The following is a 72,089-nucleotide window of genomic DNA, read 5'->3' on the forward strand; positions in this document are numbered from 1 at the left end:
AATATAAAGCAAAAAAAAATATCCAAGCAGAATGCGCGCTCTTTCATAGTTTCATGTACCGTACATGCGCCAAACAAGCTACGTTAACATGCGTCTAACGCCAGTTGTCAGCTCATTTATTCAGTGGTCGTCGAAGAATCCTCAAATTGCTTGTTGCTGTGGAAGTTTCGTGCGAAAAGAACAAAAACAAACAAAGGCATGTTGAATTGTGGTTCGCAACTACTTTCGATGGTTTTCATCAATAAAGGTGATGTTCGAAAGAAAAAAAAAACTTGCGAGTAAATATGCAAATACGTGAGCAAGAGCTATATAGCCCCCAATGCAAATTACGCAACAGGAGAATAAAATAGTCAAAAACAACATTTTCCAACACTAGGATTTGCAGAAAAGGAAGGAAATAGCAAATCAGAAAACACGGCAAAGGCGCGATCACAGGGCACGACGTAGGGAAGCGTAGGAATCGCTTAGCACGTGTCCGCGTGCGTTTATGAAGCACCCGCCTAATATTTCTCGAGCGCAACGCATAATTAGAAATTATGAGGCGACTGCTTCATATCTGGACGTTGACAAAACTGCGCACAATTTAGGTTTAGCGAATGCACTTGCACTGATCTATTACGTTTGTATAGCGATCGCCATGAAGCAGACACCAGCTGCGCACTGAGGCAGTGAATTCCTAGAGCGAATTAAAAAAAGTGATTTTTTTTATTCAAAAAATTTAATCAAATGAAACTTATTTGATTTTTGTTGAAGGCGTCTCGGGTGTAATCAGGACGCTGTTGTCTTGATTGGAAGTTCTTAACATTTGTCTCTAGCTTCTTTTTTCTGTTGTGTTCTATTTTGCTGTATTGAATTTTATTGTTAATGTACTTACGCCCACCCTCACCCTGCTACAATAATACCTCTCAGGGCTCTCTAGGTACACTGAATAAATAAATAAAATAGACAGTTTTCTTAAATAGCATAGCCAATTCTGGCAAACAGCGGGAAAATTCTGGCTAACCTGGCCCATGATGGCCCTGATTTTGTGGTGGCACAACCGACAATGGCAAATAGTGGGAAAATCCTGGCTAACCTGGCCCACGATAGCCAGGATTTTGTAATGGCACATCCAGTATTGGGAAAGCGACGGACAACCAGGGCCATCATTGGATGCGGCAGTGAGTGGTTCAGCCAATATCGGAAACTCATTGGGAACCCTGAGCCTACTTAGGGCCATGCTTTACCAACGCAATTCTAATATTGACCCGCTGTCATTTGTTCGTCGTTCGCTACGGGTAGACGTCAGTAATTTTTTTCGCAACCTTGTTGCTTTCCCTGATTCATTTGTAGTAGGAAATATTCGTTAAAGAGGCATAACTACCGTCCCACAAACTTTTGCCCTTATTCCTAATTTTACTGAAAGAAACAAAGGCTTAAAACTGTAAAAAAGATTAGGAAAATTGTTTTCGTTCAACGTATTGTTCCATCGCAGCGAAGAGAAAACGACACAAGGACGACAGATGCGTTGACTGTCAATTGTTTTTTTTTAACTAAATATTCGGGGCAAAGAGGGCTCGCAAACCTCCTACAACAACTAAATAAACATAAGTGAACCGTCAGCCTCCTGTCAGATAGGTAATCCCTTTTGCCTGTAATGCAAGCGAATGTTTGCCAACGCACGCGTCCTGGGACTCGGCAACATAGTACGCCTGGATGATCTTTCTGCGAATCCAGTAGCATTGTACGAACGCGAAGATGGAATTTTTCAACCCTCCTGTCTACGCAAAAAAGGGGAATGCATGCTTTCGCATGCCACCAGATTTACTTCATGTGACAGGTGTTTTTACAACTATCTTTTGTCTTGTGAAAATAACCAATAGTGCAAAACAGGCGGGTACACGAAAGGGCGGTTAAAAGAGCACAAAAACTATGTACATGAAAAAAAAGGCGTCATCTATTCTTGCTCCGAACTGTTGAGAATGCAGAGACTGCTCAGAACGCGCTTGCTAACTGGCTTTGAAAAATTCCACGATAACATTCAACCACTACAATCAGATTTGCAGAAAGAGCATCCAGTCGTACTTTATCGCGAAGTCCGTGTTCCCGTGCGCTTTATTACCCAGTTACTATCGCTTGCATTACATGCAGGAGACATTACCTACTTGGAAAATTTCCTAATGGTTTAAAGGAGTCGTTCATATTTCTTTTATTCTTATAGCCTGTTTGCGCACGCTTCTTCCGTTCGTACATTTGCGTGCATTTCGCAATAAACACCAGTTGATAGTGAGCGCCTGTGTCGTCTTTCTTTCTTGTTCTTGTCTTCATTATATAAGGACAATCCTGAAAAAAACATGCAAATAGCTACTGGTCACGAATGTCACAGCGAGTAGTCAAGAGGTTGCATCTTACTTGAACCACTGCAAAGAAGGCCGCAGCTTCTCCGATCTAGAGAAGGGTACATTATTGAACTAGCAAGCATAAATCAATCCTTGTATCTACTCACTGAGCTTGCGTTGAAATGTGCGATTATTTATTGCTGTCTTCCCAGTCATGTGAAAGAACATGGCTTTAACAGACACAGATACTTTCATAAGGACATATAAGTTTCTGGCCACCGCCAGCCACGTTAACAAGCAATAATCATGTCAATAAAAACTTAGTTCTGAATGTCTTTCTGAGAAGAAACGAAGAAGCCGGTATATAATTACTAAAATATCAAGGCATCAGCTCAGATTGTATGACTTATAACAGCCGCTGCATTAAAAATATTGCCGTCGCTCTCTTATAGCTGTCATTCCCTGAATCCTGCAGATGCAGTTAAAGTAGAGCTCCTTGCAACCGCCCTTTCAACCTACAAGCTACTGCTACACCGAATAGCTTTAACCCAGAAAAAAAAATATATTCCTACTACTAACTACTACTAACAGAAAACATTGGGGAGTTTGCTTAATCGTCTTTAAAAGCTCATGGTAACAGGATCCTCTGAGACGGCGCCGAGGATGCCTAATCATAACAGAAAAAAAGAGATTTTGAAATATTTGATGTCGGACGTGTTTTGAACATAATTATAGGGCGACGTAGCATTCAAACTCGGCTGCATTTTTCTGCAGCTCTTGGACTTTAACGTCCAGAAGGTCGCGCAAAGTTCAGGCAAGCATTGCTTTAATATTTGACTTTATAGAAAATAAACATTGGGACGCCATAAAGGATATTATTTTTGCTCTGAGTTTGAAATTTTTTGAACCAACCAGCTTTTTTTGGTGGTATGTTGGTTGGTACTGAAACAAGTTTGCAATTTTTCGTTAACACTTTTTTTAAAAACAGCAACAGAGTAATGTGCTTTGAGAATTATGTTGTTAATGAGCAGTCATAATTTAATGCTTTAAATAGGTACTCGCGCCAATAAATGTGCCAGATTACGAGATCTCCACATGCGGCTTTCATAGACGGAAGAGCAGGCGCACAGTGGGAGAAGGATGAATGTTCTTTCTTGAACAGCAGGTGCCAGATGGCCTACCGTTCATGTAAACGGAGTTTTTATTATTGGTAGCATTAGCTTTGTCATGTGTACTGGGAAAAATTTTGATTTCGCTTGTTCCCCAGAATTAGCGCTTCCTGCGAAATTGTCTTTTGTCTCCAGTCCGTATGATACTTCGACATCGCAGGGGCTTGTTATTCAGAATGACTTTCACAGAAAGAAATTTTCCCAAGACTTTGTGTGCTTATAGAGGTCCTTCTTAGATGCTAACGGCTGCGAATGATTTATCATGTGTGAAGAAATTATCTGTGAAGGAGCAATTATTGATTCAGCTTAGAATAAAACTGGCACGGTTTTAACAACGTTAAAGCGAGTAGAAGTGAAAAGATGTATGTTTAGCCTTATTGGCTCATGGTTTTGGTTTGCTGGGTCGTCGGCACATTAGGCGACAATATTCGTCTCAGGGTAGGCGCTGATCGATGTTAGGTTGATTTGATCTGTTGGCGCCGCAGATGGAAGTTGATGAAGATGACATTATGCAGTGCGCTGCGCGAGGCTGCGCTGCATTTGTACACAAGGCGTGTTCGGTTGGGGCAATAGCCAAGTGATCTTTTTTTCTTAATGCGCACTGGCCTTTGAAGCTGATCTGTGCGTGCTGTCGCAAGTTTGACTCCCAGTCTTGAACGTTGATATGATATTTTTTTTTAACTTAACGGGGTGTCGCGGTTGCTAGCAAGCGGAACAATGCCGAAAGATCGCAAGATCCAAACATGACAAGATTCTTTGCGTTTGTTTTGGAACGTATAAGTGCTTTCGCACCAAAACGAGGTGAATAGGAGTCATAGGTTAATGTCTTTTGATGGTCAAGAAGAGAGCGTGTTGCCCCCTTGGCCAGTGCTTGCAACGAGCAGGCTTCTTAACTTGATGTCGCTAAAGGTTTCCTATATAGCATATCATTCTTGCAATCTCTTTCAGGAATGTCAATAAAAACTGCCTAATTGTAGCCACCTATAGTTAAAAGCAAGCAGTGCAGTCTACATATTGCTAGTAAAAGAAATGTGGAACTTGTCACGTGAACTATAAAAGAAATTATATTTCCCGAGTGACATTTTCTTGGAAGAGAATCTATCGATCACAGCAGTTCTTTCACAGCAGTTTTGTGAGCAGTTAGCAATCTGTCCTGCCTAAGTTTGTAACACTAGTTTCGCATGGAGGTCGCTGTACTTGAGTGTAGTGTTTGTGGGATAGGCTAAATTTTTTACAACAGTCACTAATCAGTAAGCCAAATTCAACGACAGCTTAAGAACGGAAGTCAGAAGAATTACGTGTTAGTGATGAATTGTACCCGACTGAAACCAACTACTTTGCGCGGAGCGATGGTCAACGAATGAGAAATGGTACGGCAGGTGATATGGTGCACTTGTCCTATCGTTGAAATCAGAGGGTAACTGTGGTGTTGGCAACCAAATCCCTGAAATTTGGAAGGGTGTGACACATGCTGCGAGAACAAGCCAGCGGCCTCACGAAAATTATACCATGAAAAATAGAGGCAGTTTCATTCAAATGTTTAGGGGAACCCCCAAATTTGAAGTAAATTTCCCCTAAACCGAGTAGACGCGACCTAAGGATCTGGCCAACATTGCTCCCACTTTGAGTTATCAATATATTCTCTCTTGCCCTGCCACCTGCTAGCCGTCTCGGTTGGCTCAGTTGGTAAAGCGATTCCTCCGGTGAAGCGGTGGCGCCGCGATCGAAACACGTACGAAGACGAATATTTCTTCAACTGCGAAGTTTCTGCGGAAGGTGCATACTCTCATTTGCGTTTCGGTGGCGGCCAATGAGTAATTTACTTCCTGAAAAAGACAGTTCTTTTACCAAGCAGCGCCCCAGTAGCAAACGCTAACGACACACTTTGTATTATTTGTTTCCATGCGGCAACTGAGTCCACAAGGGGGCGAAATTTAACATCTCGGGTATGGTGATACTTTGCAACCAAATAAAAGAAGCATGGGAATCTCACAGAACCAGTCCCGATAGCCGACGCTCGCCCCCAATGAACAAACCGGGGCCTATTTGGTGAGGACGCCGGTTGGGTGCCGGCAGAGGTACAGAGAACAGGCGGCCCTCGCTTGAAGCCCTCCAGCGGCAGCGCGTGCCACAGCGTAGATCACGCCAGTTAACCTTTGGCATAACGGCATCGCTGCTAGCAGCAACATTACCAAAATATGTGTCCTTTGCCTGGGCACATAGCTGCTTTAGGAGGGTGGCTTATATAGCGCTCATGAATGTCTAATGCGTCTTCTTCGGTCCCTCGTTCAGTGCTCTGGAAAACTTTCACGCAATGGCTTAATCACTGCCACAGCCTTTGCACAGATCCACGCCCAGCCTTCTGTATTTAAAGACCGGTTTTAATGATGCCGTACTCAGTAGAAGTTGAGAGAACATAGTAGTAGCGCATAAAAAACAAGGACGACAGGGTAGAGAAAGACAGCACAGGCGCTAGCGCTTGTGCTGTCTTTCTCTATCCTGTCGTCCTTGTTTTTTAAGCGCTACTACTATGTCCTCTCAATCTAAACACCAACTAGCCCAGCTGTCTGCCTTAAAATTCAGTAGAAGTCTTTCCAAAAGAGCATCGCTGGCAACGGCACAGCGTGCTCTGTGTGTAGCAAATGTGGCCGTCAATCGAATAATGGGTGCACAGAGTAAGTCGCTCAAGAGAAGCAGTGTCTATCATGCATGCCTAAGTGGTGTATTGTTAACAACTGTTTCGCATAGGATCTCTTTTCTACCGTAAAGAAAACAAAACACTTAGGCTGGAAATGGTGCATAGCATCGATTTTCAAATGATCAACGTTAGTTATGACCACTGGTATTCGGTCCACCGCCAAGTTTTATCTACTCGACGCGCTCATGACCAGAAAATGCGCGAAAAAATTGGACGCGACATTTAAGCTCCGTCTTAAGGGCATGACGAAATAGCTTTATTGGATTAATGCCGATATATATAGAATTAATCATTTCCTATATTACATCCTACATTACATTGATTCAGGCCGCCGCGGTGGCTCAGCGGCTATGGTGCTCGGCTGCTGATCCAAAAGACGCGGGTTCGATCCCGGCCGCGGCGGCTAGAATTTCTTTGGAGGAGAAATTCTAGAGGCCCGTGTACTGTGCGATGTCAGTGCACGTTAAAGAACCTTCCCAGGTGGTCGAAATTTCCGGAGCCCTCCACTACGGCGTCTCTCATAGCCTTAGTCGCTTTGGGACGTTAAACCCCATAAACCAAACCAAACCAAACCAACATTGATTCAGCAATGCAGCAGCAGAGGCGGCGGCGCAGTTCAAGTTCTCTGCCTAAACCTGCCATCAAACTCTTGCAGAAATTTTCGCACGGTACCTTCCACAACCTGGTTCATCATATCAGTACACTGCTGATATCAACTGTGGCCGTCATATGGGCACCCAAGCGCCTGGACCTTCCTGCAAAAGCGGCGACGAGCGACCCCCGTCTTCATTCAGCGATGCAGCAGCAGTGGCGGTGGCGCAGTTCCATGTTCTGTGCCTAAACCTGTCATCAAATTCTTGCAGGTTGGTAACAGACAATATATTAAGCACTTTTCTTTTTCTCCCGACCGCCCCTGCTGCTGCTCTTGCTGTTTTGCAGTTTTCTGTTATTGCCTATTGGATGTTGGTTTCTGCTCTTCTTGATCATGAAGGACGCATTCTCCTCTTGCAACACAAATTTTGCCGGTGGTGACACGTTCATGACGTGCGTCGACTGCACTTCTAATTTTCGCATCGAAAAATGTAGCGGCATGACCGAACGATCGTTTAGGAAGATGAAAGAAACCACTAGGAAAGAAACCACTAGGAAAGCGCTGAACTGCAGAACTTGCAAGCAAGCAGCTGGACAGACCGATTCAGCGAATTCTTGGAAAATTTCCAAGGAGATTTAGCGGAAGTGAACAGAAAATTGTCTGATGTGCTCTTACTGGAGACCAAATTAGACAAGCTAATGAGCATGCAGGAAACTGTGTTGAGCATCGAGAAGTCAGCAAAACCTAATACGTTTGGAATATACGGTGGGCTATTTAAATTGTATTTTAAACGTATTTTGTATTCATGAATACACTAAAAATATGTAGGAAATACGTTCCTGAAACTTCATGCTTGGTATTCGAAATATATTTTTAAATATGCCAAAAATACCTCATTTAAAGCATACTTCGAGCACTTTTCAAATACTTGAAAAAATATCTATGCAGTTTTAGTACCTTGTCAGTGTATTAAAAGTGTATTTTCGGAATTATTAAATTAATTCATCCAAAGTATACTTCAATTAAAAAAAAACGGGCAGTCCTTTTAAACGTATATGTATGCAGTTTTAGCATCTTGTCAGTGTATTAAAAGTGTAGTTTCGTAAATATGAAATTAATTCACCTGAACTATACTTCAATTATAAAAAACGGGCAGTCCTTTTTTATGTATTTTCAGCACACTTCTAGCTGCCGTTGAACAGTCGATTGCTCGAAATCGCATTTCGGGAAATGGAATTTCCGTGTTGTCAACGTATTTGAAGTGCACTTCCGTAAATACGAAATTAATTCGTCCAAAGAATACTTAAATTCTAGCAAATTGGCAGTCCGCCTTAGCATATTTGCAGCACGCTTCAAGCTGCCGTTGAACAACCTAATGCTCGAAATGTTGTTCCGGGAAATCGCATTTTGGTGTTGGCAATGTTTTTAATGTACTTTCGTAAATACGCAATTATTCCGTCCAAGTATACTTAAATTGTAACAAATGGGCAGTCCGCGTCAACATATTTGCATTACACTTCAAGCTACCGTGGAACAATCTAGAGCTCGAACTGACGTTTCAGGGAAGAGTAAAAAGCCTTCCTTTCCTGTCGTCCTTTCGTTGCAACACAGTAATCATAGCGCGGGAACAACGCAGGACAAAGACGAGACGGGACAAGAACGACTGCGTTGTTCCCGCGCTATTATTGCTGTGTTGCAATGAATTGCCAACCTGCCCAAGCATTTTTTGTTTTGAAGTCCTTTCGTTTATGGTAACTTCTAGCAGGAAGGTAATCACCACTTATTTACACTACGTGCGGAGAACGTGATAGCATGATACCGGCAAAGGCGCCTTGATTATTTCCGGGCCCGAATATGCCAGCGAAAAGGACCACGACCGGCAATGCCGACTGGCTCCCTTAGACGCCCGTGTAGCTGTTGGTTGACAGTTCAACTCCTGATCTATTTCTGACGCTAGTTTCGACTAGCAATTCTGCTCTAGATCGCCCCCCAATTCGAACGCGACCAGTAGGGCACTTCTCGGATAATTTTTTGGCCCACAGTTTTTGAGCATAAAACGCCTCACCGGGCAAGATTGTGCGCCACTCTCGGTGGGTATATATAAGGCAAGCCAAGTATAGCGCTTGTCGGAGCATTTGTTGTTTGCTGCGGCACTTGCGTCATTATTTGCTGTGTAGGCATCTTTGCCGTTCCCGTGCCGTTACGTGACATAATCTCATGTACATCGTAATTGATGACAACTGCGCTTATACAATTTGTTCTGGAGTTGAAGCTTTAACCCGTCTCATTCTGAGAAATCGACCAGCAGACCTTTCTTCAGCCGAAGTGAATATAGTTTTATTGGTTGGTTGGTTTATGGGGTTTAACGTCCCAAAGCGACTAAGGCTATGAGAGACGCCGTAGTGGAGGGCTCCGGAAATTTCGACCACCTGGGGTTCTTTAACGTGCACTGACATCGCACAGTACACGGGCCTCGAATTTCTCCTCCAAAGAAATTCAGCCGCCGCGGCCGGGATCGAACCCGCGTCTTTCGGGCCAGCAGCCGAGCACCATAGCCACTAAACCACCGCGGCGGCATAGTTTTATTGTATTAAATGTATATATTTGGTGTATTTATAATGTAATCTAATGTATTTAATGTATATTTTTAGAATATTTTTATTCCATTAAAAATATGCTAAGCGGGCAAAAATGTACTTTTCACGTATTTTAAAGAACGTTCTAAATAATATTCGTAGTATACTTAGAAAGCATTCGTATGGCACTTAGGGACAAAAATGTGAAATAAATATGAAATTAATACATGTTTGGAATGCATTTTAAGCACATCCTCGTTTTCAGTAAAGCTACAGCTTCTGTCTGACGCTTATGATGACATAAAAGTGAACCTACAACGACAGGGCAAAGAAATAGGCGAGTTGCGCGTCGAGTGGAGGCTGTTGAAAGTGTGAGCGGTGAAAGCACTGTCCAAACAATAAAACAAGAATTAAATGAACTCGAATAGTATAGCCGCCCCCAGAACATTGAAATCCATGGGCTTGAGCTGAGTGAAAATGGAAACCTCATGGCTGAAATTTACAACATTGCCCGAAAATTAAAGCTCACTGATTTATCCGATAGCAACTTTGAACATGTGCATCGTTTGCCCCCCAAAAAGGACAGAAGGCCTGTGGTGATTGTAAGCTTTTCCTACCAAGCCCTCAGGCACAAATGGTTTGAAGCACGCAAGTGCGCCCAAGAAAAGTTGACCAACATCAGCTTCAATGAAAATTTGACAGAAATGAACAGACGATTGCTATGGCTGGCGAAAACAAGGGCAAAGGAAAATGGCTACAAATTCGTGTGGACTTCTGAGGGTAAAGTGTTTGTAAGAAAACAAGCAAAAGCAAATGCTATCAGGATTGCAACCGAAAATGACCTGAGAAAAATTCTTTAAGCCAGTGATGACAGGTATTTTTATTTTAAAAAATCAAGATGGCGTACCACACGACAATTTTGTTCAATGACCTGGCGAAAAGTAACAAGTGTTGTCGTGAAAAGGAGCTTTTTTTCGCTTAAATACAGAGTGTCTGAGAAACAAACAAGACGATGTCGATGCATAACTCTCACGACTACAGTGTTCATTTGATTTCTAGGCTTTTTCAGAAACATGGCTCTCAAGTGTCACTGATGTTAGGAATTTTTACACATGCAGTCACGTTTCTCTTTATCGTGAGCAAAAACGTGGTGGAGGTGTGTCCCTATTTATTCGCGACTGTTTTCACTATGATACCATAGATGACTTTTCTTGCATGTGTGACGACCTTGAAACTGTTGCCATCATGTGCAAAAACATTGCCATCGTATGCGTCTACCGACCGCCCCAGGGCACGCTGTCAATTTTTTAAAAACTACATTGAATCACTGATAGATTTTGTCAATTCTCGGCAGAGACATGTAGGGATCATAGGGGATTTTTATATTGATCTTGACTCTAACAATCCTGCTAAAGTTAAACTTTCTGAACTTATGCTTCAAAATGGTTGTGAGAACGTCCTTGAACAGCCTACGAGAGTCACGTCGAATACAAATACGCTGATCGACTTAAGTTTCCCAGATTTTTCTAAGTCGGCTAGCTGCTCCGGTGTACGTGCTTTGTTCAGGCTTGAGCGATCGTCTACGAATTTTTTTAGCATTAGCGGTCGCCACGCGTGCACAATGCACAAATAATACTATCGGTATCATCAATGAAGGCGAAAAAAAAGCCTTTCATTCACTTGTTGAAGACTTGAACTGGGCGAACGTATATAAGGAACCCGATCCATCTATATCCTACGATATTTTTGTGTCTGAATTACAAATTTGTTAGGATGCTGCTTTCCCACTCACAGCAATTGTTAGGGACAAGAAAGCAGGAAAAGAATGAATTCCGAATGACCCCTTTAAGCGCATAAAACACAAGGATAAGCTGTTCGAGCAGTTTCTGTGGACGCGTGATATTGCAAAGCTGCAAGAATTTAAGAGGTTTTAGAAACAAGCTTAGCTCTGACTTTAAAAAAAGCCAAGTGTAGATTTCATCAACACAAGTTCGAAAACTGATCAGATAACTCCCGAAAAACATGGAAACAATTCAATGAACTAAACACTACGCACGTTTCTGGCATATCATCTGAATTAGTTATAAATGGAACCACTTAACCTTATCAACCTTCTCAACCTTAACTTAGTTAACCTTATCAATGGCCATCTTGCTAACGCAGGTGCTGGAAACTTTTCATCCCTTTCATTGCCTCACAGCAGTCTGGAGAGATATATAGGGCAGACGCTGCTTGAAAGTGCATTTTTAACGCCCACTTCTAAGGATGAGATAAACCTTATCATAAACTCGCTGCTTTCTTGGCATGTGTTCACGCACCTTCCAGTTTTGCCTATGTTACTTTGCAACAGGCAAGCGGTGTAGTGCACACAACTCCCATTCTGCGTGCCAGAAACGGTGCTTCTTGCTGCGACACCGTTCTTTGTTTCCCTTACTGCTGAACATAGACGTAGCAGCTTATCAGGAACTTTAAACAGAATACCAAGGCCACACTTCTGTGCCACTTTTTTCTGGCGGTGGGTTAGCAGGTGGAAACAAGGGATTGGGACCTACCGCCTTTGCCTTTCTTCAAAGAAATACCAACTGGGTCAACTTAATACTTAGTGAAGTACTAATGAGTAGTTTTTAACTCCCCTCTATACTGGTTCCTAGTGGCCCACTGGTCGCGTAAAATGGTAGCTTTTTAACCAGACCCTTATCCTTATATTTGCCTGTAGTGTACTACAAAGCAGCTCCCAAAGCACTGCACTTCTATAGACCTGCCGAAGGGAAACCGGAGGAGCCGGTCGATGTTGCCCGAGCTTGTGAAAAGAAGGAAGTTAACGAAAATTCTGCGGTTATGAACACCAGCGAAGCGTCGCCTTCCGTGGTGTTGATTTTTCACGCCCACTTTGGGGACATAGTTTTGTATGCACTGTATACGTCCTGTCTTTATAATTATTTTGTCAGCTTACCACATTCTTTTCGAAGAAGGGCAGGGAGGTTGTGTCTTCTTCGCATGGAGACACTCTTCGGTAACCGTTCCTTCCAGAAGCCCGGGCTTTTTGACCGACGGTACTAGTTTCTGCGTCTCCTTGTTCACTCTTACAGACTGCGTGACCAACAACGTTCGTTGTCTCTGAGACGCAAAGCCATCGCCCATTATGCATTTCAACAGTAGCACCTTCGTCGTGTGTAATAAGCGACTGTCCATTATAACCTTTACCGTTATTGTTATCGTGGGAATGACTGTATCCCAAAGGGCCCACAAACCATGGTATTGGAAAGACAGCTTTGGCGCCCAAGCATTAATCGAAAGCGCTAGCACATGCAAGAAGTTAGCAAGCACTTATGTGAATCGTGGAACTGCTTAGGTAAACAATTTAGTACGCCGTATTCTACTACTTCATTTCACTGCTAAAAGTAATCACCCTGGCGGTATACTGCCACCTGAGTCCCCAAGAAATTTGTACAGGTTCGAAGCAACTCAGTGTAGGGATATTGCTGAAGTGGCTTAGGTGCACTCAAAACTTACCACAAGATTCAATGTGCTCGCGTAATACACGGGGGATTTGACCAGGCTATGTATGGGAGCACGCCCACTCTTGCCGCTCACAAAGGAAACCAAAGGTTATGTAGTTGAGTTGCATCTTGCTGACTATCGTAGCTGTTTCACTAATGCCGTTCAAGTGCCTGCTGCCCACATGAGTCCTTTGTCAGTTTTTGAAGGAGGGTGCAACACATATATGTTGTCTACCCTGGAAAAGCCTCGTCAAACAGATAATTGTCTGCCCATACAAAACCGCTTTAGGTCCCACATGAGCGTGGGCGGGGAGATATGATCACATCTCAGTGATATAGTTTGTTTTATAGCTGATAGACTTCCTAGAACATAATCTTTGAAAGCTACAACTTTATGTATGCTCTATTATATACGTAATGCTTTTCGCTCACATTGTCAGCCAATCCAAGCGACCATTATCTATAAATCACGGCGAACCTGCAACCAAATGTAAAGGCAAAACAATTCTAATGTAAGGGAGCGTGGAAGTTCGGGGCGAAGACCAGAAGGCAGCAGAAGGCAGCGATCAAGGCGGCGTCAGCGCGAAGTACAGTTAGTCCAGAAGGCGGTTCAGCAAGCTTTTTTCATGCTCAAGCAATTTGTTTTGAGACGTAGACGAAAGGACCAGCGCATGATCTGTGATGCGCAACTGCCTGCGAGTGGTACGGCTGTCATAATATAGCGTTTGTGAACTTGTGCCCGCGCCAAGTTGTCATGCGCTAGTCGCAACGTCCCTTCCAGCCGGCGCCCTTAAATCAAACACATGGGCATGAGGGGTTCGAGCGGCATCACTGAGGTGGCCTGCGGTCCACAGCTGTTTGAGGGTCGCCAACGGTGCTCTCACTTCTCGGCCGTAGGTAAGTTCACACAGCGAAAAGTCCAAGCTAGCCCACGGTGTCTCCCGGTTCGCCAGGAGCAGAGGCGTGAGGTACCGGTAGCACGTTTTGGGCTGTTCTTGTATCAACCTAAGCAGCATGCTCTTTTACGTCCCGTTGAATCGCTCCAAAGGTTGTTGCACATAGGATGATATGGTGCTTGATATCGAGCATTTCGTTAACCTTCCTCATTAACTCCGATGGAAAGCTTGGCGCTCCATCAGATAGTACCTGCCTTGAAAATCCAGTCCGTGAAAAATTTCAAGAAGCCCTTCTGCTACAGTGGCTGAGTCAATTGCAGGTAAAGGTATAGCGTCGTGATAACCCGTTGCAAGGTATACCAACGTCAGAATATATCGGTTTCCCTTGGAATAAATAGTATGCAGTGGTCCAGTCAGGTCTAGAGCTACTCATTCAAATGGTGTATGAATGAGCGGTATTTTACAGCTAAACACCCGAGTTTTTCTTTTCCCTCTGGATGGTAACACGTTCACTGGACATTCTTGTGAACACCACCCCGCACTACATTTACCGCGCCGTATAAATATTGGCGCAACGCATTACTTGCGCAGCGTAGTAGTCGCGCTCAGGAGGCTGGCGCGCGCTCTTCTTCGCCCTAGAGCTCGCTCGCTAGTCGGTTAGCCGGCCGGGCCGTTTCCGCTGGCTCTTGGACGTTGTGCAAATATAAACCTGCCTACCTGCTTCTGTGACATTTTGGTGGAGCTTGCTGGGTACATCCCATGTCCGAAGAGCTTTTGGGTGCCTCCGAAGCCCCGCTACACACCGTGGACACACCTGTGCACAAGGCCAGCCGCCAACTGAGAGGCTTAGCTCCCGAGTGTGGTCCCCTTCTTTCCTTACCGCGAACCATGACGACTACAGAGGCAAGCCAGCCCGTTCACCTGCCAGTGAATGCCCAGCGGCTGTTCTTCCATGCTCCGCGTATGCCCACGCCGTTCCATGGCGACAAATTTGAGGATGTTCAGGACTGGTTGACCAACTACGACCGGGTCGCTGCGTTTAATGCGTGGGACGAGGAGCGAAAGTTGCCGAACATTTATTTTTCACTTGAAGACGCCGCCAAGATGTGGTTCGAAAACCACGAGACTACCATCACCACCTGGCAAGATTGCCGCCAAAAGCTGCTCAGCACATTCGACAACGACGCAAGAAAAGAGATGGCTGAACTGGCTCTACAGACCCGAGCGCAGCGGTCCAATGAGAGCGTCGCCATGTTCATAGAAGAAATGACTCGGCTTTTCAACCGCGCGGATCCGTCCATGTCGGAGGCAAAGAAGGTGCGCCATCTTATGCGCGGTGTTATAGAACAGATCTTCGTCGGCCTTGTACATGACCCTCCATGTACTGTGGCTGATTTTAAGAAGGAGGCGACAAGTGTGGAGCGTGCCCTACAACAGCGATTCGTACAATTTGATCGTTCTGCGAACATCACTGCTGTGGACTTCCGCTTGCCGATGAACGGCAACGGGAGTGGCGGCGCCCTTCGCGAGCTTGTCCGAAGCATAGTACGTGAAGAACTGCAAAAGCTGCCCTGTCTCGAGCAACACCCGCGTGTTGGAGGCATCTCGGATATTGTACGTGAAGAGCTCCGGCAAGCAGTGCCACCAATGCCATCCCCCCAGCCGCCTGCGCCGCACGTCATGTCCTACAGCGACGCGTTGCGTACCTCTGCGCCAGCACCGCCGGCACCCTACAGGCCCGCTCCTCTCGTCCGTCCTGCACCCCGACATCTAGCTCCGGCTGATGCGCCCGACACTCGACCGCCCGTTCGCAAAGCACACGTGTGGCGTACGACGAACAATCTACCTCTGTGCTTCCACTGCGGCGAAGCCGGACACGTACTGAGCCACTGTCCGTACCGTCAGATGGGCTTGCGCAGATTCTCACCGGATGCCCCTCGGCCGCGCTATCGTGAACGACCTCGGGACATCGACCAGTACCTCAGCGCCAACGTCCCACCTGCGTCCCCGCCGCGACGTCAGTCCAGGTCGCCATCGCCGCGACAGTTTTCCCCCAACCGGCGTACTTCCTTCAGGCAGTACCCAAGTCCGCGCCGGGAAAACTGAGGACAGCGACTCTCGGAGGTAGAGCCGCCGTCGATGACCACTACGACCAACGTCCTCCATTCGCTGATTCTATCAAACATTCCGACCTCCGACCCCCCGCACCGAACAGCAGTCCGACCACTTTCTGACGATCGCCGCAGCTTTCCTCCGGCGCCCCCAATCGACGCGCCGAACGACCAATGATTCCGACGACCTCCCGACGATCACAGAAGCTTACCTTCGACGCCGCACTTCGACGCACTGAACGACCCGTCAGTCCGACGATCCGTGATACGGCGCACTTCGTCGACGGTGAGCTTCTTTCCGCTGAGATACCGATCGTCGTTGACAACCACCATACGACTGCCCTTGTAGATACCGGCGCTGATTTTTGCGTTATGAGTCGTGGCCTTGCTACAATCCTACGCAAAGTCCTGACTCCTTGGCACGGCGCGCCGATAAGGACCGCCGGAGGGCATGTGCTGACGCCGCTAGGAGTATGCTCCGCCCGAGTTGAGATTCGCCACGTACGAAGGGGTACCCAAAAGAAACCGGACTTATTTTTGTTTGAACTTATTTGTTCACATTTTAAGCACAGACTTTCAATCTCCTTCAAAGTATTCCCCACTTGCAATGATACGCTTGTCGAATCTTTCATTCTATTTTTTAAAACATTGTTTAAATTCATCTTTTGTGATGCTTGACAGTGCCACCGTCGTTTTTTTCTTCACCTCAGCAACATCAGCGAAACGCTTTTCATTCACCTATTTTTTTCGTTCTAGGAAACAAAGAAGGTAGCATGGGGCAAGGTCGGGAGAGTATAAGGGTTGAGGAGTAGGGGTCATGCCATTTTTGGTCCAAAATTGTCGTAGAGACAGGGCTGTGTGAGCAGGGGATTGCCATGATGGAAAAACCAGTCACCCGACCGCCACAAATCTGGCCGCTTCCACCGCACACTGTTGCCCAATCATTTCAAAACATCCAAGTAGAAAGCCTGGCTAACTGTCTGACCCTGCGGAACAAATTCTTAATGGACGACTCCTCTCACGTCGACGAAACAAATTAGCATTGTTTTGAGGTTTGGTTTCACCTGACGAGCTTTCTTGAGGCGAGGTGAATTTGAAGTTTTCCATTGGCATGATTGCTGCTTTGATTCAGGATTCGATTCAGGAACATTGAGTTGTCCCCATAGCATCGTCCTTGAACGTCTTTCTTAATATTTCAAGAGTTTCCATTCAACTTTTTCCGAGCAAAAAACAGAATTTCACCGGCGCACGCTGTTCACGAAAATCAGCCATCGCAAAAACGACATTCACACAAAACAGTCGTCACTCTAAAACTCTGCCTAAACTAGTCTGACCTCCTTCAACGACGGCACTCGGCTTACTGACTCTGGAATGTTCATTCTATGCGCTCCTAGTGGCAAAACGCGGTACCCTAGAAGCTTTGCCGACCAAAAAATTTAGTCCGGTTTCTTTTGGGTACCCCCTCGTATCTTTCTCTTGTTGCTTTGCTATGCTGCCGGAGTGCTCCAAGGACCTGATCCTCGGTTTTGATTTTCTTCGAGAAAACGGCGCAATCATCGACCTCCATAAACTCAAGGTGACTTTTTCGACCCAGCGCGCAGTTTCCGACGACTACACAGCAGACAGGCTAGTTTTCCGGGTATGCGATGATCATGTCAGACTACCTCCACGCACGCAGCATGTTTGTTACAGTGCACTGCGACAACCCTCCCGCCCTTCAAAGCCTCGCGGAAATGAATGTGAATTTGTTGTTGAGCCTACAAGTCTGCGTCGCTCGTGGGGTATTTTCCTTGAGTAATAAGCGAACTGAACTGCTTTTTTTTTATTCAAATACCCTAAAGGCCCTTTACAGGCATTACATAGGGGTTAAAGAAAAACAATAAAGCAATCGTATTACATAACACAGTGAAAAATATCACAAAGCATAAACAAACATGAGCTCAGATAAATAGGGAAGACAACAGGATAAATAAAGTATTTTAAAACACGCACACACGTGGACCACATTGTTCAAGACAATCTAAAAAAGAATACACTTCTGATAATATTTCATTAAGGGCCAGCAAAAAGTAAGCTCTTCAGTTTGTTAAGAAATGCGTCGTAATTGTTTTCGAGAACAATTTCTGCAGGTAGTTTATTCCAGTGATAGATGGCAAGGAGCAATGGCGAATGACGCATAAGTTCAGTGTGAGCTATCTGGGGTTGCACTTTGAAGCAGTGGTCTAATCAGGGGAAAATGCGATGTGCTGGTTTGATATGAGAATCTGTGAATGGCGAGTGATTGTGATACATCTTGTGAAAGTGACATAGCAGGGTTACAAGTCTTCGCTTTCCAAGAGAGCTTAAATTTAGAGATGATTTAATATCTGTGATGCTGGAGTAGCGCGCGTATTTCCTTGTGATAAACCTAGCAGCCTTATTTTGAAGTGATTCCAGTTTATCCGCAAGATAAGCTTGATGTGGGTTCCAGATGAAAGCGGCATATTTTAGTTGTGATCTGACTAAAGTTGTGTATGCTAAAAGTTTGGTCGCCTGATTTGCAAAGTACAAGCTACGCCTAATGAAACCCAGGGTTTTGTATGCTTTAGTGGTGATATATTTAGCGCCGAATACCGCCATTTACCGCAAGGGGCAGCCATCGCCTACTTTGATGAAGTCGGCGAGCCCTCAGCCCACTGCGCCCTATCGTTGCTCAACAAGAACCCTCCCGAGAGCACTGGCCATACAGTTCGAACTAACGTGAATCCTGCTTTGCCTTTTGACCGGAAACGCCGCATTCAAGCAATTTTTGACTCTGACTCCTTTGCCGTCACGTCCAAGGTGGGACAGACGTCAGTAGCAAAGCATCGCATTATAGTTGACCCCACCGAACGCCCTATCCGCCTACACCCCTACCGAGTGTCGACTAAGGAACGCGAGGCTATTCGGGCGCAAGTTGATGAAATGCTTCGCGATGATGTGATCCAACCGTCCACAAGCCCATGGGCCTCGCCTGTTGTGCTGGTCGCTAAAAAGGATGGAACACTCAGATTCTGCGTCGACTGCAGGAGGCTCAACAAAATAACAAAAAAAGACGTCTACCCACTGCCTCGAATCGACGACTCGTTCGACCGACTCCGCCATGCCCGATACTTTTCATCGCTCGATCTATGCAGTGACTATTGGCAGATCGAAGTCGATGAACGTGATCGTGAAAAGACGGCGTTCATTACTCCTGACGGCCTCTACAAATTTAAGGTGCTTCCCTTTGGTTTGTGCTCCGCCCCCGCGACCTTCCAAAGAATGACGGACACTGTCCTAGGCTTCCTCAAATGGCAGACGTGCCTCGTCTACCTTGACGACGTCGTCATTTTCTTTGCGACTTACGACGAGCATCTCAAGCGCTTGACGGCCGTCCTAAATGCCATCCGCGCTGCCGGCCTCTCACTAAAACCGGTAAAATGCCACTTTGCATTCCAACAGCTGAAGTTTCTGGGCCATGTCGTCAGCGCTGAGGGTATTAGCCCTAATCCAGAGTAGACGGCTGCCGTAGCTGCTTTCCCGACTCCTACTGATAAAAGTTCTGTTCGACGGTTTTTGGGCCTCTGTCCATATTACAGACGCTTTGTCCATGACTTCTCCCGGATAGCCGAACCACTGACTCGTCTAACAAAGGACGACCAACCTTTCATCTGGGCCGACGAGCAGCAAATGGCTTTCGAGGAGCTTCGCACACGCCTTCAAACAACACCCATACTTCGCCACTTCGACGAGGAGGCGGATACAGCATTGCATACCGACGCCAGTAACGTTGGCCTCGGAGCAGTTCTCGTTCAGTGGCAAGATGGTGCTGAGCGGGTCATTGCTTACGCCAGTCGCACCCTCTGTCGTGCCGAAGCGAATTATTATACTACCGAAATGGAGTGCCTTGCAATTGTGTGGGCGGTGACAAAATTTCGGCCGTATTTGTATGGTCGGTCGTTTAGAGTGGTCAGTGATCACCACTCTCTCTGCTGGCTAGCAAACCTTAAAGATCCTTCTGGCCGCTTAGCCCGCTGGAGTCTCCGCTTGCAGGAGTTCTACGTCACTATTGTGTACAAGTCCGGCAAGAAACACAGTGACGCTGACTGTGGGCACTTTTTTCTTATTTATTTTTTAAGCCCACACTAATATCTGTCTATCCCGAGCCCCTATCCCGTGTTCTTGATTTGAAACAGATGACTCCGTTTTTCTCGGCGCTCTCACGACGCCTGATCTCGCTCAAGAACAGCGAGATGACACCGAACTACGGCCCCTTATCGATTACCTCGAGGGAACCGCCTCATCGCCACCTCGCCTTTTTACGCGTGGCCTGTCGTCGTTCTGCTTGCGGGACGGGGTCCTTTACAAGAAAAACTACGCTTCCACAGGCATTCAGTACCTGCTGGTGGTCCCAACGCCGCTCCGTCAAGACGTTTTGCACGACGAGCTTTCTGCCGGCCATCTCGGTTTCTCACGAACACTGGCTCGCGTACGACAAAAGTACTACTGGCCCAAGCTTGCTGCTATTGTCCAGCGCTATGTTAAGACGTGCCGTGATTGCCAACGTCGGAAGACGCCGCCTGTCAAGCCGGCCGGTCTGCTGCAGCCTATTGGTCCTTCTCGAGTACCCTTTCCCCAAGTCGGTATGGAGTTGCTCGGGCCGTTTCCTACGTCATCATTGGGCAACCGCTACATTATAGTCGCCACTGATTACCTCACCCGCTATTTTGAAACCAAAGCTCTTCCCAGCGGCACTTCTACTGATGTTGTGAACTTTTTCATCTTTAACCTAGTCTTTCGTCATGGTGCCCCTGCGGTCGTTTTAACTGACAGAGGCACTGCATTTACTTCAGCTCTAACCCAGGAAGTTATGCGGCTCAGTGGCACTTGTCATCGCAGAACAACAGCTTACCATCCTCAGACGAATGGCCTTACTGAGCGACTCAATAAGACCATCGCCGATATGCTTTCAATGTACGTCGACGAAGACCATAAGAACTGGGACAAGGTACTACCGTATGCAACATTTGCGTGTAATATCCCGCAGTCCAGGAAACGACCCGCTTCACCCCGTTTCGCTTGGTGTACGGTCGCGAAGCCGTTACCATGCTGGATGCAATGTTACTGCCTGATGTCGCCCTCCCATCAGTTGCCGCGCTGACCAATTCGTCCAGCACGCTGAGGCCGCCCGTCAGCTAGCTCGAATGAGACTCCGGACGCAGCAGGTTAAAGACGCTCAACGGTATAACCTTCGTCACAGGGAGGTAATTTACAACCCTGGCGATCAAGTCTGGGTGTGGGTTCCTGTTCGCCAAAGGGGTCGCTCCGAGAAGCTTCTGCGCCGCTACTTCGGCCCGTACGAAGTGCTGCGCAAACTCAGCGACGTCACCTACGAAGTGATTCCGCAAGGAACTCTTCGTACGTCCCGACGGCAAACACAGTCGGAAGTCGTACACGTTGTCCGGACGAAGCCCTTCCACGCCCGCTAGGTCAAGCCTACGGTTCTGCTTGACCTCGCCACGCAGCATCGGGACGATGCTTTTTCCACCGGGAGGGGCAATGCCGCAACACATTACTGGCGCCGCCTGGTAGTCGCGCTCAGGAGGCTGGCGCGCGCTCTTCTTCGCCCGAGAGCTCGCTCGCTAGTCGGTTAGCCGGCCGGGCCGTTTCCGCTGGCTCTTGGACGTTGTGGCAATATAAACCTGCCTACCTGCTTCTGTGACAATATCCGAGGTAATGACCACTCACCTGAAGAGCAAAAAAAAAATTCAAATTTTCGGTCAATTTACATGTCATCATCATCATCAGCCTGAATACACCCACTGCAGGGCAAAGGTCTCTTCCATGTCTCTCTAATTAACCCTGTCCTTTGTTAGTTGCTGCCACTGTATCTCCGCAAACTTCTTAATCTCATCCGCCCACCTAACTTTCTGCCGTCCCCTGCTACGTTTGCTTTCTCTTAGAATCCACTCCGTGACCCTTAAGGACCAGCGGTTATCTTGCCTTCGCATTACATGCCCTGCCCAAGCCCATTTCTTCCTCTTGATTTCAACTAAGATGTCATTAACCCGCGTTTGTTCCCTCACCCACTCCGCCCTCTACAATTTACATGTAGGAGTTCACAAACAAAATGCTTCTCTCCCAGGCCAGGTATTTCATGCATTCCTTTTTGGTACACACAAAAGAACGCATGAAAAGAACAAAAGAGGTTTTGATGTGTAACAGCATGAGAGAAATTCATATGAAATCACATCTCAATTTTTTGTGGTATATTGCTGAATGGGGGCATCCGTGAGGAAGGACACTAGTGGCTGATCGGCAATGACATCTGGAAACCATCTGTATCATTGCAAAATGTATGTTGTGAGTTTTTTTAACGTTTAAAGTTTGATATCTGACTTCGTGGTGACTCTAATGTGTCACCAGAAATGAGTGAGCATGACGCCAGCAAATCAAAGGTCAATTTTGCTAGGACGAGCACAACAAATAGATGCAAGTGAGGAGACATTCATTTCGCAAAATTTCTTTTAACAGAATTCTACTGTAGGAAGAACAGGCAGAAAATCACACGCTCTGTCTTTATCGCAGTTGGACGATACACCTCGTAATACAAATCTTGGCAACTTGTGAACATTTAAATTGTGGCACAGGCGTAATGCCCTGGGAAATTGCTTCGAGATAAAATCCACTTGAATGCACTGCAATGCACGACACAGTAGATAGCGTCAAAGCCATCGTTGTATGCATCACAGTAATGGCCCATAAGACGAATGTTGATAAAGGTCATTAATCCACCTTTTGAGCCGATCGCGGTTATTGCTGATACCATGAACATCTTCCCGCCGACCGACAGACGCATCATTATTCAAACAAAAACTTAATAGGCGTGTTTCCAGTTCTTGAACAAAACCTTGTACTCAGATTATGCAGAAGCACTGAAAGAATACTCGTTTCGCAATGCAAAGCTTCATCTGCACATACAGGGACCATGGCCATTAGAACTGCAACGCAAATTCGAAGCCGCAGTGTTCTAACAAGAACATTACTACTAGGTATCTTTTTCCTTTGGGTCAGAGGACGTGGACAACAACTGTTGACAAACAGTCACACATAAATGAACACATATTGCCCCCAGATTTAAAAAACAGTGTCCATTATTTGTTATCATTAATCCACGAGCCGAAACAAGAAGATGCAGATTAAATTCTGCGCATTCGTAAAGGACATTTACATTGCATGGTGCGTGCACGGTAGAAATGAGTTGAGCATGGCACACAGAAAAGAGAAAGCAAGTAAGATGTTTATCTAAAGCGTGAAACAATACAGTAATAACTTTAATTATTTTATTGAGCAACAGAACACCTACGCAGGCAGTCTGCGGGGTCTTGTGGATTCTGTACACTTTATAATGCTACCTTGCACCAAACGCCATAGTGTGGCTGACACAGGGATAATTATGAGGCGACCGCAACGTACGACCAAACCCCGGCCATTCATCACGAAAGTTAGCTGCGAATTTATCCTCGCCTCCCCCCCCCCCCCCTCCACGAGGTCAGTGGTTGGCGCCCGATCAAAGCCGCCGGTGGCTCCACCGGGCCAGAATTCAGGCAAAGAACAGGTCATTCCCGACTAGACTTTTTAAAAGCAGTGCTAAGTTGCGTTCTGGGCGGTACGGCTTTGAGCGTCCAGTGATCTAAATCAGCTTAAAAGTGCCATCATCACCCAGACTAAGCTAACTGGAGGACGAAGGCCACTCCTATACTATCCAATTGAACCTGTCCTGTGCAAACGGTAGCCTCAGCTTCCCCGCAAACTTATCAATCTTATTCGCACACCAAACTTCCAGTAGCCCCCTGCCAGGCTTCCCTTCTCTTGGTCTCCTGTGTTGTACTTACCGATCATCGCTTGTGTTGTCTGAGCCTTACGTGCTCTACCCAAGCCCAGTTGTTCATTTCGACCTGGATGTCATCAAACCATGTATGTTCTTTGAGCCACTTTGCCCTCTTTGTGTCAATCAAAGTTATAATTATCATTTCTATTTCCGTATCTCTCGGCGTTTTCCTGAATTTTGTTCGAACCCTCTCCGTTAGCCTCAACATTTCAGCCCCATAGGGGAGTGCCGGTAATATACAGGTGTTTTTTTACTTTTATCTTCAGGAATGGTGGTAAACTGCCATTCATGACCTCAGAGAACCTGATATATGCGCTCGAGCCGTTTCTTATTCATCTAATTGTTCCTCTGGCGTCACCTGGGCCTGAGATCACTACCTGGCCTACTTATGCGTATTTAGTTCCATTTAGAGAGCACTTCGAGCAAGCGTAAACTGCTGTTTTCTTGCGAGACCTTTGAACATTACTTTGGCTTTCTGCTTATTAATTTTTAACGTATGGTTATGCTCACCTGTTTAACTCGTTGGTAATGCTTTGCTAATCATCCCTTGAGCAAAGCAGTGTCATCTGGGAATTGCAGATTACTAAGGTATTATTTATTACCTCTAATCTCGTTTTTCGCAACCAAAGACTCGGATTATCTTGTATAAACAGGCGGCGAATAGCAGAAGCCAGATCGTGTCACCTTGCCTGACAACCTTCTTTTTTTGAAATGTTATTCCTGTCTTTTTCGAGGAATGGTGTAAATAACCTGAAGTTATATATATCTTCCAGTAATCCTCTACGTCCTGATTCCGCAATGCCTGCATGACCGCTAAGCTTGCGACTGAGTGAAATGCTTTCTCTTAATATATGAGCGTCTTCGCTCAGAGGTTCGTGATATTCTATGAATTTCTGTATGACCAGAATAATAGTGTGAATATGTGCTACTTTGGAGTATCCTTTACGAAAGTCTGTTCATTTGGTTCATTGAAGTAGGAAGGTTGTCGTGACTGTTAGCGTATGCCGTAGTAAACACTCTACAGACAACAGTAAACTGTTCGGTCCGCGATTTTTCAAGTTCTTGACATCGCCTTTCTTATAGATTAATAAGATTGTTGCGTTCTTCCAAATGTCTGTTCATTAGGAGGTTGTGGCCATGCACTACATCAGGGTGGCCAAAGCTTGTCATGGAGAAGGAGTGCGTTGTCGGCTTTATTCAGCGAGGTATGGCAGAACCCCTTGCGTGGTTTTGCATTTCCTTCTTTTCAATTCCAGATATCAGTAAAAATTTTCATCAGTGAGAGAAAGGCTAGGACAACTAGAGCCATTTGTCTGTGTTTCTGCCCTGCGCATAGTAAATCAACGCTATAGTTCACTTCTGACGAAATGTATATTACTACCAATATTTCACTGCTTTTCCTTATAGGCTCTTCTCTACGCTCGTCTTTACTCCTTTAGGAACATCGCCTTCGTGATGTTCCTAAACCTGAAGAGCAAATTGAATGAAAATTTTTACACAGCGAGTAATGTAATGACAACTCTTTGCTTCCGAAAATGAGTATACTAGAAGCAAGCTACACAGCTATGTAATGAATAAAAAGAGCTAAATACGCGGACGAAGAGCAGACAGGACGAGCGCCGACTCGCAACTAAAGTTTATTGTCGAAAACGAAGAATATATCCAAGCCAAGCAGCATCAGAACCACACAGTCATCAATAATTAAACACCATGTCATGGCAACCCCCTACATATGCCCGGTTTAAGAAATCTAACCGCATTATCTGTTGAAGCAATGACAGGGTCATTGACACACTATTACCCTAATCTCGATATATGTCTGGCCTCAATGATTTCTTCGTTGATCTTTGCCGAATGGGCATCTAAAATAACTCCTTGTGATAGAAAAGAATGGCAGCCATTACATTCCTTGAAATGCGCAACCAGATTTGGCCCCCTACCAACCTCGAGTGATCTCTACCTTTCCCGTAACCGAACACTAGTAGATCTGCCAGTTTTACGAACATACACTTTTGTCACAAGATAACGGAATTCTGTATATCACACCCACTTTACAAGGAACATAAGCATACTCATGCTTCAGTCGACAAGCATTTCTTTCCAAACCTTTCGCTACTTTGTTCTATGCAGCTAGCATACAAGGTATGGAAAGTTTGTGTCGGAAGCAATCATAAACATAATTTAATTTTGTGACTTTCACTGTTAAAAAAAAGATTGTCATTAAACAAGGAGACAGTAATGACTCAGGATGTAGAAAAATATATTATCTATCAATGTAGCAATGCTGAGCGTAACGTAGAGAACTTTTATATACCTTTTTGTGACTTGTGTGAAAGGGTTATCTATACATTCCTGAAATTAAATCCACCGGGATCTGAAGTAGGTTCAGAGCCGTGAATCAAACAATAAGGACGCGCAAAAGCATGGAACAGAAGTAGTGGATTCTGTTTTTCCGGCCATCTCCCTATAACTCGACAAGAAATATCTGCAGCTTTTTACAAAGGGAACGATGACCTTAGAGCATATGACAACGAAAGTTCACACACGTGTTAAGTGTACGGGTACAATGGCATTAAATGCATCTCTGGTCTCGCCGACATTAGAGGATATGGTAACGAAAGTTACGGACGTACTAAGCGTAGGTATATAATGGCATTAAATTTTAACTCTTGGCTTGATGAAACGAACCAGTCCGCTAGACACACAAAGTACTGGATCGTTCTTAAACACTAGTCAATAAATATACCCTGTCTTACCAGTTTAAACCGAACAGGGACAAGAGATTCCTGCTAAAGGCCTGAGTATTGGGAAAATGAATACAATGACAGAGTACTGATCTGAAAGGCATCACGAAGAAAATGGCAGCATAATTGCAAGATTTAGTAGGGAGATGTTCATAAAAAAAATCAAGGACGCCATGTTAATAATGTTCCTTTGTTCTGTGTATTGTAGGTGCCGTAATTTTTCATTCTGGAAATCAGACAGCAGTTTCCAGGCGGCTATAACTAATCTGAGAGTGCCGCTGGGAAAACATTTTGAGTACAGTTTTTGAAGTGGCTGTTGCATGAACGTATCATCCTGTGGTCTTTATGCATACTGTCTAGATTGTAGACGAAGCTTTCTCGCCCGGTCGATTGAGTTCTTTTAACCCAGAAGAAAAACAGTTGCCGCAATATGTGAAGATTTATTTTGTTCTTACAACGTTTGGTCGTGTTCCCCGTTCTCTTCCCCGGATGGTGTCAACCCTGGGGATTGATGTCACACAGGTTGCGGGAACGCGCCCATGAAGCCACTTTATGCCACGAACACGCCTAATCAGTACTCATGGACGTCCACCCAAGCAGACGACTGGTGACGGAGCTCGATAGCGTGCTTGAAACGTCTGAAAAGCTTTATTAGCGCTAATTCTTTACGGGGAGAGCCCTCGTCGTTGAGAAGAAAGAGTATAGCGCATCGAAGTGGTGGAGCTGTGTTGCCATTACTCGACTATATGGTGTGCAACGGCAGCAGGGGGGCTAGCGACTGCCGCTCGGTTAGACGGTTGATATTTGTGATTCCTCATTGGCTTCCCCGCAACCTTTCTAGAGCGCAGCTCTTTGGCGCCGTTCCTGCGTTTCGCGACGTCGCCGTTGTCCCTCGTAATCAGCTCCGCAGCCGGGGCAACGCGCTGCTCTATCTGCGCGCGCTCCTGGCGCCATTTTCCCGCATGTCCAAGCCGGAAAGCATAGCCGCCGCCGTTCGCCACTGCGTTCGCCACTGAGGAACCTTTCAATAGTGGAGTGGCGGGTATGCTGAGCGGCCGTGGCGGTCGGGGAAGGGGACGCTTAGCTGTAGGCACAGGAAGATGATTTCGGATCCAGGCGAGGCGCAGGCGGGCGTGGCGTTCTGCGGCGCGTCACCGGAGTGAGATGACCGAGGTGATGGGGAGCAGGCATGCTCGACACTAGGACCTTAGCGGAAGAGTTGCGGTTCTTGCGAGTGCCAGGCCACACGCAGATTCAGAGGCGCGCAGAGGGCAGTTGCGGTTGCAGGAGATGTGTTAAAGCTTGTGCTGAGTATACCTGGTGCCTAGCGGCGCTGAGAGGCCTGGTCGGTGACGCTGGACAGAAGTCACTGGGATGTGGCCAGAGGGTAGTGAGACGGGCTACGTTCTGTCGCAGGCTGTATAGATGAGAGCGTGGTGGGTGCAGGGCTAGACGCTAGCAGCTGTGAAAGGAGGTGATTGCCGCATACAGAGGCAGCGATCGGTGACGGCACCAAAGTGAGCCAGAACAGCCGCGCGCAGCGCGTCCTAGGGCCGGCAGACCAAGGCAGACCGGGCGAGGCGCTGTGTTGAGTTTAGTCGCGCATAAGCATCTAAGGTTATCATGTGCGAAATACAAAGCAATGAAAATTGTTTAGCGCAGATTTTATAAAAAGTATAAAACAACGCTGGGGTAAAGAGCCTAAAAAGTTATTGCATGCCGCCTAGTGAAGATGAAGACAAAAATTTCGAAATGGCTAATGATAAAATCTTTAAAAGAAGTGTCAGCTAGCCTCAGCGGCCATGCTTGGCTCGGCGAGGATTCCAAGGCTGCCAACGAATGCAATAGACACCTAGCCTTTTTATCATGAATGAAAAAGTGGCTGAGGTGTATGAAAGACTAAAATTTACAGCTCATCAATAAAACCAGCTTCTCTTCAAAATAAAAAAAAATGATGTTCTTTATAAAATTGAGTAAATTAATTTTTCGTAGTTTTTCGAATTTTGAGCATGGCAGTAAATTAGGGTTAAGTGCGAACTCATCTCCACATCTTTCACAAAGAGATTTGTCTTGATTCGTCTTTAGGAACTTATATGTCAGAAGTGATTGTTCTATGCGTAGAAGACATACAATTACTCCAAGAAAACGTTCCTGGAGTGTACAGGCGTTCCATTCCCCGGAGACAGGCTTTACAAAATGTAGCTTGTTGTTAATTTCATTATCCTAAGCTGTCTCTCTTTTAGCCTTGAAATTACTGTGTATTAATTTCATGCACTCTCTTTCGACCAAACCAACTTTCTTGATTTCATGACTTGGTGTTTCTGCAGCACGCAGGTCTGCTCTTTCATGTCCACCTTTTCCAATGATCCTCGGCACCCAGCAGATTTTTATCGTATGCCCCTGTGTTGCGATATTTTTGCGTTTGTATTATGTTTCCTACTAACGATTCGACTGCATTTATGGAGTTTTCTGCTGTGAGCAGGCTAAGTGAATCTGTGTAGGTTGTGCCGTTTTCAATACTGTTATGTATTATCCTGCTTGCAGCTACATAGAAAGCATAACATTCGCCAGTAAGAATGGATGCACAGTTTGGCAGCAACTTTTACCAGTTTCCTTGCAATACAACGCTTGCGACGTAATATGCTGTTTTTCAGGCATCAGTTTAAAATTCTCTCGAGTTCACAAATTTTTCTTCTATTGCGAAGTATTCCTGTAATATGTGTTAGTGTGGTGGTTGTTTTCACGAAAGTGTTTTAATGTAAAGGCACATAAAGTCGGAAGGCTGCACCATGGGAGCCGTTCGTCGTCCTTGAGGCCACATCGGTAAGAGAATCCAGTATGTCTTAGTTTTGGGAAATATCTTCAAAGCGAACTATAGGTCCGATTGACTAGGGTTTGTTGCTGAACAGTGTTCTGGAGAGGTGCACTTCGTAACTATGGAATAACTCAGTTGTTTTGGCAGGAAAGGGACTTTCAGGACATATGTGCATGTGGGCATAGTTTTTCTGTCTGTAAGGGAGGGTTTATTTATTTTGACAAAGTGACTGCTTATAGGGGAATTTCTGTATGCGCCAGTTGAGAGGAGTGAACCAAGGTAATTTACAAGGTTCAGTCGTTTTATGTAGGATGATCTCGCAGACCCATACACGATGAACCTGTAATTTAGGCGGGATCGTACTAGAGCACAATAAATGTGCAAAATACATTTCATATCGGACCTCCATGGTTTTCATGAAAGCCCCTTTATGACATTTAAGGATCGTAAAGCTTCTTTCTGCAGGTTGTTTGTGTGTGGAAGGAATGCGAGCATTTTATAAAAAAAAATACCTGGAAATTCGTGTAGTTCTTTTACTGGTAATTCGGTTTCTCTTAGGTGGAGGATGGGATTGTTCTGTAGACCTCGTTTGAGAGAGAACATGACGACTGTTTTCTGTGCAGGTAACAAGAATCCGTTTCTGTTTCCCATGGCGTAGTTTATTTATTCGCAATTGTACCTGTCTCTCGCACGTTGATGTGTTCGTTGACGTCCAGGCTATCTGATGATCGCCAACATAAACTTAGTACATAATATATTTTCGGATTATTTTTGCTAAGGAATTCAATTTCAAGACAATGAGTGTTAACCTTAAAGCACACCCCTGAGGTGCCCCATTGTCGTGAATAAAGTTCCAGTGTTGAACATAGGCGTACATTAATGGTACGTGTGGATATGAAGTCATTCAGGCCGTTCAACATCCTTCCGCGGATGCCATGTTCTGATAGTTCGCAGAGTATCTAGAACCTCCAAGTTGTGTCATATGCTTTTTCGAGATCGAAGACAGCAAGGCAGTCCTGTTTATGTATGAAATCTTCTCGGACAGTATTTTCAAGGCGAAAGAAATGGTCTGTTGTCGAAAATTCTTTTTTAAAACCTCAACGATGAATGCCTTGAAGTTTACGAGATTCAAGCCTCACATTCAAAACGCTTTCAAAAGACTTGGCCAGGCAGCTGGTAAGAGCTATTGGTCTATATCTATCAGGGGATGTTGGCTGCTTTCCAGGTTTCTGAAATGGCACTATAATGCTTTTTTCCAAGCTTTCGGAATTTTCCTACTTGCAAATTTTGTGAAAAAATTTAAAAAGTGCTTCTGCAGAAGGTTGCGAAAAATATGCTTTAATTGGCAATGTATTTCATCAGGGCCGGGTGCAGACTGTTTCCCGGCAGATGAAACTGTTTATTTCTTAGTTTTTAATTAATCTAATAAATGGTTCGTTTGTAGAACAACCTTTTGAAAAAATTTGCTTTTCTGCTGTGTTTTTGTATTTAAAAAATGATACTGCGTAGTTTGAAGAACTTGAAACACTTGAGAAATATTCACCTCGGATGTTTGCTTGTTCTTCTATGTTTGTTTGCCTCGATGTATTGGTCGCTACCTAATAATTTTAGAGCGGAGTGTAAGCCGCACCTTCCTTCCAACAGCATGCCAATAAAGGCACGGCATCGACGCGCAACGGTGAAAGCGCACCGATAACAGAAGAGGAAGGGAACAGTTCGCTCCACTTTCCCTTCAGAGAATTTAGGCGCTTTGCGATCTGCACTCCCCTTCGTCGCGACCGTCAGCTGCAGAGTAGCCCGCAGCCGCACTCGAGATTTATCACGCATGATAAGCGCCCACGCGAAAGCGAGGGTGAAATTTGCCATCACTCGGGGCACTCTAGCAGCGAGCTTGCGGGGGCAGATAGCAGCGCCGCGGTGCGGCCCGGCAACTGCTCCCGTGCCCGGAGCCCTGGTCTTACCACTTTTGCTCCCGACTATACATACCACATACCCCAGGAGGAGTCTCTAGAAGATACTGGCAGATTTATCAGACATTTGTATCGTGTGTGAATGGGTGGTTCGGTGGATTACGGGGGTTGTATGGTCACCATCTCCCTTTGGAACTGGTGTGGCGAGGGGAGCCACCATATTTTTGCTTTTATAATATTTTAACCAATCTGTCCAGTGTGCATGCACATTAGCGATATTAGTGAACAGACTTTGCTGACTTTTACACTCAGCCATTTTTGAATTTCGGTCTTGTATCTTTGCGTCGCTATACCCCATTTTAGACCATAATATTTCAGTCGGTTTTTACTAACTACTAACGCCAATTCGATAACTCTACCTTTGTTACATCTAAACCCTAGAGCGTAAAGTAATTAAGGTTTAATCGACACCTGGAATGGTAATTCCACTCCGAAAAAAAATATGTTGAATTGTTGGTACATATTTACCGCACGCAGCAAATGTGTCATCATCCTCGCACAATTTTCACGCACCACAGTGCAATCTACTGTTGTCATCAAATGAGGCTACAAATATTATATTCATTGCCTGCTGACTTGGCATGGTCTTAGAGTTGAACCTTCTACCCTTATATGTCGTTTTTTAGCCAGAATGTTTAATGCACGTTATGCTCCTTAAGCATAATGTATGAAGAGGGCATGGACGTTCGTTTGACAAAGGTGCCAAAAACGTCGGAATATCATTGGGGACAGGAAATGATAATGTAAGCATTCCCGCTTTCTTGGATATATTTTCTATATTCTTTTGTTGCATTATACGCCAGCTTTTCCTTTTGGAGGGTGCGTTTAATTACGATTGCTGCACGTTAAACACGGCAGGTCCTCATCTTGAATCGACATGTGTACTTAAAATCGGCGTTTTGCCCCGCCCCTTGCACCCATTTCAGCGGTCCTCAATCTAGGGCACTAAAGAAAAAAACAGCATTCGCTTCTTCGCCCTATACAGAGCTTTAAAGAGAAGTTCGAATAGTGGCAAAACTCATAGCTTATCCGCCCTTTGCAAGCACTAAGAGCGGGAAGGTGCTACTCTGCTAGAAATTAGAAGAAAGGTCAAGCGCTAGAGGAAGGCCTTCTTAGCTATGCTTACATTTTTGTACTAAGGGCAATAACACTTTGAAAAACTAACTTCACAAAATAAATATGCGAAAGTCAACCCGAACTATTTCATTTCTATTAACATTTAACCCTTTTACACCACATGCGTGCTCAGCGTTTCCCTTGCTCTTTCAGACATTTTCCGGCACAGATCGTCACATAGGACGTATAAAAAGGTGCGTGAAGGCTGTTCAGCGCTCACCGTCTGGGCTTTTCAGCAGTTCTGCAATGGGCAGCACATCTTCTTTGACGCTTTTGGCTTTCATAGCCGGCACTCTGTTCATCGTGGAAGCTTACCGGCAAGGTATGTCACGCACTTTATGGACTTGAGATACTTTTAGCAGAGGTGAAGGGATTTCTGAGCTTAGAAATGGAAAGACCATTAATGTAAGCGCGCGGCAATTACCTGTCTGCTCACAATAAAGGCGCAACTTGTAACTTGCACGATGTCTATGCAATTAGTCTGATTTTTTTTTCGTTCTTACGTACGGAGAGATGGGTAGGAGAAGCGTGCGCTCGATATTCCGTACCTACTGCCCACTACGTAGAAAATTGTTTACGCAGCAGTGGTTTTGCAGAAAGGAGTCATGAACAGGAGCTGTTCATATTTATTTTCCATTTCTTTCACACTGCTGTTCCCCTATTACTGCCGTATATCTGCATTTATTTTCCATATGTTGAGCCGCAGCAGGATGAGTCCACTTGCTAGAAGAAACAGATATTCCTTGAGGTATACCTATTTGTGTTTGCTAGAGTTGCGTAAAGGGTGACTTGTATGTTCATGATTCGAAATATATCGCTACGCAATGACCTTAAAAAAATAAAGAAAGGTACCACTAGATGAGACATGCAAAACTATCCTTTTTTCCAAGGTCCCATATCAAGGTAGAACAGGCTATTCGAAGACGCAGCGCTTAATGCGTGATCTATTGTTTTTCTCTCTGCAATTCGTTGTTCTTGGCCTGTATTAGAGATGTGTCTCGATTACATTCTCTATAAAGGAATTTATTGCTTGCTTTCATTAGTAAATTGTAATCCCCTTGACTGTAATGCTATTCGTTGTGCCGAGCGTGTTACAATAAAAAAATACCCAAAATGCGCACGTAGGACACCACCGGCAAAGTCCCGCTGCTCAGTCGGCTTACGTTCACGGCTGCGGGTGTAGTTCGACCTCCCACTTAGGGTCCTGCTAAGAGAGCCTCATTGCTTGGGCTGCTCAAAAGCGCGAAGAGACGTATTTTGGGTAATTTGGTATATAAATTTATGTAATATAACGTTTATCTCGGCAATCTAAAGTATAGTCATAACTTTAGAAGATGTAAAAGCCACTGGGATACTAATGGCAGAGCCTGCGTGTCCTCAGAGGTAATAATGCAAGGACGCTCCATATTCCGCATGTTTAATAAATGAGCATAATGCATTGCGAGTAAAAATTCAGTGTTTCGCCTTGTGCTTTCGCATGCACGAAACCTAAACGTTGCATGCGGGACATAGTTCCTGATACGATGTGGTCGTGTGAGCTTCTTGTGTAGCGAGAGCATCTGAAGCATTCATACATTTAGCTCTTATTCTCGAAACTCAGGAAGATCAGCCCTTAATTTACGGTTTTAGGGCAATATCAAACATTTAAGTTAAGTTAATATACAAAATTTTCAAAAAGTTGACTTATCTGTGAATTCAAAAAGCCGTCTATCAGACACCTCTTTCCTATTGCAAGCAGTATGTATTACAAACAGGCAGGTGCCTTGATGATTGGCTTTGGGAGCGTGGGCGTGACGTAAAGGACATCTGTGGGAAAGGTTTACCATTGCATACCGGTCCTAGAAAAATTCGTTATTTTAAAAGTGCGCAGAAACCACTTAAGAAGAGAATTCATTAAAGCTGAACATTTCTCTGTTTAAAGATGACTGTGTATGTAGCCCTTCCATCCCGTTGCTGCCAAAAGATCTCGGTGTGTGTCTGTCTTTGCGAGTCCTCGTCTTTTTGCCCTATACTTTTGTCATTGCTGTTATCTTCGATCCATTCCATCCACTTATCCACTGTCCGATCGCCCTACCAGAAACTCAGCGGCGGCGATCGCTGCAAGCGCCGAGTCACTACCCAAGAGGAAACGAAAAGCTGCACTAAATGGTCCCTATGCCATCGCGTACAATTGTAGTATCGCAGCATCCGAGCTAAAAATCACATTACTGTAAAGAGTATTCGTCGTCTAGATTTTTCGAAGCTAATGCCAGTGTCAGATGTTTGTAAATTTTTTGTACATCTGCAGAGAACGCGGCGTACTCATCTGCATGCCTCTAATCTGAAAATTATAAAACCGAATGTTAACAGCCACAAATTCAACATACATGCAAAAAAAATTCAGAACCGGCCATTGTTGCCTGTTTAAATATGGTAAAATATTGCACTGAACTGGATCATACTCCTGGTGCTTCGCCTAACTTGTAATTGAAGAAGCGCAATCAAAACTGCCTCCAAAGGATTATTGAAAGGCGCCAACAGCCTCACACTTATGTTTAAAAAAATGCATTATCTTTAAAGCGAAATTCATTAACGTCTGCATTTTTAACCTACCGTCATTCGGCGTACCGATAATTTTTTGCCGTATATTAACCATTTTTTTATCGCACGCCGTTCAGGATTCAGATGCAAAATAATTTGGCAAAGCTGGCCTATACTGAGGTATCATAAGAGAGAAAGAAGACTAGGAAAAGAAACAAAATGCTTCTTGACTCTTAGACTCATTACACTCATCACTACACCATGTTCAACTACCCCTCGTATGTGTGAGCCATCTCAGAAGAGGTAAACGTATTGAGAAAAAGAGCTTCATGAAAGCACATTCTCTTCTTCACACCACGCCTAAGCTATTGGGACAGAAACGTGGAGGCTAACGAAAATGGCTCAGCTTAAGTTAAGGACAACGCAGCAAGCTGTGGCAAGAAAAATGATAGGTATAACATTAAGACACCGGAAGCAGGCAGAGTGGGTGACGGAAGAAACGCACGGTAATGACATCCCAGTTGAAATCAGGAGGAAGAAATTGGCTTTGGGAGGGCATGTAATGCGAAGGCAAGATAACCGCTGGTCCTTGAGGGTGCCGGAGTGGATTCCAAGAGGAGGCAACAATACCAGGGGGCGGCAAAAACTTAGGAGCGGGGGTGAGATAAGGAAGTTTGCCGTGATAGGTTTGCCGGAACTGGCATGGGGTAAGTTTAATTCGAGGGACATAGACAGGACATTGCCCTGCACTGGCTGTAGTCCAGCTGACGTTGGTGATTCTCTTTTCAGTACAGCGCGTGGCAACCAGATCTGTGAACGCGCCAACCGCTATAGCCACTAAGCCACTGTAGCGAGTAAACATGTGAGGTTGAGGGCATTATGGCAAAAAATAAACCCAGGTATGGATGAAACAGCGCAAGGCCCAAGGCCATGAATAACCATGCATAACGAACTCGCCGATCAGTTCGTGCTTTTAAGCCCAGGTGTTACTGCCGTACGCTGCTCAGTCTTTGAGCTCACAGCAGATATCGTTTCATAAATGGTGTTAATATTCAGCAGAATATTAGCTTAAGTCAGATATCGATGAACAGCGACAAAATAATGAATTGTCACTCAACATGAAGCGCAGAATTTCTTTCTATGATAACGTTCATTGGAGAACGAAGATTGCAATGTTGGCCTCCCCACCTAAGGTGAGGATTGAAGTCTCATGAATTTTCCACAGGAGTTCTTTTCGGCACACTCTAAAGCATTTTGACCTAGCCTGACAATGAAAGACCAAACACTAAGTTGAGAAATCACCTGACTAATTCATAGCTAAGCTTTCACATGAAAGCTAAAAGCGAAGTGACTGATAGTGGCTCCTCGTGTATTGAAATATGCATTAAGTGTTGTTCTACTGTGGACAGCTGTCTTGCATTCATAACAAGAGCTCGGTTGAGCAACCTTCATAGACGAAATTTTGTGCGCGTAGTACCCCAGAAAAACTCGACACTCAATATGCTATCAGAAGAGATTTGCTAGAGCAGAGGGTGAAGGAAAGAAGCCGCGTGTGTCTTTCGCTCAGTGTCACTGGGAGCAGTGAAAAAAGGAACGACAACGTACAACTAGGGAGCAGAGCGGGGAGGTTAGGGAGGAAGAGAAATTCGTTTCATATGCTGTCATGCCCACCCATTGCGTTCCTTTTGTTAATGTGAGTTATTAATGGTGTAATATTCTGCGCGCGCTGCGAATTAAACACAAGGAACAAGCACACCGTAAACTACAGACATTGGATGAGAGCGTACAACTCTGGGAACAGCATGGAAGCTGCCATATAAAGATACTGCCGCAGGTGCAGCTCGTTAAGCGGGCTTTGCTTAACGATAGACGCCAAGATCTTAGTGCTCGCAGTACCAGCAACGAACTGAGCGACATTGGCAGAATGTTTCGAGAGGCGTTCCGGAGTGTTAAACTGCCGCGCCGCATCACTAGTAAATGTACCGTTTGTTGCCAGTCTTGATGGGTAGCGTGGTATACAGGCTGTGAATTCGGAATGCAAAGAAACTCCAAAAACGCAAGAGCAGCGAGAAGAGCATATAGCCTAAAGATGGCCAGAAATTCGTAAAAAATGCAGAATTGGTGGAAGTACCAGCAAGTGGAACAACAAGTGGCACCTAGTGGCAACATGTCTTGGACCTATGTTATTACGTGAATATTGTGTTCAAGCAGCAGTTTCGTAGTGCGCGTAGCTTACATCAAAGATTTCTGTTTAGCCCGGCAATATGAGGAAAGAAACATTGCGCCTTCATCGAAAAACGTTTCCTTGCTTTGTGTCTTTCGATAGAAGGTGAAGCTGTGCTATCTAACAAAGTAGTTCATTTAATTATTGAGAAACCTGAGGTTGACTGGCATGTTCCATCCGATATAACATATACTATTAGATTGAGTGTCTAAAGAACGGAAAAATAGTTGTTTCCAAGAGCTTGCATGTTTGTGCCATTTTTCTGCTTTGGGAGTTCGGAACGATGGTAAGGACATATACCTCGGATTTTAAGGGGCACAGGGGCGGCGGCCCTTATGGTCCCCCACATACTCGACGTATGCCTTATCTTTACATGCTTCACAATTGGAGGTTGAACTGTATCAAGCACATATTTCAGCAACACATGCGAATTAATTCCGACGTAGTGAATTTATTCATTTCCACATTTAAATCCTTGATAATAACCACACAAAACTTGTGATATTTCATTCGACAAAATCCGAATGAAAGCACTAAAAATTGATGGTAGAGTGTATGTTTTCCTCTAAAATTTGCAGCCGTAATGAAGGGACAATGACAGTTGCAACATTTTGGTTCTAATTTCAGATCCTTTGGCTCCAAAATCCTCATAGTCATGCATACAGTTTTCGTACCGCATTGAAAACAATCGGTAAAAATTTGACAATGCATTGCGTGAACGGTAATAGAATTAAGGTTTTTTTAAAAACCAAGTGCACCAATGCTGCTAAAATTGCCATGGCCACTACTCCGTCAGTACAATAAAAGCTACTTTATTGGCTGTACCTGCAAAACACCCAACAGTTCTGGACAAAAGCATTTTTGAATATATATATATATATATATATATATATATATATATATATATATATTGTAGTGAATTACAATGAACGTGCCTGACCTATTATGAATGCGCCTGAGGTAGCCTCGATGGCAGACGAACAAGTTGACGACGAAGGGTGCCGGCGCGCGGCTCCAGCTCTCTGGCTGTGACTGCGATTTTACTGCCGTCCGCTCAGCTGTTTGGTGAGCTGTATCGCTGAGGTCACTAGCACGCGAGCCCCCTTTCAATATGTATATATATATATATATATATATATATATATAGCACAATAAGATAAACGTACTTGGTTGCTAGTTTAAATAGGATGCGAAATTGAGAAACGCTTCTTTTAAGTAAACATTTATTGGGAGTCGACGTTTCGGACAGAGCCTGTCCTTTTTCAAGACTGAAGTTACATGGTTGTTGCTTCTCTTCTTAAAGGGTATTCATCTGTACAGGCGTTCGACACATGAGCCAAAACAAGCCGATGATGCAGAAGAAAGAACGGCTATATATACATATATATATATATATATATATATATCTGTATATATATGTATATATATATATATATATATATATATATATATATACATTGCAAGTGTACGCTTTGTTAACGGAACCATTTATTTCACTCTATGTTTGCATTGGCGGACAGATCTTAAGAAAGATCGGTCGGCCTACCGGAACGTCGAGTCAAATATTTCCTGTAACGAAGTTTGTACTTCCGTATATACTCTGTTATGCAGTCTATCATTTTATGCTCACAGGGTAGAAAAGGTTCCTGGGGCTAGGTTGGGAATGTACTTGAAGAAAACTGATGTGGTGAACAAAACACTGTACTTGGCGTTGCGGCCGGGGACCGGGTGTAAAGGTTCCTATGTTGGGAATCGAGTTGAAGAAAACAGATGCGGTGACCAAAACACTGTACTTGACGTTACAGCCGGGGACCGAACTTGAGTCTTTTCTCCAGAGGAAGGCCGGTCCCTGGCCGAAACTTCAAGCGTTTCTTCACCCCGTCTGTTTTTGTCACAAGTATATATATATAGTTAGGATTTCGCTATAACAATCAATATATCCGCAGATCTGCCGTTGACGTGCTTGGAGTTTCTTGCTGCTACCGTTGCTGCTATCGTCAAAAGCGTTCATCATTTTTTTTATGGAAGTCTTCACTGCTGGATGCGAACCACGGAAAACCTTTAAAAAAGAAATTTTGCTATACACCAGCGGAATGGAGCTTTGTTTTCAATATTTCTATAAGAGTAGGCTATTATTTTTTAATATTCAAAGTTTTGTGCTAGAATGTTAGTCATGACTGAGAACACAATCTCTTGCAGAAAAAAACTCTAAGGATATCTTCGATAGGACCTACTTCAATGGTGCGTATTCTCATACTGTTTGTTTGTTCAACCTAAACCTGGTTACAATTACTTGGTATCTTGATTTCTAAGTTTCCTTTTGTAGCTGTTAATGTCCTAAGCAATAACCGCAGCTCTTTTACGTTTGAAAAGGCCTTTATTCGTATATTTGTGCCGAGATTACAAGAACAAAATGCACTACTACTGAGAACACGTGGTCTGCCTGACCGCCGAGGATATAACGATGAGGTAGCGCAGTTTATTGATTTTGATACCCCAAATCAGACAGAAATTTTCACGATTGTTTTCCTACAAAAAAAGAACTGAAAAGTTCTAACTAGAGACACTCTCAGTAATCGTGAAGGGAAATAAGATCTCCTTACTTTTGAAAAGTGCCTGGTTGTCCTAGCGAAGGCTCTGAAACCGTGACAACAAAATCACCATGATCAAAAGCCGCCTCATTAAACGGGGCTGGAGATTGTGTTTAAAACACACACAGCACAGAATACAGGGGTCTGTATTCTTTTAGGATATATTTTCTGTAGTTGATTTCAGGTATACTTGGTGTTCTGGGATTGGTTACTTTTGTACGCTGACAGAGGTGCTGCTTTCAAGTACTCTTAGGAAGTGATCGGAGCATTGACTTATTGGCCATCGGGACTCGGCATTTTGTGCATATTGTAATGACTCAATAATTGCTGTGTGCGGCTAGTGGCTATTTTTAAAGTGGGCACCCGCTTGTGGTTTCTGTGACAATCACTGGAGGACAATTTTCACAGCTCCGCTGAGTGTTTCCAAACATTCAAGAGGCTTCTCAGGGCATAAGCCTTCTCTGCTCTACTTAAGCTAGAGCTCGAAATAAATGCCCTGGAAACGACTCCTTTCATTGTTGGGAATATTTACGTCATTTCTCTTGTTTAACCGTCTCAAAAGTTTGTGACTAAGCTGCATATTCTGTTTTCTTAAAATATTATTCTTCAGCACAGTGCACAGTAACATAGCCTTGTATTCCGAAAATGTTGAGTACACCTGATTTATAGTTGCCTTTTTTAATAAACAGAACGCTATGAAAGCATTGCTTAGTTTGATATCACTTTGCAGCTTCTGACGACGACTGCCACCCTGAACCAAAGAATGATTGTATTTACATTGATGGTAAGTCTGTGTAAGAATAATTGATTTTACGAACGTTTGGCCCCTTTATGATTAAAGAACATGTTATCTACGGCTGTGATTTATTGATAATGAACTGCCAAAGTATATGGATACTTGGGTGCCAAACAGCAACAAACGAGACCAAATTCTGCAGTTTCACGAATTTTTATGCCGGGCATCACGAATCGAGCTGTAAAGTTTATAAATTTTCATGCCTGAAATATTAACTAGAATTAAACAACTTGCCCGTCTATCAAAGCAGTTTATCGGCAGAAAGGAAAAAGAGTTACAGTGCGCGTTTTTTAGGTTTCCTACATTCGCATTTATTCCCTGTGTGTTTATCGCAAGCTGCGGAAATCTAGCGTCAAAATAATTTCAAAAAAGTTTTGCTCTACATCAAAGTATAAATGCAATAGTTTTCGAGAGAGTTCCCTCACTTTGGTGACAAACAAAAATTACTACAGGCTTCATACTGACAGAGAAAAATGAAAGCATTGCGCACGCTATTAGCGTCATTTTTGCATTGCTGAATAAAATAATATATTTAGTGCAAAGCAGTACACATTCAAGAGCTCAGTTTCATTACATCTCTTAGGCTTTATATGTGTAAAACTGATAATCTCCACTACTCATGTGTACAGAAACTACCTTCTCACCATTGGAACCAACAAGGTTTTGAGCTCACCCTTCCAAGCGGTAATTGCTAATGCAATGTAAATACAGGTTAATGAAAATATAGAGCGCCTCTCCGCTCCCCGTGTGTGGGATACACTCGCGCAAACATCACTGATTATGCAATCGCAACCAGAAGAAGTGTCTGAATTTTGTTAGCACTTTTTCCTACCCTCGGGTGATCCGGCCATTTACGGACTAGACTTACGCGAATTTTGGCTTTATGGTCATGTTCGTTTATGGGAGCCAACCATAGGTAATTGTTTTAGTGAAGCTGGTCATAGGTGCTTTCTTCATTCTTTCGTTTGACTTCCCTTGGCTTTCTGCCCTAATACGTCGGCTCAATCCTCAAACATGCCGGGCTAGTTTGGGAATTGCCCTTGCACCTCCCCGGAGCACCAAACAGATCATATAAAATTCTGCTTCTGCCAATATGGTTAAGCACATCGAGATGACTGTTCGTTGAGCGCATTAAGTCAACGCTTGCCCATACGCTGTGCACAAGAAAATATCTGACTTCAGGTTTCTCCGCAGAATTTAATGCTTTCTTGCCCTGTATTTAACTAGGACGAACAAGAGGCGGCCCTGTGCGCACTCCTCTTAGTTTAACGGGTTCGGATCCCACCGGCGGCATGTCGTTGTTTTTTCTTCTGCTTTTCTAATCAATTAGCTTTAAGCGATAACATAATCAGTAATATTCCAAATTGATCAACGCCACAAAAGAAATAAATAAATTAAAAAAAATCCCCTGTGCCCCTTGGTTTCTGTGGCTGTTGGCTTCTTTCATGGTTTATACCCAGTACAGTATAAAATAAGTCGTAGGGATGAAAATTTCTATTTGGCAAACCCAGGACACAAAAGTAGAATAATATGGGAAAGTAGCTGCAGAGCAGTACAGCCGAAGAGCCAGCTCGAGCGAAGCGCCTACATTTTCATTGGCGCTGAAAGGAAGGGAATTGTAGAAAAGAGTAGTAATTCAGAATATTCGTTGATGTTATGATTGTTGGGCCGAGATTTGGCACATCTTGCTATTTTTATCTGATACTTTTGAAGTCATCTTCATCATCAGCCTAGCTGCGCCCACTGTTGGGAAAAAGCCTCTTCACCATATCTCCAATTAACCCAGTCCTGTGTCTGCCGCGGCAACTCTATTTCAACGAACTTCTAGATCTCGGCCAACCACCGAACTTCCTTCCCCACACTGCTACGCTTGCCTTCTCTTGGAATCCTATCAATTAGTCTCAAGGAACATCGCTTTTATTGCCTTCGCTATACATGCCCTGCCCAAGCCCTTTTCTTCCTCTTGATTTCGACTAAGATGTCATTAACCCGCGTTTGTTCCCTCACCCACTCTGCTTGCTGCCGGTATCTTAACATTAGAAATACCATTTTCTGTCCCAAAGCTCCCTGCTTTGCCATTAAGTTGAACCCTTTCCGCTGTCCTCCACGTTCCTGCCCCTAGGGGAGTACCGGTACGACGGAGCTGCTATAAACTTTTCTCCTGAACTATATTGGTAAACAGCCATTCATGATGAGAGAACCTGCAGAACACACTTCACACCAACATTTTACTTCTAGTTCTTTCGCTATTGTGATTCGGATCTGCACTCACTACGAGCCCTAAGTAAACTTATTCCCTTAACACTTCCGTCACCCCACTAACAATTGTAAACCGCTGCTTCTTTCCCATACTTTTAAATTTTGCTTTCGTTTCCTCCATATTATTTTTAGGCCAATCGTTGCACTCTTTCCGCCCAACTCACTGATAATGCTTTGCAGTTCATCTTCGCATTGATTGAGCAAGGCAATGTCATAAGCGAATAATAGATGCTGTGGTTTTATCGAATAAGTTTTATCCCCAACGGTTGCCAGCAGAAGATTCTAAATACCTCCTTTAAACAGGCGGTGATTAGCATTGGTGGGACTGAGTCTCTCTGCCTGACACCCATCTTTATAAGAATTCTATTGTTGTCTTTATAGGGGAGACTATCGTTCCTCAGCAACCGTAATAGATATCTTCAAATAGTTTTACATCCTCATCAGCCTGACTACGCCCACTGCGCGGCAAAGGCAGCTCCCATGTTTCCAGTTATCCGTTTCCTTTGCAAGCTGCGGCCACTGTTCCTCGCTAAATTCTTAATCTCACCGGCCCGCCTATTTTCTTCCGCCCCCAGCTACACTTGCCGTCTCTTGGAATTCACTCCCTTACCCTTAAGGACCAGCGGTTATCTTGCCTTCGCAATAAATGCCCTGGACAAGAGCATTTCTTCTTTTTGATTTGTACTGTGTGTCATTACGCGAGTTTGTTACTAGTATGTTCTCAATGAACTTTTATCCCCAACTGCTCCAAATCCAGGCCTCGGTGCGCCTGTAAATAGGCGGTGAATTACATTGGCGAGATCGTGTCTTAATTGGCGAGATCGTGTTGCAATTTTATTGCTGAATTTAATAATTAATATGAGAGCTGTGCGGTCATTATAGATACCTTCCAGTATTTTTCACAAAAGCGTGTTCTACACACTGATTCCGCAATGCCTGCACCCGCACCACACGATATATATATATATATATATATATATATATATATATATATAGTTACATAAATGCTCCAGAAAGCAGAAGATTTGACAGCCGTCTCCTTAGCTCAGCTGTAGAGCACCGGACGCGTAATTCGGAGGCCGTGGGTTCGGATCCCACCGGCGGCATGTTGTTGTTTTTTTCTTCTGCTTTTTTAATCAACTAGCTTTAAACGATAACATATTCAGTAATATTCTAAATTGATGGACAGCACAAAATAAATAAACAAATAAATTAAAAATCCCCTGCGTCTCTTGGTTTCTGTGGCTGTTGGCTTCTCTTATATATATATATATATATAGCTACCGGCCCACGGTGCAGGCGGCAACCACCCAATCCAAGGAGTCCAAGTCCTACCAATGGCAGCACCTGCCGCAGAAAAGCAGTGACGCATCGTTTAACCACAGCATCACAGCACCAGGAGTAGTACGAAGACTCCCAGGGGTCTATGAATGCAGAGAACGACCAATTCCGGATATATGGACATTAAGCCATCATCACTGTCCGAGCAACTGCAATTAGAAAACACCGTCTAAAAACAAGAACCTGAGGGAAAACAGAACTGCTAGCGCACCTAACTTACATTTGGCCTCACTAAGCAAATCGACCATCATTATCAGCACCCATAATCCCCTCGGCGTAGATCGCTGCGGATGAGTCTGTTCTGTCTATTTCTCGTCGTTCTAGTCCTCGGTAATAGCTCATCTACTTTCCTCTTCTTCTTTTCTGTATCGAATTAAACACACATTCGGACTCCCTCCTTCCATTACTAATTCCCTATGAATACTGGAGCTTGCTTGTTTGACTATATTTGGCGGCAATACCACACTGCAGCCATGATACCAGCGCCTGTTTCTCAGTGGCCGAATTGTGACATGAATCGAAGCCTGTACGGCTGTCCGTAATGTCACATCGCTTGCAGTTCAATTGTTGACGGTACTCCGGCAACTTCTCACGGGAGGTCACTGTCTCCCTTTAAGCTCGTATATACACCATTGCGTGGACTTTGAACGCAATGAGAAATCTTTATTGCTCCATTTGTTTTTTCTTTTCCAGAGAATAGCAGAAGCCGAGCTATTGAAATTTTAGTGAAACCCGCCGTTTCGAAACCACTGGTGGAGACAGGTTCGTTGTACGAATAGGGTAGCATGGAGGCTACTTGAACAGCAGGCTGTGTATTTAGTTAATAAATATGTTAGTACACTTCCGTCAACATCTACGAACCAAATACCTCTAGGGACCGGAAAGTTCATGCCGCTTCCAAAGCAACGGCAATAGAAAGGACAGCATCATTTCTTCAGCACACAGCTTATGAAAGGCTGGCTTATTTTTGTTCTAACGCCAGCATCTATGAATTAAGAAAACCGCAGGATGTAAGTGCCTGCCAGTGAGTTTCCGAAGGAATAATCGGTATTTGCTTGTGACTAGAGGCCGCTCTAGAGAAAAGTATACCGTTTCAACGTTTTCGTAACACCTGGCGAGCATGAACTGTTCGCTTGATCAGTGGAATATGACGGACCAAGTCGACTAACTCGGTGACAGTTGGCGGAAGCGCGCAACGGAGAGGCCAGGCCGGTTGCCGTCTAAGCTGTTTCTAAACTTACATGCAGCCATAGTCATTCGTCCCTTCGCTTATCACTCAGGGGGAGGGTTTTTAGCGGCGTTACCTTTTATATTTATCTGTTTTATTCTGTTTTCAAGCGAAAAGCTTTACTGCGCGGGTCAGAGCCAAGCTTCGCGTGAGCCGAACTGGTGAGTTTTGCGCATGCGAGAAACCGAGTGACGTCACGCGCTGCGCAGGTGGCCGCTCCTCGCCGCTGCCGCAGCCTCGCCACCACCGACTCCGTCGTCTGACCTATCGGCGCAGCCGTGTGCTACTGCGCATGTGCGTCACCTCCTCGCTGTCGCTACAACTGCGCGCTTCGCCTCCTGGCCCACCGTTTCAACCTTCGTTGCAGCCGCGTGTTGCCCGCGTCGCAGCCGGCAACCCTCCTCTCCGCATTCCTGCGGTCAGTTTTAACCTCGCCGATTTCCGTCTCCTCCTCCGCCTCCGTACAGGCAGTGTGTGGACAGCCATGAGGTCAAACCGAGCATAACTGAAGCTTTTCTCTTGTATATCCAGCCTTAAGCAGAGCTTAAGGCTGGCCTAATTCTTTCTTTTCCGCTTATGACAGACATGGTCTAAAACTGTTTTTTAAAAGTGAAGACGAAAAAAAAATTCTGAATCGCACGATCGGTTACCGTGATCCGGGAAATGAGGACTGAGCTGCTCGTGCTCAATGGCGAGCCTGCGCCCCATTGGGGTGTTTCGCAGCCGCAGCTGGCGCTTCGATAAACTGGTTCGAATCGTGCTAAGAGAAGTTTCTGCGATATAAGATTGACCAAACCATTGATTGCTACATTTGTGGTGAGGCGCTGAGCATGATGCCTGCAGATAACAGCACGTGGCTTGCCTTGAACATCTCAAACAATGAAATAAGCAGAACAAAAGAATCTAGGAGTGCGCGCAGCTTGGAGAACATCGTACAAGACGAAGGCCACCCAATCCTGTGCTTCGTGAGCATGCAGCACCTCTCGTCTAGTTTCCCTTTTCGCTTCTTTGTAGGGCGGTGATCAAGTGAAGAATCGACAATATTTCGTGATATTTCTGAAAACACAGATGGGTGTACATGATAATGTCGGCGTTTTTAACACATCTGACTACCAACAAATTTTTAAAAACGATTTTAGCGTCAACTAAAAATTTCCAATTAATACTAACTGCTCAAGATTTAGTCTAAAAATCAGAAACCCTAAAGCTTGGACAGCACGCGCGAATTTGTGAATTTGTGACTTATCCTCCAGTCAAGTAGGGTAAGGTTCATTTCCAATAACTGACCATAAAAAATTTTTAAGCGAAAGCACTTTATCCGAACCAATCGCCCTTACCCACCTAAGTCACCACCGGCCGACGTCTCCACCTATTCCTCATTAAAATTCCTTTCTCTCTCTCTCTCTCATCGTTTCGGTCAAAGTCAATCTCCTCAGCTTAATCTCGAGGTCATTCTGCTATCCCGCGAAACAATAGACAAGATGTAGAAAAAGCTATTTTTTTCTCTGCATAATTAAGTCTATGCTTTGTATTTAACCTCCTTTTTCACAGAACGAAAAAAAGAAATAGCATGCTCAGAAGAATTAGGCGAAAAAGATTTCCTGTAACACTGCTCCATATACCACACATATGGCAATCATCTTCGTGCAGGAGTCCTAAGAATCTTGTTACTAAGCAATCATTATGAAATGTTACCTAACCGGCGAGTATTTTTTTTCCAGCTTGCACCTGTCCACCCCCACTATCCACAGGTTTCATTAGAAAGAGGGCTTTCTATTATAATCCCGAAAAGAAAAGATGCGTAAAATCGCAATACAGCCTCGACCCAGGGTGCAACAGTTTCAAAGAAAGAAAAGAATGCGTGAAACAATGTGAGAAACGATTAAACCGATGGAAACTGAAGCCAAAATACAAGAGCAGAAATTGGTAAGAAACAGTTTGTCTGTTCATGACACGTAACTCTGCTGTGAATTTCAGAACGCACTTACAATCGCAAAATATAGTCAGTACATTGTTGCTTATTCTCCTCCGCCATGTCTCAGGGAAGCTTTTTCTTACTAGTAATTTCCTATTCTTGTACAATGACACGGGCACGGTGAACTGTGTTGTTTATTGTCTACTGCATACAGATGACCAAAGATCACACAGCATGCCGGTGACATATATTATCCTTGGTAGATGAACGCCTAGTGAGTACAAAGGAAATGTTTGAGTCGCCGCGGTGGCTCAGTGGCTATGGTGCTCGGCTGCTGGCCCGAAAGACGCGGGTTCGATCCCGGTCGCGGCGGCTGAATTTCTTTGGAGAAGAAATTCGAGGCCCGTGTACTGTGCGATGTCAGTGCACGTTAAAGAACCCCAGGTGGTCGAAATTTCCGGAGCCCTCCACTACGGCGTCTCTCATAGCCTTAGTCGCTTTGGGACGTTAAACCCCATAAACCAAACCAAACCAAATGTTTGAGCTAGTAGCTGACTATTACGGTAAAAAACAGCGCACACTAGATTGAACAAACAGGACAAAAAAGACACCACACGCGCAGACTCGAAACTAAAAGCTTAATATCAAGCCGAAGGAAAATGTTCGGCGAAACTCTTTGAACATATTGTGAGCAAAAGCACAGCTACATTTTTATATAGAGTTATTCAAACCTACCAAACTTGTTAACTTCCAACAAGGCTTTAACCTTTCAAAACGCATCTGTGCGAAGAGACAGGAAGTGCAGATTTAAAAAAAAGGCTTCTTAGGAAGCAAACGGCATGGTAATGAATAGAAATTTTGGGGCAAAAAAGGAGCTTTGCTCCCTACCTTAGAAAATAGGATTTTCGGCGTACGTTTTAAGTAGCATACTCTATTTTTTTTTATCTAACAAAAATTCACTCCTGCTTACATTTCCTGCATATATGTAAAAGATAGATCCTTCCATTGATTTTGTAATATACGGCGATGATAGCAGAATACTTCTTTCAGGCCGTAACCTTAATGATTTAATTGTGAAATGTAATGACATACTGGATAAATTATCTCTGTGTTAAGCAATGAATAAATCAAAAATGAATCCTACAAAGTCCAGGGCTATAATATGTCGTCGAATAAACAACCCGAGAAAACCCAACTGCATTCTCAACATTGAAAACCAACAATTAGAAATTGTTGAAGAGCACAAGATCCTTAGAGCATATTTTGCGTGTCATTAAAACTCGGATACCCACGTCGAATACCTCTGCAAAAAACTCTCTTCTGTCCTCGGAGCCCTTTCGAGACGCCGCGAAACCTTACCTTTGATATGTAAATTACTAATTCATTATGCTTTATTTTTTCTCACCTTAACTACTATAGCTTATTTTGGGCCACAATGATAAAATTGATTAAACTTATATTGTCTATTTACTATTTTTTTTTTGTTTATTTCTCCTTCGGGCAACATACAGGTATTGCCCACGAGGCAAGACAAAAGGAGGTGCTAAACCTCCTGACTGGGTCTTGTCCTCGCCTGGGTACAGCAGCAGGAGCGGTATTGCATTGTACAACAACAAAAGGCTGTCTTTGCCATCGCTTACAAAACAGACGCATCATAAACAGTTCTTGTAAATATATACAGATAATAAAATAATAATACACACTAAATCATATACAAAAATGGTACAGTAAAGCAATACATTACGGTTGTTCGAACCGATACAGCATTCCCTGCTGAAAAAAAAAGCTCTACGACGCAACAACCCCACAGACCATCCACCACAGAACACCACACAATCTGCACGACACACCACTCCATCCGCACGACATATCATACGAATTGTATGGCATATCATACAGACCGCACGATATGTCACACAGACCGCACGACATCCTACTATGAACAATCTATGAGGCCACTGCACCACAGAACTCCCCCCAGCAGGGTTACATCAAACGGAACCAGAAGTAAGCTTTTTGTTAGGACACAACGTTAGACAAAAAGAAAGACGAACAGATGCGTTTAAAACCCCTGTGCGTGGAACTATTTTTAGCTGCATCTATTACAAACGGATGAGAATTACACATCAACATGATCTGATGCTCAATTGATTGTGTTCCGTAGTTAGTACGAGGCCTATTTACCACAACAGAAGTTTGACGCAAGCTGTAACCAGTAGATCTGTTTAGGTACGTGTTAAAAAAATTAATGTAATTTGTTTTTATTTCGTTATAAATAAACACACATATTTTGAGTTCATACATGATTTTCACAGGGATCATTCGAGACTGTGTATTTGCCGAGCAACTATTTGTGTTGTTTCCTGCAGGTAAAAGTAACCGAGCTGCACGCGACTGCAGGGCTGATATTTTTTCTAAGTCAGTTTTGTTACAAGTACCCCAGATAAGAAGACAATAACTGATGCGAGAATGGATAAGAGAGAAATACAACTGTCTTTTCAGCGAGCAAGGTATAAGATCTCGAAGCCGGGAAAGCATACCAATAGCTCTCGCTATCTTGACACGGGTGTGGTCTATGTGGTCGCTCCAGCCTAGGTTGTGATGGAATTTAACTCCTAGAAAGGAATGGGAGCTGACACGTTCAAGGTAGCAAGAGCCGTAGCGAAGCTTAAAATCGTAATCTATTGGTTTGTTTTTTGCACAAAAAAGCATAAATTTAGTTTTTTTCTCGTTGAGTTCAAGACTATTTAAGTTTAGCCATACACTAAGATTTAATAGCCACGTGTTAGCAGTGTTTTCAAGTTCATTAAGATTTGTTCCAGAGAAGAATACATTCGTATCGTCTGCATATAATACTATGTCATCAGTTTGAGGAATGTTAACTATATCGTTTATATAGATCAAGAAGAGCAAAGGGCCTAATATAGATCCTTGCGGTACACCATATTTTACAGTCCTTGGGTTTGATTTGTAGCCATGTAGGCATACGAACTGAAAACGCGACTCAAGGTAACTGCGCATGAGTTGAAGTGCTATGCCCCTAATTCCACATATTTCCAGTTTTCTTAGCAAAATATGATGTTTGATGGAATCGAAGGCTTTGCGAAAATCTAGAAATATTCCAACGGTGTACAGCTTATCCTCAATATTTTTAATTATTTTATTTTTTATTTGTACGAGAGCCATTTCAGTTGATCTTCCTTTCTGGAACCCGTACTGCTTTGTTGATATGATGTTTTTTGCAACAAAAAAGTTGTTGAGGCGTTTGTGTATGACACGTTCAATCACTTTCGAAAAAAGAGGCAAAACTGAAATCGGCCTATAGTTGTTCAGGTCACTGTATTTTCCTCCCTTGTGAATGACGACGACACGAGCTATCTTCATTTTCTCAGGAAAGATTCCCGAAGCGAGTATGCGGTTGCAGATGTAAGCGAGCGGTTTTGAGATTAAGTGGGCAGTTTCTTTTATAGGTGCGGCTTTAATGTCGTCGTGGCCAGCTGCCGATCGGTTATCGAACGAGTTTATTATAAGGTTTATCTCATCCTCAGAAGTGGGCGTTAAAAATGCACTTTCAAGCAGCGCCTGCCCTATATATCTCTCCAGACTGCTGTGAGGCAATGAAATAGATGAAAAGTTTCCAGCACCTGCGTTAGCTAGATGATCATTGATAAGGTTAACTAAGTTTTGCTCCGAATAAGTGGCTCCATTTATAACTAATTCAAATGGTATACCAGAAACGTGCGTGGCGTTTAGTTCGTTGAATTGTTTCCATGTTTTTCGGGGGTTATCTGCGCACTTTTCGAACTTATGTTGATAGAATCTACACTTGGCTTTCTTTAAGTCAGAGCTAAGTTTGTTTCTGAACCGCTTGAATTCTTGCAGCTTTGCAATATCACGCGTCCGCAGAAACTGTTCGAACAGCTTATCCTTGTGTTTTATGCGCTTAAAAAGGTCATTCGTAATCCATTCTTTTCTTGCTTTCTTGTGCCGAACAATTGTTGTGAGGGGGAATGCAGCATCGTAACAAATTTGTAATTCGGACATAAAAATATCGTAGGATACAGATGGATCGGGTTCCTTATATACGTTCGCCCAGTTCAAGTTTTCAACAAGTGAATGAAAGGTCTTTTTTCTGCCGTCATTGATGATACGGATAGTATTATTTGTGCATTGTGTACGTGTGGCGATCGGTAATGCTACAAAAATTGGTAGATGATCGCTCAGTCCTGAACAAAATACACCGGAGCAACTAGCAGACTTAGAAAAATCTGTGAAACATAAGTCGATCAGAGTACTTGTATTCGATGTGACTCTCGTAGGCTGTTCAATGACGTTCTCACAACCATTTTGAAGCATAATTTCAAGAAGTTGAACTTTAGCAGGGTTATTAGAGTTAAGATCGATATTAAAGTCCCCTATGATCACTACATGCCTCTTCCGGGAATTGACAAAATCCATGAGTGATTCAATGTAGTTTAAAAAAATTGACAGCGTGCCCTGGGGTGGTCGGTAGACGCATACGATGGCAATGTTTTTGCACATGATGGCAACAGTTTCAAGGTCGTCACACATGCAGGTAAAGTCGTCTATGGTATCATAGTGAAAACAGTCGCGGATAAATAGGGACACACCTCCACCCCGTTTTTGCACACGATAAACAGAAACGTGACTGTACCCGGAAAAATTCGTAACATCAGTGACACTTGAGAACCATGTTTCTGAAAAAGCCAAGAAATCAAAGGAACACTGTAGTTGTGAGAGGTATGTACTAACGTCATCTTGTTTGTTCCTCAGACTCTGTGTATTTAAATGAAAAAAAGAAAGCCCCTTTTCACGAAAACACTTGTTACTTTTCACCAGATCATTGAACGAAGTTGTCGTGTGGTACGCCATCTTGATTTTTTGAAATCAAAATAGCCGTCGTCACTGACCTAAAGAATTTTGCTCAGGTCATTTTCGGTTGCAATCCTGATAGCACTTGCTTTTGCTTGTTTTCTTACAAACACTTTACCCTCAGAAGTCCACACGAATTTGTAGTCATTTTCCTTTGCCCTTATCTTCGCCAGCCACAGCAATCGCCTGTTCATTGCTGTCAAGTTTTCATAGAAGCTGATGTTGGTCAACTTTTCTTGGGCGCACTTGCATGCTTCAAACCATTTGCGCCTGAGGGCTCGGTTGGAAAACCTTACAATCACCACAGGCCTTCTGTCCTTTTTGGGGGGCAAACGATGCACATGTTCAACGTTGCTATCGGATAAATCAGGGAGCTCCAATTTTCGGGCAATCTTGTTAATTTCAGCCATGAGGTCTTCATTTTCACTCAGCTCAAGCCCATGGATTTCAATGTTCTGGTGGCGGCTATACTGTTCGAGTTCATTTCATTCTTGTTTTAGTGTTTGGACAGTACTTTCACCGCTTCCACTCTCAACAGCCTCCACTCGACGCCGCAAGTCGCCTATTTCTTTGTCCTGTCGTTGTAGGTTCACTTTTATGTCATCATAAGTGTCAGACAGAAGCTGTACTGACTTCTCGATGTTCAACACAGTTTCCTGCATGTTCATTAGCTTGTCTAATTTGGTCTCCAGTACGAGCATGCCAGACAATTTTCTGTTTATTTCCGCTAGTTCTGCTTGGAAATTTTCAAAGACATTCGCTGAATCGGTCTGTCCAGCTGCTTGCTTGCAAGCTGGGCATTTCAGCGATTTCCTAGTGGTTTCTTTCATCATCCTAAACGATCGTTCGGTCACGCCGCTGCATTTTCCAATGTGGAAATTACAAGTGCAGTCGACGCACGTCATGAACGTGTCACCATCGTCAAAATTTGTGTTGCAAGAGGAGCATGCGTCCTTCATGGTAAACAAGAGCAGAAACCAGCATTCAATAGGCAATAACAGAAAAATGCAAAACAGCTAGATCAGCAGCAGGGGCGGTCGCGAAAAAAAGAAGTGCTTAATAAAGTATAAATACCCGTTTAGCATTAACGGTTGTTCCAGCAAACGCTTTCTAAGTCTGAATGTAGGGATATCGCGATATAAAAAAAATTTTAGCAATATTGCGGCAGCTGTAAGACTCTGATCAATCAAGTGGCTAAATAGCAGAGATATGCCAAAACATTTTATTAACACAGTCCATTCCTTAGTGCGAATCGAGAGTACGAAGGCCGGAACAAAGCGATTTCTTAACTCAGCAATAGAAGAAAGAGTTGTTTTCCAAACCTCTGCTGTGCGAGGCTGAGGAGGCAGGGGTACCTGATGTACTGAATGTCGGTTCGCATACCTGTGCTGTGCCAGAAAAATTGGACACGGAATAAAGCAATGACTCCTGGCCACGAGATTAGAGCAGATATTGAAGCAGGATATATTTTTTTTAATGAGATGTCAAACACCTGAAAAATGACAGTGACCAGCTTATTGCACCAAGTGTAATAACTATTTATGAAAGAAATTTATGATGAAATTCGAGCTACATGATACTTCAGTCAATAAAAGGAGCTCACTGGTTCACTAAGCATACTCGACAACAAATTATTCACGCGTTTAATCCCGTGAGTTAGAAATGCTTAGAATCTCTAAAAATATATATAAAATGATCTCGATTACGAACCATATGACTCATTCGAAAGCTATCAGTGTAACACGTATTGACGAACGGGGATGTTCAGAGAACACCTTTAGAGCAACTGAAATAAACGGACGGCTTTTGATTCCGGTGTCCCCCAAGACACCACCCATGATCCTCAGCCCTATCTTATATGCCAGGTGCTTCAAGGATTGCTGCCAATAATTCTTTAAACAGACTTCTTAAAGCAGATCTTGCGGATTTTGCGACTAATATTACTAAATTTGACATACTCCTGGAAACAAGTCCATAACTTTACTACTAGTTAGCTGCTTAAATGATTTCAGGTCTTTAACTTTTTTACGTATAACACTACGGCTCCTGTTTCTAATTAGAGCTTTGTAGCCGGTCGTCAGTAATAGCCATATCTTTTTTAAATCTTGAAAACAGGATTACGGTGCATTCAACCGAAAAAACTCGGCTGTTTCGACAAGTTATATGCGCTGAAGGGGTTGATTTGCCTGCATGCTTTTTGGTGGCGCATGTATTTTAACACGATGCCGCACAAATGTTTTCCACCACAATGCCGATAGTAATCGCGTTTACGAAATTCTAAAAACCGATATGGGTAGTATTAGCGGCCACCTAGAAAGCCCAAATTGGAACCTGTTGCTTAAACACGGTAGAGTTGTTAGTTGTCGCAAATTATTTTCGTTCCCTTGTTTTTTCATGTCACCGGCCCTGGTAACATTCTGCAGCCTAACCGACCTCCACACCTAAAAAGCGTGTGCATAATAATTAGTGGCGGACTTATTTGAAACACCTGGCTGGCTCGTCACTCGTACCCTACCTGTGAATGAAGCGTCCGCGGCTCCTTCTGCTTTTTTTGGTTTTCATTCGCATGCTTTACCTGACAGAGAACAGGAATTTTTTCCGCGAACCAATTTCACGTGAGATGTACTTATGCCGTTGCATAACAGCATGAAATTCTTTGGAGAAGCCAGGTAGCAAGCTGTAGATCAGATCCCGTTTGAGGCTTGCCTACTGTTTCAATAGGCTACAAGCAGGCGTAAAAGGGAGCGTTTGTGAGCTTTTAGGCTAATCGTAATCGACGCGGTGGCTATCTCCGGTTACGTGCGGCTAGTTACTGCAGCCCTTTTCCAAACTCTTGTTTGCCTTCCTTCTGCAGTATCGCAACTCAACATTCTTGCACATTCTGAAGACCTTTTCGGACTCTACAAACCTCTGGCACTGGGAACCTTCCTTAAAACATTGATATAAAGGCAGTGCATAGTAATAATAGGATTTTTAGATTGCGAAAGGTAATGATGGTCTACCAATTTACACGATAATGCCTAATCAGCTTCTGGTTTTTTAAGAGGGTTAGTTGTTGTGTTAATAGTTATTTCGCACTTTGTTTTTACGGTAATTAGTTGCTGAAAAAAGCGTTTTCAGTATCTTTATAAACAATCTATATAAGCAGGTTAAAAACAGTCCGCTATATAAGTGGTGCTGAACGATCCCAACTGAGTGCGTTATATGGAGACTGCTTATTTATATGATATTGTTGCTGTTCATACTCCATAACGCATCTGATATGTAACGGTTCCAGAAAAGCATTTCTGAGTGGTCAGAGGTATCCGTTGTTTACGATAGGAGCTAGTAGTTTCGGTTGTTAACTAGGCTTCTTGAGACGGAAACCTACTTTGGTATTGTCTTGCTTTTCGGCTTGATGTATGACTACGTTTGTTAAAAAAACATCCCCCTAGATTACCGAGAACGGTAGCTAAGCTATTTTCCACATTAAAAAATTAATTGAGCGGTTATTAGTGTAGCGCCGCTCTTAACAGCAAAAATACTTAAAAGAAACTCAATTTCTTGCTTCCGTTCTACGTTCAGTACGTTTTTAAATAAATATCTGATACTTCCTCACCCTACTAAATTTAGCCGAAAAATCATAGCAGCGGGTAATTCAGACAGTTTTTTTTTTGCATCAAAAGCTTCATTCTGTTAGAATCGGCAAACAGCGAGTAGTTAGTGCGCGGTGAATATTTCGTAAGAGCTATATTCCGGGGCCTTGGTTGTTGCTTCCTAAATTTACAAACGGCATCTATAAGTGATGTAAGGTGTTAACAACAAAAATGATATTTACATGGCTTGATCCTGCAGAATGGCAATGGCAGCGAGCTTAGAGAAACAACTTTACCTGATGCAAAGGCGCACAGTGGGATGACACACATATTGGGCTAAAAGATGGCGGCAGCTCTTTCCAATACTTCCACTGTGGGGCGTAATTTGTGCTTTCGGAGATTTGAACACAACATATCCGGACACCATTTTGTTCACGCATGGTCCAAAGGAATGAGCATGGTAAACAGCCAGGGTATCAGAGAAAGAGAGTTTTATCGTGTATGACTTCTGCATTCTAAGCTCCACTAAATCGATCATTACTATTTTTTGCAGAGGACGGACGACCGCTGTTTCTCTCATCGCAAAAACAAAATGCAAAAATAAATTTCGTTGAAATGCGCCGCAGACTATCCGCTTGAATGACGCGACACTTCTACACTGTTAACTGCTCACGACCACAATGTTATAATGTGTAAATATTCAACCTCATTAATGAAACGAAATGAGCAACTGCGAATTAAGCATCTGCCATAATATACCTTTTATTGGCCTTAGGTACGACCGGTTACAGAGAAAACCTTGCTTAGAATCTTCTTAGAAGCTTGCTTAGAATCTTCGCACAATATAGCAGTACAGCTTACTGTTGTAGCTTTAAGGCAACGCTCAGGATGTCGGCTGGAAGTAATTTCTCGCTATTTGTAAATGTACTGATTTCCGTAGAATTCCTTACAACAGATTGGACGTATTCTTCAAGTTTAAGCACTTTTTTTCAGGAGGCACAACAAGTTGCTGTAACTGTAATGTCAAAGAAACAAACATTAGTTGGTACATTATAGCCCTAATGAAAGTTAATGCATGTGCCGGATTTTGCTCACCGAAGGACATTTTATGTGGGCATGTGTTTGACTGTGATGAATAAAGCGCCCGTCACCTATGGAACTGCTAATCGAAGAAAATCAGTGCTATGGAGTAATAAAAGTGTTACCAACGAGGAACCAAAGAAAAATAACAGCCTTGTAAGCAATGGAAACGGCGAAAGCAGCTCTGGAGGCTATGGTAGCAAAGATTTATTGAAGGGTGGCTTAAATAATGTGCCAGAAACACTTGACACGGTGTAAAGCAATGCCTCCTGAATAGGAGATTACAGCAGAATTGGAAGCAGCAAAAAAATTTGAAAAGGAGACATCAAGCATCTGAAAAGTGGTATTGACCAGCCTATTATCCTTAGTGTCGTAGCTATTGATTAAGGTAATTTCTGACGAATTTCGAACTACATGAAACTTGAGTTAAACAAGGGAAGAGGCTGGCTTACTAAACCATACTCCACAACAAACCATTCACATGTTTTTCAGGTGGGAGAAAAATCCGCAGAATGTCTCAAAATATATGTAAAGAGAAAATAGATTACGAGAAACCATAAGACTCAATCGACAACTCGCAGTGTTAGAGGCATTGACGAACCGGGATGTGTACGCGACACGTGTAAAGTAACTGAAATAAGGAGGCGGCGTCATTCCGGTGTCACCAAAGGCATCGTCTATGATCCTAAACACTTTCCTATAAACCAGGTGCTTCACGGAATGCCGCCACTAATTATCTAAACAAAACTTTTCTAGTATCGAGCTGGCTTTTGTGGCTAATACCTACATTGGCGGGGAACAAAAACAAGTGCATAACGTTACTAGTTACCTGGTTAACTGCTTTACGGTTCTGTTTGTCACAGTAAGGCACCTGATTGTAATTAGAGATTTGTGGGCAGTTGTTAGGGATGACCATATCAGTTTTTCAATTTTGAAAGCACATGCACATTCGGCCCATTTACTCGACAATGTCGGCTGTTTTGATAGGTTACGCGGGCTAGATGGGTTGCTTTTCCTGCATGCTTTTCGTAATTCTCGCATAATACGCATCACAGTCGGAGGCAAACATTTACTGAAAAACAGCGCACAAGAACAGGGCGTAAATTGCTGGGCTAGTTGGTTCATAATGTTGTCAGGGTGGAACCAGCGGAACACAGATGCAGGACAAGAAAAAAGGAGGAACACACACCACACCGCTGGACTTGCAACTGATTTATTGCCAAGAAAACTGCCACATTTAAATGTCTCCTTGCGCAAGCGCACACTCTGGACGATGGGATCGACTGCATTAAGATAAAAGAAAGTTAATTCTTTATCCGTGACAAAAATCAAGGAGTCGCTGACACACATCTGCTTGTTTTTTCTGATTAAACACGCTTCCAGAATTTCAAGCTCGCGTCTTGTTCTGAGCCGACTGATAATGCTCGTGCGGTGAAGCAAAGGGGGACATACTTTGCATACCTTAACATGCAAGGCTAAATTGCTTCCAGTGCCTGAATTGAACGTTGTTCGGTGCTGTCTCAGACGTTCATTGTTGCATCCCCCGGTTTGCCCGATGTAGGTTTTCCCACAGGACAATGGGATGCAAAAAAACAGGGCACATATATAGTCGAGTGAGAAAGGGCGTCGAACGTCACATGATCCCACCCGATAACACACCCGGTGGTCTTATGGGCACGTGGTAGCAGCATCGTACACAGAATGGCCGTATCGCCATGTTATCACATTATCATACTTTTCGAAAGCGCATGTATTTTGGTACGATGGAGGGAAACATTTTGTGCCACAGCAATAGTAGTAATCGCGTTTCAGATATTCTAAACACTAATATCGATATTACTAACGACCGGCTAGAAATTTGTAATTGCAACCAGTTGGGGAAATGTGAAAGAGTTAATTGCCTGAAATTGGTTAGCCGGCTAACTAGCTAACTTTATTCACTTATTTTTTTATGTGCGCCGGTGCTGGTAACATTCTGCAGCAGAGCCGCCTTTGTACTTAAGAAACCGTGTTTGAAAGCTAGTGGCGTTCCACTGCCAAAAACTCTGACGTTCCACCGCAAGCAAATGTGCATCATGAACTATTACGTGATAACCCTCCGATTTCACAGCATGCCCGCTACCTACCGGCAAGAAATATATTTTCCACCGGCCGGTTGCAAGGATCCGTATTCGGAGGGACAGTCGTCATATCTACATGGTTTTTAAGCAAAAAGAAAAAAATCCACAATTCAACGGTGCTGGGCTAGCACATTGTAGCCCTCCAAGAAACTGACGTGTGGCTGGTCGCAGTCTGTATGATGCTGCTACGCGAAATTGCTTGTGTTGATATATGCAAGGAAGGTGGCGGCGTCACCTGGGACTGTTTCTATAGGGGTTCAAGTTGCGCAGTGAGCGCCACAGGGCTTCCGTCCGGATTTGGAATTGGCGGTGAAGTAAAATTCTTCGAGTTGTAAACTCAGGTAAGTGATACGGCCCAAGGCGTATTTTAGGTTTTGAACCCAACACAATTTGCTGTGTTGCTGACTAACATGAATGCAATTTCGGGCAGATAAGTTCTCAGGTCTCGATCATCGCGTGGCGGTTTTTTGAAAGGTACACAACTGGAAAAGTCATGAAGCTGGAAACAGCCCGGCAACAGCAACGTCTGCGTGAAGCCTAGGCCTGCTAATTTGTGTTTGAGAGCATTGTCCTGTTTTCACTTACGATCTGTCATTATCGCTTCCTGCCGTACCTCTCTCTCCCGCCCCGACTCTGCTATAAGGGGAGAGAAGAGAGACGCCGGACGAAAAATGAGCAATCAAATATTGAAAATAAGTAAGAAAATAATTGAAACAACAGCAGGTCTACGTGCAAAATATGCAGCCGCCAGAAGAACTTTATGTGCAAAATTTATGCTTTCTGGAGCTTCACCTGCGAGCATTGTTTAGAACGAGCAATCTCGATCTCAAAAGTCCCAACGACGGTTGTGTGCCAAATAGCCACTTGCCAGTGCAGTGGCGCAGCGCTAAACGACAGCGTCTCTTTGCCAGTGATGGTATGAGGACTCGCAGCAATCTAACAATGCGATCAATTTTGCTTAGTTGCGGAATACAAGTTGCAATAGAATCATGATTGCAGTGCTCTGGGGAGTGAAAGACAACGGACACAAAGAGTAACAAAGACACAAAGAGAAACAGATGCGGAATACACCTGTGAGCGGAAGAAGATTGCTATCGCACTTCCTCCGCACCAATGCAATTGATCGCTGATAAGATAAGTGTTTTCGCTGTTCATGAGTTACACTCCTTTTGAAAGGGAAGGCCATGCATTTTCCTTTGGAAGAGCACGCTTCCTTTGGACGAGCACGGACTAAGGCCTCAGATGCTTAGTATATAAAGGTTCTGTGGCTTCTTCATTGAAATGGGAGAAGACCGGTGAGGCTAGCAAACAGCGTCCAAGTTTTTTAATGAACTGTTTCCGCCATATCTCATCAGAAGAAAACGTTTGCTCGTACACAAATCCATACGTAAGAGTATGCTGTTGGTTCCTGGGTAGATACACCCGTTGACCATTATTATTGCAGCTTGCTTATGTGACCACCTGTGGTTCGTTTTTCTGAGCGCTCTGAAATGCAGGTTACTTTTTAAAGCATAGTGGTGAACAATCCACCGATGACACAGTAGGCGGTGCCTGCGTCCATTGAGGGTGCGGCCGTGAATAGTTACTTCAATGTCGCCGGCTGATGACTTGTGCGCTGCCACCTTGACTTTGAGTCCCCTATTGCTTCCATCGTGCGCTGTGACTCTACTGGGCTCATTGATGTCATACCGATGGGCGACGCCGTCGTCACAAAGTTCCGACGCAATCTCTTTGACGTGTGCCTAGTGGATGCTGCATGGTCACCCGTCCTCGTAAGTGGGGGATCTTTGTCGTTCTTCCGGGAAGCAAACACACTAATAAAAGTTGCGCACTTTATTGTCATGAAAGACTATTGGGTGGTCTTACTCGACGACCACAGAGAGGTCCTCATCGTTGACGGCATATCTGTCTGGATAGAGGTAACCGAATCTTCCGTGCCCATTGGTGACAATAGGTTTGTTTTTTGAAGCATTTATCGATGTGCAACGCGCCCTCGTCACCTTGGCCCAGGACCTATTGAAAGCCTAACAAAAAGGCTGTTAATAAAAGTGTCACATCACCACCACCACCACCATCGTCATCAGTCAGCAACTTTAGCCTATCACTCCACGCACTTTTCAGCACCTTATCATCAGAGGGAGAAAAGATGTGGCCGTAATTTGAGATATCAACATTAATCTCTTAGGCGAAAATAATCCTGCCACTCACAACCGCTCAAACTGTTCCCTCGGTTTCAGATACGAACATATATTTACACTGTGAAATAGTTGTGTTCCGGGAGGAACGCAACTAGTTGAGAGAGCACGAGAGCATGATAGGGTAGAAGATGATTACCTCAATCTTTTTCCTAAATTCGATGGGGTTGGTATGATGTACGGATTCTGGCGGCAAATCGTTCCGGTGCCGAGAGGATTGGACGAAAAAAATCTGAAATGGGATGCAGTGCTTACAAGGGGAGTGTACACGGTCTTGTGGTCAATGCGGCTGAAGAGACGATGTGTTGCTGATATGATTGATGCTACTAAATATTAATGATAGCACTTAAGGAACAAGCATAATGGAGACATTTTCCTTCTAGTTTTAGGACAACACAAGGAGGCTCTGGATTTTTTAGAGGACACACTAATATAGAAAAGGTAATTTCAGTAAATGAAGCGGATAGCACGATTTTATATTTTTTCAAGAATGTGTGAGAGGTGTGGGTTCCATACTACTGAAGCGAATTCAAATTTATGCCTGACGAAAGCTTGGTGAGCTAATAATTTCACTAAAGGGATAGCAAAACAAAATGCACTATCTAGCTTGAATACTGCCACGTATCATTGTAGTGTTTGTTCGTTCACGCTCAAGGCTGTAGGAAAGGGTTGTTATCACTTTTGTTCGTGACGCCAAAAAGCGACCAGACTAATCTCGATTGATCGCAGCCATGAAAGGCTGCATCTAGGTTTTTCTAGATTACTGTAGATGATCTTGTCCTGTTATCTGGAAGTTTCCTTGCCGCCTTTAAATTGAGCGATGCCGCGAGCGGCGGACATTCGTAGTTCGACGATTGGCGAGCAAGCTTGTTGCTTACGCCGCCACCAAGTGATTCAGTGCTTTTGCGGGCGCAAGTCAGCCCAAATAAAGAGCTTCGTTTGCAAGTCTTTCTGGTGTCTTCCTGACCGCTGGACTGCCGTCACTACAACGTGACAATACAGTCAATACTGATGTACTAGAAGCGCGCAGTATGACTTGCATCACGCATCAGGTGGTACGAGATGATGTCACGAAGCAATGCGAGTCAGGCGCTGCTGCAAAGTTCTGTATACAACTGCCGAGAAGCGTGCCCGCGTGCCTGGTACTGCGTGGCATAGCAGGTTCATATTCTATCAAACCCAGACCAGGAGAAAGCAGCCATCAGAGCGTTACAGGTCATTCTGATTGCGACTGTACGTCAAGAATGAATTCTCGGCCCACTCCTGTTCTTAATTTAAATTATTGATTTACCCAATCTCTCCCTAAATCAGAACGCTTTCTTAGTGCTCATGGTACTACTACATTAGCAACTGATATCACTCATGGGCAACAATGCTCATTACTTATCTCAATGTATTTCACTATTTTATTAGCAACTGATAAATCACTCATGGGCAAGAATGCTCAATACTTATCTCGATATATGTTACTTTGATGTAATCGTAGCTGTTTGCCAATTTACCCTTCCAAGACAACATTCATGTTATTTCGCTCCGGTCGCAAGGCTACAGCACATATCCCATCCTGCCTTTAAATTCCCATTCCATTGAAGTACGTGGCCACTGCACTTTTCTTGGCATCACCCCAGACTCTAACCTGCAATACACCTAACACATCTCAAGCACAAAACAAAAATGTGCTTTCGCCATCAGAGGACTGCTAAAAGCGCGCCCTTTTTGCAGTCTGATTCCATAATATTTCTTTGCTGAGCATTCAGTCACAGTCATTCTATTTACTGCATCACAGCATGGGGAAAAATTTACTTATCGCATTTAAACGAAATGCAAGATCTTCGTATTCATGATACTCGAATATTAACTTAGTTAATGCCGCAGCGTTGCTATATGACTTCTTCACAATTAGTTCCTTTTCCCAATTGGTTCACCTATCGCCTCTAGTCTCGCAGTCTTACTCTATAAAGCTGTGCACAATACCATGCGAACAAATGTAATCAGCAGGGAGGCCCTGATCATTACTAACCAAAGAAGGTTTGCCAGGGATAATAATTTTCTACTAACGGCCGTTAGAACGAACTATGGCGAGCACACGGGTCTTTTTCCATCTTTACAGATTTCGAATAACCTGTCTTCTCGTGTCAAACAAGCTCCAGCAGTCTTCCGTTTCGAACACGAACTATTATCTGTGATATCACAATAGCGTAACACAACTAGTACAATTGTTTCATTTTGCATACCAAATTTTGATATTGCTGAGAAACTTTGTTGTGTGTGTTCAGTCTCTAAAGCTGCCAGTGTGCTGCTTTATCACTTTGTGATGCAAGAAGCGACCAGATTTATCTCGATTGATCGCACCCAAGCGGAGCTGCCCCTACGTTATTCCAGAATATTCTACTTTTCATGCTTTGTCTCGAAAGTTCGCTATCAGCTTTAAATTCTTTTCGACGACAGCCGAGATCGCCTCCTGCTACGCTGTTGCCGGGTCATTCAGTTTTTTGTGGGGGCAAGTCAGCCCAAATAAAGCGTTTTGTTTAGAAGCCATTCTCGCTGTTTTACTAATTGCCGGACTGCAGGCACCACTACGTGACGTCTGGTGGAGGTGCTGACAAATGATCCTGTCGTCCGCAGCCTCTGGGAGCCGCGAAAGCAGCCCGAGCCGTCTCGAGGAAGCAGATCACAAGGAAGCCGCAGAAGCCGTCCCATACGAAGGCGAAGTGCGAAGCAGCCTTCGCCTCCAGAGGCACCTGACTACGAATGACTACCAGACCCTACGCGAGCAAAGAGGGACTCATCAATTACGATGTGAACCATGATTACGACACCAGCACCCATTATTTTGTACCAGCCCCGACTGCCGCCCACGTTCAACGGTTCACAGCCATTGGATCCTGAAGAATGGCGGGGACAGTTTGACCGTGTCACCGTCTTGAACAGTTGGCGTGACCAGACTAAAGTGAGCCACGTTTTCTTTGCCCTGGAAGGACCACCCAGACTTCGATTCGAAAACCACGCAGCTTCACAAGCATTGTGAACAAAGAAAGAGCACAGCTCTTTCTACACTCACACATACAGCACCCGAACGAGACATTGACAGCGTACGTGAGAAGACATGAAGCGCCATTTTCGACATGTCGATCCTTGCATAATAGAGGAGAAGGTGGAGACTTTGGTGCCTGGTACTAAAGAGTCACTTTCTAGGGGTCTGAACCGCAGTTCACCGAAGACGGTCGCTGAATTCACCCGCGAAGCAGCCACCATTGAGAAAACCTTGGAAGCTAGAGCGCGCCATTTCCCTCGGCAGCTAAAAGTGACCTAGATTACCCTCTCGGAAGGCACTGTATGCAGAGGCAACCAGCGGGATGTCATCCGCGAAATTTTACGGGAAGAGATGCGTCACCTGTCACCATCTTCCAACCTGCTACAAGCAGCGACCCTTCAAGAATTCGTCCGTGAAGAAGTGCCGCATGCGCTTCAGTCCCCGTCATCGACGCCTCCGGTTGAAGCCCCAGCCTTGACCTACGCCGCTGCAGTACGGAATCCTAACTCCAGCAACATGGCCCCCCTCGACGTGAACCAGCAGTTCCCGAACGGCGCCTCCCTGTCCCTGCCCACCCAGCGAACGACGCCCAAGCGTCAGGAAAGGCGGCGCCTGGAGGACTTAAGACAAGCGCCTGCTGTGCTTACATTGCGGTGAAGGCAGCCATATTCTTCGTCAATGCCCGTACCGACGTATCAGTCTTCGTGGCTTTGCGGCTGACGCACCGCTATCAAAATTCGGCCAACATCCGCAAGAAATCGACAAGTACCTGCGTCGAGTGGAGTATGCGCCGAGTCGGTTTTCACTCTCACCATCGCCATGAGCCTATCCTTTTTCGTCGCCACGCCGAAGCGACGCAGGCGCCTTACAAGGAAGGTCTCCCACTCCCCGTAGGGGAAACTAAAGACGGCAACCTTTGGAGGTCGGGTAGCTCACGAGCGAAACGCCGAGGATTCTCCAACGCTCATACCGCATGAAGACGCTGCCGCCGACACGCAAATGCCGCATACAATGAGTGCCTCGACCACGACGCGAACCGTCTTCAAAACTGCGCCAACAGCCAGAAAAGCTTCGACTACACAGCCTACCCACAATTCACATAGACGACTAGGCCGTGACCCGACGCCGAGGACGACGTCCAACGCAAGAGCCAGGACATCCGATTTAGAAATGGTTATCGACGGCCGAAAAATTACCGCTCTAGTGAACACAAGAGCCGATTACTCGGTGATGAACGGCACATTCGCTGCACAGCTGAGGAAAGCCCCGACCGCTTGGGACGGCCCACAAATTCGCACCGCGGGGGCCACCTCATTGTGCCATCAGGACGATCCACAGTGCAAGTGAGGTGCAAGGGACATATCTATCCCGCGACGTTCTTTTTGCTACGGAAATATTCCCGCGAAGTGATCTTCGGCATTGATTTTCTTAATGAGCGTCAGGCGGTCATCGACCTGCGATCCAAGCTCATCACGCTTTCACGGACGAGGCCATTCTTTCGATGAGAACTTCGTAACATCACGTTGCGCTGAGTGTCCTGGAAGAACTATTGAGCGTCCCACCCCCCTCAAGCTTCATTATCACCATAGGCGCCACGGACGCGAATAAAACTGAAGCCATATCAACGAGGGGATCATGCAATTGCTTCTAGATCAAGGTATCGACATCGCAAGAGGCATCGCACATTTACGCAACAGCTAAGCCAAAGTACTGCTGACTAAATACAGCGAAGAATACCACCATGTTAACAGAGAAAAATGAATGATTTCTTCGGCGAAATACCCGATGTACTAGACCTCTTCGCCCTCTCTGACTACAGAATATTCTCCTGACCAAGAGAACTCGCAAACTTTCTACATAAACACAGCCATGCCCCGGAACAGATAAGACCAGATCCGCAATCTCCTTCGAAGCTATAGCTAGTGTTTCTCGTCACCGTCGAAGGACAAGACAAACCCCGATTGCCAAGCATCGCGTCATAACTGACCAGCTCATCCGACTTCTACGCCGAAGGCTCTACCGTGTGTCGCCCTCAAGAACGATAATCCAACAGGGGTCAAGCGGAAGAAGTGCTTCGCGACGACGTCATCCAGCCTTCAAAGAGCCCCTTGGTGGCACCGGTTGCTCTAGTGAGAAAGAAAGACTGTGCACTTTGATTCTGCGTTGGTCACCATCGCTTGAACAACATAACAAAATAGAACATGTACTCCTACCCCGCATAGACGGCACCTTGGATCGGTTCTGCAATGCCAAGCATTTCTCATCGATTGACCTCAAGAGCAGCGACTGGCAAATTCTGGTGGATAAAAGAGATCGCGATAAGACCGCATTCATCAATCCGTATGGCCTCTTAGAGTTGAAGGTGATACGTTTGGTCTCTCTTCCGCTCCAGCGACATTTCAGTGAGTAATAGATGCAGTGCTGCCAGGCCTGAATTGGCAAATTTGATTCTTCTTCTTCTCGTTCTGCACAGTAAACATGGCACATACCAACGATACTTTGATTTCAGCTAGTTGGTTGTAGCTTAACATGTTTACACAAAATGCGTACTGGGGCTAAAAGACGGAGACTACACACACAAGGCAGGACTGGCACAACTTCCAACTAAGTTTATCCACAGGAAAAACCACTTAATAACCACACGGGCAGGCAAAAAGATGAAAGCAAAACAGAAAAAGCAGCAGATGCAAGGGGTGATTCAACACAGGCACACGTGCCAAAAGGACCAAAGCAATTATTATAACGCTGGCAAAGACCCCCTAATAAAACCAATATTTCATTTAACAGCGACACACATGGCTTAGTTATGCAGACATGCCCCCTCTGTTTGATGTAATATGCGTCCATTATTTCAAGCTCTAGTCTGTCTTTAGACCTTGCAATGAATGTAGTGTTTTCAAAGATGGGACGGCATTTGCAGCTTTTGCAGTGAGTGGCCATGTTGCTGCCATAGCCATTTTTTACAGCAATCTTGTGCTGCCTCACTCTTTCATTCAAGGACTGCCCTGTCTGGTCGATATATTCCTTACCGCACCTTAGAAGCACAACGTACACAACATGAGCCATGCATTCAGTGGCGCGGATTTGGTGCATCTTTTTGCACTGCCTAACCATTCCTACTTTGTTCAGGGTGCGAACGCGCGACAGCTTGCAGCGAGCAAGAAGCACCACATCTTATAACTGCTGGCCACTTTGTTCAGGTTGTACGAAAGCCGAAGAATATAATCACCACCGTCGGTTGTTTTTCTTCATCCTTTTTTTTACCCTGTTCACCCTTAATCGTCGGCTTGCGCTTCTTGACCAGTTCGTCACTAATACCCAAAACACCTCATCATTACTATTAGTGAGTACCTGGTCAAGAAGCGCAAGCGGACGACGAGGGGTGAACAGGGTAAAAGAAAACAAGGATGAAGGAAGACAACCGACGGTGGTGATTTCCTGCATTCATCGGCTTTCGCACAACCTGAAGAAAATGGCCAGCAAGCATAAGATCAATGTGGCGCTTTCTGCTCCCTGCAGGCTGTCGCGCGTTTGCACCTTGAACAAAGTAAGAATGGTTAGGCAGTGCAAAAAGAAAGACCAAATCCGCGCCACTGAATGCATGGCTGATGTTGTGTACGTTGTGCCTCTACGCTGCAGTAAGGAATATATCGGCCAGACAGGTGAATGCTTCAATGAAAGAGTGAGGCAGCACAAGATTGCTGTAAAAAATGGTTATGGCAGCCACATGGCCACTAAATGCAAAAGCTGCAAATGCCGTCCCGGTTTTGAAAACACTAAATTCATTGCAAGGTCTAAAGACCGATTAGAGCGTGAAATAATAGAAGCGTATTACATCAAACAGAAGGGGCATGTCTGCATAAGTAAGCCGTCTGTGTCCCTGTTAAATGAAGAGATTAGTTTCCTTAGGGGTCTTTGTCAGCGTTATAATCATTGCTTTGGTCTTTTTGGCACGTGTGCCTTTGTTAAATCACCCCTTGTATCTGTTGCTTTTTCTGTTTTGCTTTTGTCTTTTTGCCTGCTCGTGTGGTTATTTAGTGGTTTTTTTCGTGAATAAACTTAGTTGGAAGTTGGCGCCAGTCCTGTATTGTGTGTATTGTCTGCGACATTTAACGCAAGTACGCTTTTTGCGTAAACATGTCATGGCATATACCCACGCGGGGCGATTGTCCAAGGTACGGTGGTGAATGTCAACGACGTATATGTGCGGGAAAAAAATCAAAAATGAAAGTAGAATAGTAGAATGACTGAAAATAGAAAATATGATAATTGTTGAAATTTTTGAATAAAAAAATCAGATATCCCAGGAAAAAATAAAATACGCTTTTTGAAGATGGGGTGGAATTTTATATGGAGTTAATAGGATAAGCGACCAGTTGCAATAATGTAATCTGGAAGATAGCCGCAAAGAGTGCTCAACGAGAATCCCGTGGCGCTCGCACCAGACGAAAGCAGAACTGGAAGAGACAAAGGTAGTCCTAACTTCGAAAGAGGAACCTCCAATCTCTGCAATGTGAATCACCGGCAAGAGAGTAGAAAATGGTCCATTGTTTCAACTTCTCCGCATGAGGTACAAAGGTTTGTCGTAGCGAACTCACATCTGCATAAGTACAACATGAGGTGGGAGATTCGGCATCGCAAGAGCTTCATGGACACTTCACACATCCTTGACTTACACGATCGGACATTCCATGGGAACTTTAAATGTTGAAAGTCCACGGTATTCAGCAACGAATCACCCAAGCTGGCTGATATATGTTGCAACCGCTGGAAACGAGAGGTCTCCAACAGTGAGGTGAAGTTCGAGATAGATTACAGAGGCAGTGAGAGCTGACCTTGCCAATAAATCAGCCACCTCGTTGAAATAGATAGCCAAATGCCCAGGTACCCAGACATAGCGGCACTCCCTTACTGTGCACGTAACAAAAAACCTAAGAGAACGCTTCAATAGAGAGGTGCTGGAAATTTGTAGAGAGACTAAAACTGAAAGGCAGCCTGTAAGGATAAGTACCCGTGCTATATGCCTCAGAATTTTAAGAAGAGCCAAACCAAGAGCCAAAAACTCTGCAAAGAATAGAGGAGAATAATCAGGGATACGAACCGAATAGCTGAAAGCCATATCCTGTGAATATATCCCAATCGCCGCCTTCTCACAGCTCCCGGAAGCATCAGTGGAGAGAACAGCATGGTGAGGAAAGTGCTGTAAGTGTTCAGCAAGAAGTCCTTTTAGTATATTTGCGGGCGTGTGTTTTGCATGGGACGGAAAGATATGGCCATACTAGAAGACGGGATCAGCCTGCTCGAAATGAACCTGAAGCGGGCCTAACAGGTTCTGCGTGTACCTAACTTGCGGAAGCTGATAACGTGGCCAATGATTAGAGAAAAACAGGTCTGGGTGGGACATAAAATTGGGAGTATTAACACCGAGCGGCCGGTCAAAGGACTTGAGGAAAGTGCGCACCATGAGTAGTTGGAAGCGGGAATATAGATCGGGAATACGGGCTTCCAGATAAAGGAGAGCATTTGAAGCTGAGTTTGGGAGCCCGAGGCATAGCCGTAGGGCACGCCGTTCCAGCAACACTAAGGGCTGCAGCTTGTAGTTTGCGCTACCAGAGAACAAGAGGCAACCGAATTTCAGAATTGGTCTCTTATAAGCCTTATAGAGAAGCAGTAAGGTGCTGCAACTCATGCCAAACTTTTTATTGCGTACCCGTGTCAGCCGGCCCAGAGCACGTTCGCCTTTAATAACATTATTCTTAATATGCTGGCGTCAGTCCAAACTTCGGTCGTAAGTAAGAGCTAGGTAACCATTAACGAGAAGTCCAAAGGGGTGTCTGGAAGAAAGACCAGCACGCCACATTGCTGACATTTAGGGATAAATTAATTTCGTCAAATCAATCTTCAAGAGCAGTCAGGCATGCCTGCAAACACTGGTAAAGAGCATGAATACACTTTTCAGGGGCGAAAAAAGCTATATCGTCTGCGTATACAAAAACTGTAATGTTGGGGTGAATGGGGATGTCCCGAACCAATATGTTAAAATCAGCGGCGAAAGAACAGATCCTTGCGGCACACCTCTGGATTGTACATAGGTAGTAAAACAGAAAGATCCGTCTGTAAGGAAGAACAATCTGTCTTTTAAAAATTCCCAAATCCAGGCATAAATGGAGTGCGGTGGCTGTAGCTGCGCAAGTTTGTATAGAAGGGCCGTGTATGCCACGCTCTCAATAAGCCTAAGCAAAATCATGTGTCACCAAGGCTGAAACTACCCTCTTGGGCATTGAAAGTCTGATTCGGCTTTCTAGATCCACATGCGCGGGCCATATGGAACAACCGCGACGAAAGCCAATCTGCGCTGAGCTGAGGTCATTTACGGCATTAACATGCTTTCTGAGGTGACTGTGTATTACTCTTTCGATCAACTTGACTAAATTTGAGATTAATGCAATTGGCCGCATATTGTCTAATTGAAATTCATTCTCTGGATTCTTCAAAAGCAAAATTATTTTCGCAGTCTTCCAACTCTGAAGAATCCAAGTTTTTTTTCCAATGACGCGTTAACGATATCTAGAAGATGAGTGGTGAAGTCTTGCGCTAAAATCTTCAACATCCCCAGAGTAACCCCATCAGATCCCGGGCGGCAGGCGTCCGAGCCTCTTGCGAGTGTGTGTAAAGGTTCTGTTTTCTGCATCTGGAAACGCAAAGCCAGCCCCCGAGCGATATGTTCAAGGTTTTGCTTAGCCTCCTGAGGAGACAACACTATTGACTTAGTGCGGTTGGCGGCCAGAGAGTTCTTATTGTGCACCATGAATCTATACAGAGCCTTCCTATTCTGGGGACTTGAGCGATACGTATTTAAATTTTAATTATACTCCTCTGACTTTTTTGACAGCTCGTTTGAAAGATGCACATAAGTTATAATTTATCCAATTAGCTGGGCTCGGATTATAAGAAAGGCTTTTCCATGCAGCTTTGCGACGACGATAAGCTTTCTCACACTTTTGCGTCCAACATGGAGACGGCTGTCTGTCAGGGGCTGAAGTGCACATGGAGATTACAGAATGCTCAGCAGCATCTTGCAGAAAGAAAATGGTCTGCTGAGCTCTTTCCGCCCGACTCGAGCTAACTATAGAGGGAAATGAGGCAGACGTCAATTTTTTTACGAAATGTGATTTACAAATTACATGGTCGCCCCACCTTTTCTGAGGGGAGAGGATAGAATATTAAAGGTTATTGGAAAGTTCTCAGTAGTTGTACCTGAGTCCTCTGTTGACCATGCAGATACCCCAACCCCACGAGTAACTAATGTTAAATCTATGACTGCACCATAAGCTCCTCGCATGAAGGTTACTGCTCCGGAATTGCAGCAGCGCACTGCATGCATGGCCTTACATGACCAAAGAATCTGCGCGCAGCACTCTGAATTGCTACCCCAGGTACTGTGATGCGAATTAAAATCTTCTGCGATGACTATACCGTTTGCGTTGCTCAGTAAGCTATCCAAACTGTCTGTCCTGTGAACGCCGACAGGGAAGTAGACGTTTGCAGTAGTAACTTTGGCGCACTGTGGAAGGAAGATGTGGACTGCCAACACAGTCAAGGAGCATAATTTTCTGCGAAATTGAGACCCGGTGACACATTTTTTTAGAGACCATAGTTACTAATCAGCCGCCCCTGCCGGTAACGCGATCAAATCTGAAGATACGAAAGTTTTTTCATTGAAAATTATTTAACTGGAGAGAGCCATGTTTCTTACAAAAGCGCTATATCTGGATTATGTTTACGAAGAAACAGTTCAAGATCTGGAAGGGAAGAAAGTAGAGACCGGCAATTTCACTGCTGAAATTTTAGACCCGCCATGATTTCTGACTGACGAAAGAGGCAGCAACAGCCTCTTTCAGCACATCAGACTGGGGGATTAC

The 72,089-nt window shown here is 44.4% G+C and overlaps 1 protein-coding gene across 1 annotated transcript; it reads left to right on the forward strand.

The window, feature by feature from the left end:
- The first annotated feature begins 6,923 nt into the window (after window positions 1-6,923).
- On the forward strand, window positions 6,924-56,359 carry LOC149324835 (uncharacterized). Its single transcript, XM_089565242.1, has 6 exons — window positions 6,924-7,048; window positions 32,550-32,718; window positions 39,340-39,381; window positions 40,462-40,515; window positions 47,077-47,281; window positions 56,292-56,359. Coding segments are annotated over exons 2-6 (378 nt in total). The 5' UTR covers window positions 6,924-7,048; window positions 32,550-32,642; the 3' UTR covers window positions 56,293-56,359.
- The last annotated feature ends 15,730 nt before the right edge of the window (window positions 56,360-72,089 follow it).

Source organism: Amblyomma mixtum, unplaced genomic scaffold (genome assembly GCF_055824585.1).
Source record: "Amblyomma mixtum isolate Tamu unplaced genomic scaffold, ASM5582458v1 scaffold_13, whole genome shotgun sequence".
Taxonomy (NCBI): domain Eukaryota; kingdom Metazoa; phylum Arthropoda; class Arachnida; order Ixodida; family Ixodidae; genus Amblyomma; species Amblyomma mixtum.

Bases quoted from the DNA above. Each gene is read 5' to 3' on its own strand.
- LOC149324835 (XM_089565242.1), top strand. From the start codon at position 32,643: ATGGGCAGCACATCTTCTTTGACGCTTTTGGCTTTCATAGCCGGCACT. The intron at 39,382-40,461 runs GTGCGTATTCTC...ATCACTTTGCAG, and splicing joins CGATAGGACCTACTTCAATG to CTTCTGACGACGACTGCCAC. The intron at 40,516-47,076 runs GTAAGTCTGTGT...TTTTTTTTCCAG, and splicing joins TGATTGTATTTACATTGATG to CTTGCACCTGTCCACCCCCA.